This window comes from Paramormyrops kingsleyae, chromosome 1 (genome assembly GCF_048594095.1).
Source record: "Paramormyrops kingsleyae isolate MSU_618 chromosome 1, PKINGS_0.4, whole genome shotgun sequence".
NCBI classification, from domain to species: Eukaryota; Metazoa; Chordata; class Actinopteri; order Osteoglossiformes; family Mormyridae; genus Paramormyrops; species Paramormyrops kingsleyae.
The window spans coordinates 17,614,712-17,675,659 of NC_132797.1; the positions used below are offsets into that span (position 1 = coordinate 17,614,712).

At 41.9% G+C, this 60,948-nt stretch overlaps 4 protein-coding genes and 1 pseudogene across 10 annotated transcripts; 4 read left to right on the forward strand and 1 right to left on the reverse strand.

The window, feature by feature from the left end:
* LOC140578603 (uncharacterized) overlaps positions 1-610 on the forward strand; it is a 2,320-nt pseudogene extending 1,710 nt beyond the window's left edge.
* Positions 611-12,713: 12,103 nt separating this feature from the next.
* LOC111847022 (optineurin-like) lies at positions 12,714-25,018 on the forward strand. 3 transcript variants are annotated; one of them, XM_023817844.2, is made up of 14 exons: positions 12,714-12,870; positions 13,369-13,565; positions 15,656-15,861; positions 16,132-16,290; positions 18,011-18,078; positions 18,162-18,293; positions 19,883-20,027; positions 20,337-20,452; positions 20,817-20,966; positions 21,569-21,653; positions 22,119-22,271; positions 22,438-22,580; positions 22,789-22,877; positions 23,720-25,018. In XM_023817844.2, exons 2-14 carry the CDS (start codon positions 13,418-13,420, stop codon positions 23,839-23,841), a joined length of 1,716 nt encoding a protein of 571 aa, XP_023673612.1. In that variant the 5' UTR covers positions 12,714-12,870; positions 13,369-13,417; the 3' UTR covers positions 23,842-25,018. The 3 variants fall into 3 exon arrangements, with proteins under 3 accessions (XP_023673612.1, XP_023673611.1, XP_023673613.1); XM_023817843.2 differs by lacking the exon at positions 12,714-12,870 and adding an exon at positions 12,891-13,042; XM_023817845.2 differs by lacking the exon at positions 12,714-12,870 and adding an exon at positions 12,891-13,042 and having other exon boundaries at positions 18,014-18,078.
* Positions 25,019-25,895: 877 nt separating this feature from the next.
* On the forward strand, positions 25,896-42,627 carry mcm10 (minichromosome maintenance 10 replication initiation factor). Of its 3 annotated transcripts, XM_023817763.2 has the most exons (21): positions 25,896-26,002; positions 26,201-26,245; positions 27,265-27,537; positions 29,388-29,522; positions 30,763-30,882; positions 30,967-31,096; positions 31,806-31,971; positions 32,127-32,294; positions 33,334-33,450; positions 33,875-34,074; positions 35,341-35,435; positions 36,360-36,470; positions 36,908-37,025; positions 39,402-39,579; positions 40,076-40,208; positions 40,283-40,410; positions 40,844-40,957; positions 41,083-41,228; positions 41,311-41,353; positions 41,454-41,548; positions 41,978-42,627. In XM_023817763.2, the coding sequence occupies exons 2-20, from the start codon at positions 26,239-26,241 to the stop codon at positions 41,535-41,537; spliced, it is 2,466 nt and encodes an 821-aa protein (XP_023673531.2). In that variant the 5' UTR covers positions 25,896-26,002; positions 26,201-26,238; the 3' UTR covers positions 41,538-41,548; positions 41,978-42,627. The 3 variants fall into 3 exon arrangements, with proteins under 3 accessions (XP_023673531.2, XP_023673530.2, XP_023673532.2); XM_023817762.2 differs by having other exon boundaries at positions 41,454-42,627; XM_023817764.2 differs by having other exon boundaries at positions 25,926-26,040; positions 41,454-42,627.
* Positions 42,628-42,968: 341 nt separating this feature from the next.
* On the reverse strand, positions 42,969-47,200 carry mterf2 (mitochondrial transcription termination factor 2). 3 transcript variants are annotated; one of them, XM_072710985.1, is made up of 3 exons: positions 47,130-47,200; positions 46,091-46,197; positions 42,969-45,620 (listed from the first exon to the last, which is right to left on the reverse strand). In XM_072710985.1, the coding sequence occupies exon 3, from the start codon at positions 45,598-45,600 to the stop codon at positions 44,467-44,469; it is 1,134 nt and encodes a 377-aa protein (XP_072567086.1). In that variant the 5' UTR covers positions 45,601-45,620; positions 46,091-46,197; positions 47,130-47,200; the 3' UTR covers positions 42,969-44,466. The 3 variants fall into 3 exon arrangements, with proteins under 3 accessions (XP_072567086.1, XP_023673643.1, XP_023673642.1); XM_023817875.2 differs by lacking the exon at positions 47,130-47,200 and adding an exon at positions 46,368-46,419; XM_023817874.2 differs by lacking the exon at positions 47,130-47,200 and having other exon boundaries at positions 46,091-46,431.
* Positions 46,611-56,842, forward strand: osgep (O-sialoglycoprotein endopeptidase). The gene is made up of 12 exons (XM_023817876.2): positions 46,611-46,673; positions 47,444-47,565; positions 49,364-49,483; positions 50,534-50,709; positions 51,293-51,388; positions 51,902-51,951; positions 53,316-53,394; positions 53,619-53,684; positions 53,926-54,016; positions 54,832-54,907; positions 55,158-55,256; positions 56,612-56,842. Exons 2-12 carry the CDS (start codon positions 47,451-47,453, stop codon positions 56,649-56,651), a joined length of 1,008 nt encoding a protein of 335 aa, XP_023673644.2. The 5' UTR covers positions 46,611-46,673; positions 47,444-47,450; the 3' UTR covers positions 56,652-56,842.
* The last annotated feature ends 4,106 nt before the right edge of the window (positions 56,843-60,948 follow it).

Below are 60,948 nucleotides of genomic sequence, written 5' to 3' on the forward strand. Positions count from 1 at the left end.
ACTGCCCGAAGAGCTCAGAGACGGGATTGTGGCAAGGCACAGATCTGGCCAAGGTTACAAACAAATTCTGCTACAGTTAATGTTCCCAAGAGCACAGTGGTCTCCATAATCGTTAAATGGAAGGAGTTTGAGACAACCACGACTCTTTCTCAAGTTGGCCGCCTGGCCAAACTGAGCAATCGGGGGAGAAGAGCCTTGATGCGAGAGGTAACCAAGAATCCAAAGACCACTCTGGCTGAGCTCCAGAGATCCTTTGTGGAAATGGTAGAAAGTTCCAGAAGGACAACCATCACTGCAGCCCTTCACTAATGTGGACTTTATGGCAGAGTGGCCCGACGGAAGCATCTCCTCAGTGCAAGACATATGAAAGCCCGCATAGAGTCTGCAAAAAACACCTAAAGGACTCTAAGACTGTGAGAAGTAAGATTCTCTGGTCTGAAGAAACCAAGATTGAACTCTTTGGCCTTACTTCTAAGTGGTATGTGAGGAGGAAACCAGGCCCTGCTCATCACCTGCCAAATACCATCCCCACAGTGAAGCATGCAGGTGGCAGCATCATGCTGTGGGGGTGTTTTTCAGCTGCAGGGACTGGGCGACTGGTCATAGTTGACAGAAAGATGAACGCAGTGAAGTACAGAGAGATCCTGGAGTGCTCAGGATCTCAGACTGGGCTGAAGGTTCACCTTCCAACACGACAGTGACCATAAGCACACAGCCAAGACACAGGAGTAGCTTAGGAGCAACTCCATGAATGTCCTTCAATGGCCCAGCCAGAGTCCTGACTGAAACCCAACTGAACACCTCTGGAGAGACCTGAAAATGGCTGTACACCAACGTTCCCCATCAAACCTGACAGAGCTGCGGAGGATTTGCACAGATGAGTGGCAGAAAATCCACAAATCCAGGTGTGAAAAACTCGTTGCATCATTACCAAGAAAACTCATGGCTGTATTCGCTCAAAAAGGTGCTTCTACTATAGTACTGAGCAAAGGGTCTGAATACTTATGTCCATTTGATATTTCAGTTTTTTTTTTTTTTTTATAAATTTGCAAAAAATGTCTATAATTCTGTGTGTGTGCTGTCAATATGGGGTACTGAGTGTAGATTCATGAGGAACAAAAATGAATTTACATAATTTCAGCATGAAACTACAACATGACAAATGGTTAAAAATTGAAAGGGGTCTGAATACTTTCTGAATGCACTGAATACATACCCCCACACACACACACACCCACAATGGAGGAGGGATTTGCACCTGACAAGTGGCAACAGTGCTACCCAGTACTCCTGTTTCCCATAAACATGCCGCTGGATGGACTGACAACCATAAGTTACTCATAATGCGCTTGTGGTACCAACCAGCCGCCCCATCGGGTTCATGCAGGAGCTTCACTTGTTGAAGTTTCTATTTGGAAAAACATGGTGAGGATCTTAAGCTGGAGTCTTAGTACATTCATTGGCCTGACCTGTGCACACCCCCCCCAACACTACAAGCACCCCTGCCCCTTCCCCCTCCATTCCAGAAATAGAAACAAATGCAAGTCCTTTTCAGATGAAAGCCAAGTTCAAGAAAGACAAATTGAGCCAGTGAGGGGCACTGAAGTCAGCCATATATGACAAATGAGCCGTTTCTCAAGCAGTGACTTTGAGCTATTAAGGGAAATATTTTGGACTGATTTAGAGATATAGTTATGAATAAAAGAGAAATAGCTTGAAAGCACAGAACTCGTTAGGCTTTTTTTTTATCACACTTTACCAGTTTAAAGAACAGTGAACTACTAAAATAAAGGAAAAACATGGGACAATAGCACAAGATGGAGAAGGCTTTGCTCCTCAGGCCAGAAAATGTTAAACTCAAATAAAAACATGTGTATCAATACCCCCTAGTGGTAACATAAGGTTACAGCAGTTGTTTTGTCCCATTCTCATTTCCAGTGTTGTTCATTGTAAATATAAGGCTTGCTTTAAAAAAATAAACATACCTTTTTACCATCCTTTCCCCCTGAAGATTGTTAGCAGATAATGTATTAAAGTTACGTGTTATAGACTGTATTCCCTGTGAAGTTGTACTTTAGTCATTTGACATTAAATATTTTCACAAGGTCTAGTGCTCTGTATGCATTATCCATTATGTCTGCTTTACTTTCTCTAGTCATAGGGTGAGCAGATAGTCCATGTCCGGGGAGACACTTTGAGATACTTCAGGTTTATAAACTACTTTAAAACTGAAAGGCTCCTGTGTTTGGCTAAATAGTTCAGTTTTTCTTGCGCTGTGACTGATGTGTTTCCTTGATTGAAAGACTCATCCAGCTGTATTACATTAACATTAGTGACATGTGCATGATTATAGGACTGACCAGTCAGCACACAGTAAGAACTGGGTGCTAAAGTGAAATTCAGGTCCTTCTAATTGAAATGGTAGTTTCTGTTCTAGCACACTTGTAATTGAAAGACTGCAGGTTCGAATCCCTGACCAGCAAGGCACAACTGAGGTACCCTGAGTAAGATACTGCTCCCCTGGCGCTGAATTAGCTGTCCCTGCTATGTCACACTGTCACATATGAGTTAAATGCGGAGAACACATTTCGTTGTTGTGTGCTGTGGTATGTCAACAATGACAATTAATCATTAAAATAGATAAAGAACTCGGTGCTCAAGTGAAATTCAGGTCCTTTTAATTGAAATGGTAGTTTCTGTCCCAGCTCAACATGTCCTCACTGACATGGATTATCTGGTGACCTTTTGTAGCGGCAGTGTTAGCTGCAGGATCCACTACTGCATAGGCCACCGTTTCTTACTGTGTTTCTGTCAGGGTCAGCCCCTGTTGTCACTCTGTGTCCCCGTTTGACCAGCAGGCGTTGCTGGTCATCCCATCCTTCATGTTAGTCTTTGTGTTTTCCTCCCTATTCTCTGTTGGCCTTATGGTTCAACACGTTGAGTAGCCAGTTCTCTGTGTGCCCTTCTGTTCTGTGTTTGAATCCCACCACCCCTGTTTTTGTAATTTGCTCCCTAGTGTTTCATTTGAGTTTCTCTAGTTCTTGTGTCTGATTTTGTAGTTGGTTGTTTTGTTCCTTGTGCCCCTGCTTGTGTCTTTACCTGTTTGTAATTCCTTAGTGTTGGTTTCTGTTTCCCTGTGTCCTTGGTTAGTTCTTAGTTTCCCTGTGTTGTTCCTTTGAGTTAATTAGTTTCACCTGTGCCCTGTTTCTCTGGTCTCTGTTAATTAGTCTCACCTGTCCTGTGTTAGTCTTATTACCCAGTTTGGTTTCTGTATTTAAGTCCCTGCTTCTGTTTTGTTCCCTAGTGGTTCGTTGGTTTTTTTTGATTGTGTTTGATTTGTATAGAGAAGTTTGTGTGATGTGTGTATTTTGCTCACCTGCCCAGTTTTTGTTATTTAGTCTTTATTTATCCCCTTTAGTTTTTGACCCTCGTGGTCCTTTCGGTTTTGTTGTGTTTGTAGTGTTTTCTGTTTTATTTAATAAACCCCATTTTTTTGTTCTGGGAGCTGCCAGTGGGTCGTCCACCCTTTTTGTGCACTATGCCTCGTTCTCGCACCCGAGCCGCCCGGATCCTTGACAGTTTCACTAACTAAACTGCAGAGCAGATTGTCTCGTTAGATAAGGGATCCACTCAGCATTCTTTATTGTGACACTTTTTTACACAAATTAGCTTACATCAATCATGGTTAAACGCCACTGCCCCCTCGGACGGCAGTGCTACTTCAGTCACAATCCGTTCTTGATGCAGGGGGTTGAGGTTGAGATGCAGTAATGCCGTCATGCAAAGCAAGCAGCCAGCCTTTGATACCTCCTAGATTACTGGCAGTGTAGGATTTACTGTGGGCAACTCTGTCGGGTTCGAGAATGGACAAGGTTCTCTGGCACCACACATTTTTACAAGTTTGCGTGCTAAGAGCTCACAAAATGTAGTGGTTTTGATAAATGCTCATGGCTAAGGGCCCGCATTAAGGCTAATCTGGAAACATTTGCTGAGTAAGTGGTTGGGAGATAAGAAACAGAGGGGAGTTGGGGGGGGGGGGCTTACCAGCACCTACCAGGAGTCCTCTCACCTCCCCCTGTGAATTTTGATGGGTCATTCCATCTGTGGATTGGCCAGAAAAGCAAAGTGCAGCTGCAGGGACTTCTGTGGTCTGTAACTCACTCTTCAGTTCCCCGATCTGTCAAAGGATCTTGTCAGCTCTCCAGTAGACCATGGTAGTCTGTGAAAGATGCCCCAGGACCAGCCGGAATGTGAGACAGAAACCTCTCTACCACGTTTTAATGCCTCCCCTGCAAATGGACAACCTTTGCTTTCTACCAAATGAATGCTGCTCTTGACTCTGTGACCCAGAAGCAGTGACTTTTATTCTGTACAGTGGAAACAAATATTGAAGATAAACACATGCCTGAAATGGAGAAAGCTGATAACCAGAACGTGGAGAGAGTACAACTTCCCTCAGGATCTATCAGACACCCGGAGAGGAGTTTCCTGTTAGCCCTGAATTACGATAATTAATGTTCATCCATCCCCCACTTACTAATGGCTTACTTAGCACCATGTTGTGAGGTAATATTAAATGTGGAAGTTAAAAGCGACAATTCAAGGTTGTGTAAAGCCCATTTTCAGCGCCAGCACGTCCCACAACCCAGGAAAGGATGTTGCTTTCGATTTCAGCCGTCACCCAACGCTCCGTGACGATGACTGATGAGGCCTTTCCTAGGGGCCACGTTTGAAGAAATTGATCATGCCTTTTCCTTGAAAGTCATCTTTGTCCACTGCAGACACACACTCACACAGTATTACATGTCCATCAGAAGCAGGGGGGTGTGAAATAGCAGCAATCCTGACTCCCAAGCCACCATACCATCCTCCAGACAAACCAGTAAATTAAAAAAACATCATTGTAAGAGAAAGCTTGGATATTTTTTGTATATACAGTGCCCATGAAAAGTCTTGGGACGCTTGCTTAATTCAGTAAAAATATTGCAGATTTATTGATTATGTGACAAAAATAATTACTTTGTTTGTTTACATGTGTATATCACATTAAAAACAACCAGTAGTTTTAAGTACAACATTCATTTCAAGTAGTTATAAATTGAAACCCAAGTTATAGTTCTGAAACAGCTGAGTTAGGAAGTTCATTGACAAGCAGTCTCACTGGGGGCTTCATGATTAGTAACATATTTGCAATAACATAAAGGGCCAAACATCTGTGTTTAGTATCACTTTGGGAGCCAATGACAGTCGTTTCAATTAATAGCAAAATAGCAAGGACAGAACTGAATGAGAGTCAAAACATTATGAAAATGTCAGTGTAGAAGATATGTTCAAATATTTTAAACATTGCTTGTCAATGGACTTCTGTTATGAATCCAATACATTTGCGACGTTTTTACAGAATTAAGGAAACGTCCCAAGACTCACTGTATGGTTTGTATGAAACAACATCTTAGATTAAAATGTTTCAAGCTCCATACTCATCCCCCTGAGATGCAGAGAAAAAAAGTTTCCTTGATATTGATTAAAATTTAGATATGACTGGATGAGGAAATTGGCAAGGTCACACCCCTCAAACATCTTAAAGCTCATCTTTAAATAGCAAAAGGACTTACAGGACCTGATAGAGTGCCATGTAGAGTATGAGAGACATGAGCAAAAACTATTTGCTCTACAGAGGACAAAAATGAATTTCTCGATCTCAGAAGGATATTGAGAAAAAGGTGCAGTAGATGTATCAAGTAACACAACTGCGGAGAATTAATGTCCATTTACAGCCATGGAGGTGAAGGTTCCTTGATGAAAATGCCTTTAAGCAGGAAAGCGATGGAGGAAGAAGACAATTTAGCGCCACCGAGAACCACTATTATAGGAGTTTGTTATGGCTAAGGCCATCTCATGTCCGTACATCTTCCTTAAACCAATGCAGTATTACAGTGGTACAGAGTCTGTCGCCTGAATTAAGTAAATATGACAGAGAACCGAAACTATCACAGGACAAACATTCACACTCAAGACCACAGAGATACAAATTCACGTATTTGCGTATCTTTGGACTGTGGAGGACATTGGCGATTTTATCGGGGGGCGTTGGGGGTACAATTGCAACCTCTACTGGTCAGATGCTATTTGAATAACGCGCCCTTAAAATAACAGTGAAGTACTGCATCATTGACTTCAGCCCAGGTTTTTGTTGGCCGATCTCGCAATTGTGTTTCACTGCCTCAGGATAGCCATGCAACAACAATGCACTAGACACCTACTCATTTGAAGATGAACATGCCCAGGGACACTAAAAAGGGTACAATTACATCTGCTATTTAAACAACATGGGCGCTGGATGGGCGAATGACAACTGCATTGGGCTCATGCCAGCAAAGACAATTGCATTATGCCTGCAGCCGATTAAAACTATCCATCCATCCATCCATCCATCCGTCCTTTTCCTATACGAAAAAAATGTAATTATTTTGCAAGGTTATATTTGAAAATGCAGCTTGTGGTAGTTACATAAATGTGTAATAATAATTTATTGTTGCAGAAGTTCCAGTCCTATGTAATTTTTGTTTTTCTTGTGTTAAACCCTGTATAAGATAGGCTTTTAAAACACCATATAATAAAGGTTTTTTCTATTTTTATGGCTTAATGGTTAGGGACGCACACTTGTAATTGAAAGATTGCAGGTTCAAATCCCCGACCAGGCAGGCACCACTGAGGTACCCTGAGCAAGGTACCGCCCTCAAGCACTGCTCCCTGGGCGCTGTCACATATGGGTTAGATGCAGAGAACACATTTCGTTGTTGTGCACTGTGTGCTGTGGTGTGTCAACAATGACCACTGATCACTAAATAAATTCAACCTATTTGGTTGGACAAGAGTGTTTTCAGTCAGATACTCCTTCAGTTCTGCAATAAGGACCATTACAGGAGGTCATTCCTGCCCAAGGCAGTAACCATCTATAATGAATCCTCTCTGTGCCGGAATAGGAGTCTCCTCCTCTGAGACAGTGCATAATGCACAATGCACATTTACATTTATTTTGCACATGAAAGGTAAATCTCAATTGTAAAGTTTTTTCATGTAGTATACTAGCTTTGCATATTTGTACATAAATATATTTATAATACTGTGTTTTGTCTACCTTTGTGCCTGCCTCATGTCTATGTGTTTCTGTCATTTATGTAAATTGCTACTGTAACACAAAAAAATCCCCTTGTGGATAAAGTAATCTGATTCTGAATAAAGTATTTTTTTCTTAGTTTACAAATGTATCTGGTTGTGTTCTATCACCTTGCACCCCCTGGGAGAGTCCCCTATAGTGGGGGATCTCTGGGAAACCCATGCAACTGAAGAAGAACATGCAAATGGTACACACACACACACACACACACACACACACGCACACACACACACATGCACACACACACACATGCACACACACACAGACACACACACACACACACATGCACATACAAACAGACACACACACACAAATACACAAACAGACACATGCACACACACACACTGACACACGCGCACACTCAGACATACGCGCACACACAAACGAGACACACACACAGGCACACGCACGCACACACAAACAGACACACACACAGACACACGCACGCACACACAAACAGACACACACACAGGCACACGCACGCACACACAAACAGACACACACACACACAGACACACGCACGCACACACATACACACACACAGGCTGAAATCAAACCTACAAGCACACTGTCAAGCTATTTAAGAACTGCTATAAATCTTTGAAATGGGAAGTTTGTTTACACATATCCTGAAAGATCGCTGTGGATATCTAGCAGATCTGTCACTGAGCGGCAGACTATCTGTTTCTTCCTGTGTGATAGAATGGTGAGGATGTGGAAATGAGATGGTCTGTGGAAAAGAAAATCCAGTCTTCATAACATCTTTATGCCAATGGGAGCAGAGCAGATGAGCTTTGGTGTTCATGTCATTGCTGACATGTGAGCCCTCACTTGGCATTTAGGATGCGAATCCTACAGATGAATAATGTGGCTCACAACAAGCTTGCAGTTATGCATCCCTCAGAAAACAGCGAACAACCAGACAAAATCACCAGCTGCAATTTTATCCACTGACTGAGTGAATCTTGGATGTTGACGACTCTCGTGGGGGGAAATGTGTTGTTGATCACAAAAAGCTGTTACGTCAGGAACATTAGCTCAAGTTTTTGCCCTGAGGAATGTATTCCCTGTGTTTGTTAATCCTAAAGTACTTTATCTCACAAAATAAGTGTTCCATAAAATACTAATATATTTCTTTTCAAAGCTACAAACTTTTTGTAACAAGTACATTTACAGCTTCAAATGTGGCAATTCAATGAATTATACTGAGCATACAAACTGCTCCTTGCTTTAAACAGCCTGACCAGATGAGTTCAAGTAAAAATTACGATTCATAAATGGTATGACCCTGTTAAATCCACTTCAGTTATTATATTTGATAGGGAGAGATATTCCCTTGTGCCTGTAGTTTCCAGGATAGGCTGCGGACCCCCCATGACCTTAAATAGGATAAGTGGGTGTCTGAAATGGATACTTGAATGGATAGAAGGAGACAAGAAAAAGGAGATTTTTTTTTTTACTTTAGATGTCTGTCAGCGTGGAAGACAAAAGCAACATTACAATGCCATCCAAATTTTTTCACGCTTTATAAAGAAGGCTATATAAAGGTCTTGTTGTTTATCAGTCAACTACGGTGTTCATTGTCACTGGAGTATAAATGTTTGTTGTTGTTGAATAACAATGTATTTTCATTTTAAGGAGCAGTAACTTTACTGTCTACAGGGGGTTTTGGGTAAATACCCTACACCCCTCAAACTGTGCTTGGCTCCTCCTACTGCTAGATTCGCTTCACAATCAGGCAAGTGCTTAGTGCCCTCTAATGATGACTCTCACTTTTCCAAGGAATATTGTGATTTTTATAATCCTATTTGATTGGAAATTTTAAGGACAATTACTCGACCAAACAATTGTCATTGGTGGACCGTCAATAAAAATGATATAATTTATTATATATATTATATTATAAAATAATAATATATGATGTCTATTGTACTGTGTGTGTGTGTATATATAAATATATACACTCACCTAAAGGATTATTAGGAACACCATACTAATACGGTGTTTGACCCCCTTTCGCCTTCAGAACTGCCTTAATTCTACGTGGCATTGATTCAACAAGGTGCTGAAAGCATTCTTTAGAAATGTTGGCCCATATTGATAGGATAGCATCTTGCAGTTGATGGAGATTTGTGGGATGCACATCCAGGGCACGAAGCTCCCGTTCCACCACATCCCAAAGATGCTCTATTGGGTTGAGATCTGGTGACTGTGGGGGCCATTGTAGTACAGCGAACTCATTGTCATGTTCAAGAAACCAATTTGAAATGATTTGAGCTTTGTGACATGGTGCATTATCCTGCTGGAAGTAGCCATCAGAGGATGGGTGCATGGTGGTCATAAAGGGATGGACATGGTCAGAAACAATGCTCAGGTAGGCCGTGGCATTTAAATGATGCCCAATTGGCACTAAGGGGCCTAAAGTGTGCCAAGAAAACATCCCCCACACCATTACACCACCACCACCAGCCTGTACAGTGGTAACAAGGCATGATGGATCCATGTTCTCATTCTGTTTACGCCAAATTCTGACTCTACCATTTGAATGTCTCAACAGAAATCGAGACTCGTCAGACCAGGCAACATTTTTCCAGTCTTCAACTGTCCAATTTTGGTGAGCTCGTGCAAATTGTAGTCTCTTTTTCCTATTTGTAGTGGAGATGAGTGGTACCCGGTGGGGTCTTCTGCTGTTGTAGCCCATCCGACTCAAGGTTGTGCGTGTTGTGGCTTCACAAATGCTTTGTTGCATACCTCGGTTGTAACAAGTGGTTATTTCAGTCAAAGTTGCTCTTCTATCAGCTTGAATCAGTCGGCCCATTCTCCTCTGACCTCTGCATCAACAAGGCATTTTCGCCCACAGGACTGCCGCATACTGGATGTTTTTCCCTTTGCACACCATTCTTTGTAAACCCTAGAAATGGTTGTGCGTGAAAATCCCAGTAACTGAGCAGATTGTGAAATACTCAGACCGGCCCATCTGGCACCAACAACCATGCCACGCTCAAAATTGCTTAAATCACCTTTCTTTCCCATTCTGACATTCAGTTTGGAGTTCAGGAGATTGTCTTGACCCGGACCACACCCCTAAATGCATTGAAGCAACTGCCATGTGATTGGTGGATTAGATATTTGCATTAATGAGAAATTGAACAGGTGTTCCTAATAATCCTTTAGGTGAGTGTATATATATATATATATACACACACACACACACACACACACACACATATGGGTTGTGTGAGTGGATTAGGTTTATATTACATTTATGTAATAAAAACCTCTTATTTTGACTTTGTGGGGACCTTTTGCCAAAAGACTTGCATTTTGTTGGTTACTTGTGGTTCAGGTTAGGGCTGGGTAGGGGTTAAGGTTGTCATTGTTGGGATTAGGGCTTAGCCCATAGAAATGAACTTGTGCGTGTCTGTGTGTGTGTATACGGTAGCCATTCCAGTACAGTTAAATAGGGGGAATACACAGCAGAGTGCACATCAAGCATCTTGTGAATGTAAACAATCACACACAGCATAAAGTGAGAGAGAGAAAGAAAGAGAGAGAGAGAGAGAGAGAGAGAACGAGGCATGGGGACATGTCAGTGTGACTGGGGAGTGTTTAGATCGCAATATTAGCCCAGGAACAGGAAGGTGTGGAGCTGCACTGCAGCCAGGCGGGCAGTGAGGAGAAGGGGGTAGGGCAGGCAGCCCAGGGCCTCCTGCCAGCCATGGGGCTGTGCCACGGCCCAGTGTGCGATTTGCTTTATTGTAAGCAGAACCTTGTCAAATATGCTGTGCAGCTCAACGTGACCTACAGCAGCCTGAGGGATCACTCTCACAGATATTTGCCATAGTACATATTTAAACATGCCCATTTTTGTGTATGACTGCTGATTCTAATGTGATGTGGGAGACCTTCCACGACCCTGAAGGGTAGGTTGCTGAGGGTAGAGTTGGTGTTGCGGGTATGCCCAAAAGGAGGCGTTTAGTCTCGCAGGGCACCTTGGATATTACTGAGAGGAGTCACAGCGCACGGCTTGATGGCAACTCCGGTCTGCACCGGGAACTGAAAAGGACGCCTGCGAGGGCACTGGGGGCAGATAAGGAGGCGTTTGTTAGGGGGATCTGTGAGCGAGTGACACTGTCTATGGTCTAATGACCTGCGTCCTGCTTACAGAGGAATTGAAGCAGTTGTGACCCACTTTGGTTATTGTTATTGGTTATTGGTTTGGTTATTGGTTATTGTTTGGTTATTTGGTTATTTTGGTTATTTGGTTATTAAACAGGTTATTGTGACCCAGAGACTTTGAGCAGCTTTGTAAAGCTGATCCTCAGGCTAGGACGTTGAACATCTCTGGGTCCAAGGTTCTTGAGGCAGATCCTCTGAGATATCTAAGAGTCAAATCCCTTGCCAGGGCTGCCAACTCTCACGCATCTGGTGTGACACTCACGCTTTCGGACTCTCACGCTCGTGCAAGAAATCTTACGGCAAATTTATATTATTACATTATAAACCTAAAATTAGCTGAAGCAAAAGCGTTGGGGTAGTTTGCAAAACCTACAGACCATTTACAAGGGAATAAAACTGTCACAAAGGTGTAAATGCGTGTGCGGACTTGTCTGAAATCGAAAATCTCACGCCAACCGGCTGACCAAAGTTGACAGCCCTGCCTTGCACTAGGAGGAATTGGACCTCTGGACAAAAGCGTGTGCTAAATAAATAAACATATAGGTAGTCCATCCATTTTCTATAATTCATGAGAACTGGCGCCATCTCGTGCTACACAGAAGTTACTAACCAGGTTATTAATAATGGAGTCCATATACGTTGCGTGTTTTTTTCTTTTCTCTACACGATTACGTTACTAGAACTATTACCTGTTTGCGATTTAAATTTTAAGACAAACTTTGGAAGCTCCATACTTAATAAACGTATCTTTTTTAAAATTTTGCAAACGAAAAATTCTGACTATAGTGACATACATACTTTCGGTTTAATGATCATCTAATTCGGGTGACCGTGATGCTGTTCATTTCACTGGGAAGAATGTTTGGCAGTGATCCATTGAAATAAACATGCTCACAGTCACGCACCAATGACAAAACTGAGTTACCAAAACAAGCAAACATCACTATTTGTGGGAATAAAGTACCCGAGGCATCCATGTGAGCAGAATAAAATCCACAAAATCAGCACAGACCAATCCAAAAACAGTTGGCCGTAAATGATGTTTAATTGTAGGCCTAATTATTACTATTTTGCGAAAAACGATTTATTATATTGCTATAAGCAAGTGCTGCTCTCTGGAAAAATTGTGCATATAATTAAAATTGGCATATTTTTGTTATATTCCACATAATAACATAGCTTACGTATAAAAAAATAGGGACAGTCTAACTACGTCTATGCAAAGCCTGCAACCCGGAAGTAACCGTTCCTACAAATAATGCATAAAAATGAAACCAAGCCTAGGAATATTACTTATTTCACACAGAAAGCGTCATGGAGAAACTATAAGTGTGATAAGGGGAAATCCCGGTGAAAAAAACCGAACTGGTGACATCACCGTCAGCTGGTCCCGCAGGAGACCCGGAAAGGCTCACAGGAAACTCAATGCTCGGCTTATATCTCTGTATGTTAAACTGAATATCTCATTCTGTTTTCCAACTAGTCTGCTATAAAGAAGTGCGTCACTGCCCGTAAGTACATTCCGCCGATCTCCCAGGGTGCACTGTGGTGCTGCAGTAGCAGTGGAAAGTTGTACAGCAGTGATCTGCTTTCTGTCGCGCGGAGGTGATGACGCCGATCCAGCGAGTGAATGTCATGTAGCTGGCTTGGTTCGCAATTCGCCCCTAAACGTTATTTTAAGCGGTAAGTTAGTTAGTGTATGTTGGATTCTCTTATGTGGTATTTATTCTTTTATTCATCGCTTATGAGTGCAGATCTGGGGTTTCAGATTAGGCCTCTGAGACGATTATCCAACCAATGTTTATTCCACCAGCGTGTTATACGAGAGGGATTTCTGAAATATTTAATTTGTCTGGAATCTTTGATCTATTTGATTCCTGTTTGATTTGACACGTCTCAAATTGTCTATTGGATACTCACAGTATTTTTTTACAGTCAAACTGTCATTTTAATCCCTTTATTCTGTAGACTTTTATATTGTGTAAAAACTGTTGTTTTCCTGTGTTCAGCTTGAGGAAGGGAGGTCCTTCTGCGATTCCCGAACTCTACTGCTGATCCATGGCCTCCAGCATTCCAGTGGTGAATGGGGACATATCCCAGGGTCCTCATCAGGTGCCTGGGGGGGAGGCTTCTCCACCCATGGGATCCCTGGAAGAGACCCTTCTGCAGATGACTGTCCTGATCAAGGAAAATCGTGACTTGAAGGGTCAGTGGCTGATTGAAATTTTTCTCTTTATTACATAATTTTATATATAAATTGACACGCATGATGATAAACAATCACACAGCTTTTATAATTATATATACTTGCTAATATATTATATATTCATTTAGTCTATATTAAAAACAAGCTGTCAAAACATGCTTTACTTAGCACAGGAAGCAGGTTTTCTAATGCAATGTGAATAAAATAGAATATTATTTTTCTGGGGGGAGGTACTTCAGGAAGGGGGCAGGCAGATACTGCACTATTGTGCATCAGAGTGTTACATTATCGCTGTCATTCGCTGTATATCTGGGTATATACAATGGAATTTGTGTTCAGGACCATATATGCCAAAACTGGAGGCAGAGCAGTGAGCTAAAACATGTTTCTTCATGGTGTGTGCGGGAGATTTTGAGACAGAATAGGATTTTTCATGAAAAGCCCCATAGCAGTAATATACTGTGAGCATCCCTGTGGTAGGACTGGGTAACTGTACCCTGGGCAATAGACGAAGAAGTACTGCGTATCACAGGGCACACTAATGCAAATAAGAAAATACAGTAAAACCTTGGATTGCGAGTAACTTGGCCTGCGAGTGTTTTGCAAGACGAGCAAAATGTTAAAATATATTTTAACTTGATAAACGAGCAAGGTCTTGCAATATGAGTATTACGTATACGCTTTGTCTGTCGAGCGTCACATGATCACAACTGAGCTGATGGTACTTCTCTCTCTCTCACGCTGCGGGATTGTGGGTAATTGTCTCCCATGCTCCGTCTCAGTCAGCGTCCCTCACTCGTGTAGTCAAAATTTAGTAGAAAAGCACCACCCGAATAAGGGTGTAGCAGTGCCAGCGATTAATCTGCTTAACGACAATGCAATGTCACATTTCTGCGGAATCGAAAAGGAGGCAAAAGTGGCTGTCATTGGATAGGTTCCTTGTTAAAGTCGCACAAAAAGAAAAAGATTCCAGTGAGCCAACAGTTAGCAGTGATTCCGTTATTTAAAGTGAAAGTCGTCCCACAAAATAACCTTCCTCTTCTCCTCTCTCTCGTCTCCCTCACACCATCCACGATTATTTTCAAAGGTAAAGTGCAGGTTAATTTGTTTTATGTATTTTTACTTTATATTTTGTATTAATCATTATCAATATATGAATATTTTTGGGTTGTGGAATGAATCATCTGAGTTTCCATTATTTCTAATCGGAAAATTCGCTTTGATATATGAGTGCTTTGGATTACGAGCACGTTCCTGCAAACGAATTATGCTCGCAATCCGAGGTACCGCTGTAGTAGCCATTTTGATGTGAAGACAAAATGAAAACTCAGGCAGGGAATTGGGTATAATGGTCTAGCCCTGTAGAGGAGGTTACTAATAAATCTTGGGAACCCTATGTGATGGTGACCCCCTCCCCCCATATATAATATATATATTTAAAATGCATAATAAAAAATTCTCCCAGTATATGTATTATACGTGTGTGTGTGTATGATTGACAACAAAAATAAAAATGCTGTCGTATATATCACATAATAAATTATGCATGAAAGTGTCTGTGGAAATGTAAAGCGACCTCCTGTACTTTTATCTCAGGATGCTGGATTTGTCATTAAAAATTAAATTGTTATGACTGTGAACAATGCAGGTATCTGTCAAAGCACTATAAATAAATATATACACACACACACACACACTCCTATCAGTTATTACAAATATGAATTTCAGGTGCAGCACACAACTGAACGTTTATATGGGGCTGGATCGTGGCTCTGCAAATTATGAGCCGCAGTCTCTGTTCACCTCGTACGAGAAAGATGGGAACTAAGATATGGAAGCTATAGGCACAAGGTTGGGAATAACCCATTACAGGCCTATTTGCACCTGTGGACAATTTGGCAACTGAACATGGTTTTGGACTGTGGGGGGAAGCTGGACAACACCTCACGATGACACGAGGAGAGCATGCAAACCTCACACACATGGAAGCAGGGCAGAGAGTCAAACCCTGGTCTCCAGATGTGTGAGACAGCTGTGCTAACCACGGTCTTTGCCTGTACCATATCTCACAACTTCCTTTGTCGTTGCAGAGGCTCTGAAGCAAACTAACTACACAATGAAGGAGCGATTTGAGGGACTGTCAGCGTGGAAGGAGAAACAGAAGGAAGAGAAGAACTTTCTGGAGGGTAAACTAGAGGAGGCCAAGGAGCACGTTATAACTTTGACCAGCCAGAATGAGGAGCTGAAGAGCAGGCTGCAGATCCTGGAGGAGAAAACAGAAGGAGGGCCTGGTTGGGTGAGACACTCTTGCTATTACCCACATTCTTCATTCTGTAGTCTTGGAAGTGAGCGCTATGAGTTGTATTTATGTACATTCTGGTCAAACTGTAGCATAGTCAGCATTATAATGCAGTGTGGGCCTTAGAACAAGCTTTGTGTTGACTGTGGTTTGTTGCAATGAGCATATTGCATAGTGTGGACCAATCTTCTTAACTAAGAGACACTCGAGAGTTTGACTGAAGCTTTGATAAGCGATGGTTGATGTCGGCTTGTTTGCGGCTCCCAGGGTGAGGTGGTCAGCAAGAGCTCTGAAGTGGAGGCCTTGAAGGGACAGATTAGCAGGCTACAGGCGGAGAAGAATGACCTGGTGGCCATGAACTCAGAGCTGCAGCTGAAGATGGGCCAAGGATGCCATGAGGACTCCTTCATTGAGATCAGGATTGCGGTGAGTCACAGGCACAGTATTCGCTCACACTTCTGTTGGTGTTACTCTGTTTGCCACACTTGTGCATCTGTTTGGAAAAACTGTGTGCCACATAAATGTAATGTAAAGACAATGTACAATAACTGCCATTCTAGGTTCTGAGTAATTGCTATAACATCCAAACACATTTGTTCCCTGACATTTGTTCGATAGTTGTGCATCATTTATATTACATTTGCTTAGCTCTTTTAATGGGCTGCAGTAATATGTAGAGGGAGGTTGACATGAAAGCGTTTTGGTTAAGAATCAAGCAGTACTTGGGCCAACCCCGTCCATTAGAAACTGGACTGAATTTGGCCCTTACCATAAGAGTGAAAAGCCTTATCATTGAAATGCAAAACTTTCATGATAGTGACTTCCCTAGAGTGGCTATTGTCCTGTAACAATTTCCAAGTATAATAATGTCCAGGAATTTCCAAAATAAAACCCAGGCACTTACACAGATCTGCATAATGTACAGTTTGAGTAATTCCTCCACTAGAATGATCCGTGGGCTGAATCGGATTTGAAACTTTTTGGACAACATGGTTGAACATGGCTGTCATGATTAAAGGAATCATCACTTTCGCTTTTTATAGGAAAGGCTTAGGGCAACCACTTGTAAGCTGAAGACAAAGCTAGCAAGATATTGAGCCGAAACGCATTAGCGTGGAAAAGATTTTGTTTGTGGGGGTGGGTCCACATTGTTCCACAGCACTGAAGACTTTGACCAGAAACCACTGAAAGCCCTTGGCTACAGTCAGGCCAGATAAAGGAGGCGTAACCAGTATGAGTCAGAGATAAATTACATAATACCTTCATTTGGAAAAGTGTTGTCTAACTTCCTTAACCATTAGTTCTTAACATAACTTTTTACTTCTTAAGTCATACACTTGATCACTGAAGTACTTCTAATTAAAAATTAATTTTTTGGTTGAAGATCTATGAAAAAATTAAAATGGACTAATACAAACAAATCACTAAAGTAGAACTTAAAGTGAAATATTTTATTATATTGTCCCCACTCATCAATGCCTAGCCTTTTATAAAACACACTTTTAGGCATATAGACTGTCACAATGCAGTTTCAGTTACTATGATAATAATGTTATGTCATTTTTGTTGTGCATGTTCTTAGTTTCTTTTTTAAAATGTGCATCTTTCTGTGAAATGTGAGGTTGGTCTGTGGAGGTGAGGTCTGTGTGTAAATGGAGGTTGGTCTGGGGAGGTGAGGTCTGTGTGTAAATGGAGGTTGGTCTGGGGAGGTGAGGTCTGTGTGTAAATGGAGGTTGGTCTGGGGAGGTGAGGTCTGTGTGTAAATGGAGGTTGGTCTGGGGAGGTGAGGTCTGTGTGTAAATGGAGGTTGGTCTGGGGAGGTGAGGTCTGTGTGTAAATGGAGGTTGGTCTGGGGAGGTGAGGTCTGTGTGTAAATGGAGGTTGGTCTGGGGAGGTGAGGTCTGTGTGTAAATGGAGGAGATAGATGAAAATAGCCCAGTATTAGTATTACATTATATGTTTGTGTTACATTATGAGTTACTACACACCCATTCCTGATTTATTTTTACAGTAAATCACTTTTCTTACAAATAAAGATCTGTTAGGTACGTTGACCAAACATTAGCAGTATTAAAGCTTAAATTTGGGACTCTTGCGTTTCATATTCAGAGTAACTCCACATTAATGTGTCATTACCCGGTTTCAGCAGAAAGGAGAAGTTGATGTGGCAACAGGCCTTCCAGGTGCCCAGAAAGACCCAGCCGGACCCAGCTCGTAAGCACCTGAAATCTGTGCCTGGCAGGCAGGAGGAGGCGCTGAGGCGTGTGCACGCTGCTGAAAGCCACTTCCCCACACAGGCCCCAGTTTGACATGACGGCGTCCCGCCTGGAGTCCGAGGAGATCACAGTCAGGCAGCTACTGCAGTCCCTGAGAAAAGAGACCCAGAAGGTGGAGAGGCTGGAGCTGGAGCTCCAGGTGATGAAGGAGAGGTAGGAGCAACGCCTGTCTGCTCCCTTGAGAGTGGATGGGTGGATGGAAGGAAGGAAGGAAGGATGATGATGGATGGAAGGAAGGTTGAATGGATGGATGATGGATGGAGCAATAAAGGCACACACAGTGCACAGGACAAACAAACAAAAACTCAAGACAACATGCAAAGACAACATACATATTACAAACTATATTGTGCGAGAACAAAGAGAGAAACACATAGTTAAGGGGAGATATACGTATGATAAACATGCTACGTGTATGTGGTAATACATGGTTATGTCCACTGCTGTCTCTGTTTTAAAATGAAATGGTGTGCAGACGTGTTCCGGCTGGGGGTGGGAGGTGGGGGCTGGGGGTGGGGGCTGGGGGCTGACACGTCATGGCATTGCAGGGCCTGATGGCAGCGGGTAGAAAGGAGTGGGTGTGGTGCTTCAGGGCACATGGAGGGCTGATGAGTTGTGTGGGGAACGACGGGCTGAACGGACCTTTACCTGTAGGGGGAGCTGGAGCGCGGTGATCCCTGGGGATAATGCTTTTTAGAATGACCGATTATTTTTCAAAATATGCTGTGTGTTTACATAAAGAGGGGACTTTTACTAGAGTAATTAGGTCAGCCGCTTAAAGCAAAATAATGTCCTGTTTTGTTAGGGCTTGATGGATTTGTCTGGTTTATGAAAACAAATAGAAGTTCAAATGAAGGTATGTTAAGCTGTGGAAACACAGAACTTATTTAGATATTTACTTGTAACCTCTACTACCTAGAACGTCACCTGCGGAGCTTGTGAGGATGCGGACTAGCCAGACTCTTAGTGGGCCTGGGAGAGCTCTGTACATGTTTATTTAAGGTGTAAGACTTTTATTTGTCACAAACATGAATGTAGTGGTACAGCAGAAGAGAACTGAAATTGCAGCTACTTCAAGGTATAAGGATAACAAAATTAAATACTATTTTAAAAATGAGTGCTAAAAATGTAGAAACATGTACAAGTAAAGATACAAAATAATAAATAAATAGGAGAAAATAAATGCAGGTTGCAGTTGTAGCTCACTTTACTTGGTGGTGTTAATCATCCTAATGTCCTGGGGGCAGAAGCTTCTCCTCAGCCTCTCAGTCCCGGCCATAAGGCTCCGGAGGTGCCTGCCTAAGCACAGCCACTGCAGCGATTAATAGCACGGCTGCTGAGTGTCTTTGGTAATGCTTGATGCCCTGGACCTACATCCCTGGATGTAGATGTCCTGTAGGGCAGGCAGTTTTGTCCTGGTGATTCTCTCTGTGCACCGTATCACCCACTGCAGGGCTCTGTGGTCCTCGGAGCCGCAGCCGCCACACCAGACAGTGATGCTCCCAGAAAGCACTGATCGCACAGTAGTTCTGTTGAAGGTTTTCTGAAGCACACACGAGTTCTTTCATTTCCACGGCTGCCTCAGATAATGCATCCGCTGCTTAGCATTGCCTACAGTGACACTGTGAAGCCCACAAAAGCGAATTCCCTAAACCGACACTGGCTGGAATAGCACGAATGTGGAAAGGTGTTAATGGAGACACTTGCATACAAAGTGTTGTGTGTAAAATTCTTTAAATCAGACTGTCAGAGCCACCCATGCCAGCAGGAAGGAATGCCGAAAGTCAGACGTCCTTAGTGATGGAGGAGATGAATCCATTGACAGGAGAACCTCTGCGTGAAAATGACGTACTAAACCAGCAGCGGCCTCCTGATGATAAGGAACAGGTACGTCTGGCTTGTCACTGGTCAATAGATTGATAAACTTTATTATTAAAGGTGACCTTATGTGAACATTTTGGTTTTTATGGTCAGAATAGGATAGGACAGGATAGGATGTTATTTATTGATACCCCAAGGGTGAAATTCCTGACTGAAGCTAATGGGACTGATTAATTTGTCATCAGTAGCATGTAGTAGGTATTATGTCATGTACAAATAGTAGGACAACAATGTTAAATTAATAACTCGGTGAAAAACTCAAATATTATCAAGTGATTGAACTGGGCCTAACTTCTCTCTCTTTGTACCTTTTAGGCCACCAATGAGGTGGAAAGTCTGAAGGGGCAGATGATGACACTGTTTAAGGACCTGCAGCAAGCACAGGGCAAATTAGATAGTGCTGAGGACATGAAGAAGAACCTGCAGGACAGGTACAGGAGCGGAGGTGGCACCAGGCAGGGCCCACAGGGAGAAATTAGTTACATAAAAGTCATTAAGTAAAAGGTGATTGAATCCAGTGTTTCCCAATCCGGTTCTAGCAGATCCCCAGACAGTCCACGTTTTTGCTCTCTGATATGGAGCTGGGAGGGTGCAAAAATGTGAACTGTCTGGCAGGGAGATGGGAGGGAGCAAAAATGTGGACTGGATGGGGGTCCCTGAGGACCAAGTTGGGAAACACTGTTTTCATCCATCCTTCCTAGATGTTTATCCAGTGAGTCATGCTGAGTTTTGAGTTTATCCTCCAGACGTAGAGGTGTGAGACTGCAGTGCTACCCACTGAGTCACTTCATGCAGGTACAGGGACGTGGAGCAGGACCGGGCCATGCTGAGGGCCCAGCTGGTGGAGAAGCACCAGGTTCAGGAGGAGAATGAGAGGCTGAAATTGCAGCTGGAGAGCACGCAGTCCCTTGTCAAGTTGGAACAAAAGAAGGCAGAAGATGAGAGGTAACTGGTCATTCAGTCTTGCATAATGGACATTTATGTGTTTTTAGTCATCTATGGAAGATCATGACCAAAAACCCCAATAAGTTGAGAGGTGGATGATCCATCAGTCTTACATAATGGGGTGTTTTCCGTCATGTGTGGAAGATCATGACCAAAAGGTCTGATTATGAAACACACAGTGCTTCTAATGGGGCAGCTTCATACTTTCCTTTGTAGCCCAGGGCTATGGGTCACACATTGTCCCCTGTCTAAAAGCTACTCCAGTTGACTCACTGACTTTCATTGGACCATCAGACTGTTCATGGTTTACCCTTCCTTGCGTACTCAGTTACATTGACCATTTTTATTTATTTATTTATTTTTTAATTGAACTGTATCTCATTTAAATGTCCCCTACACTACCATAAATGAGAATTGGCTACATGAATTCTGTAGGGATTGATGCTGTTTGCCACTGCAAATCCATGCTGTTGGGGAGGTTCTGCCAAGTGTTTCCCAGGCCCACACAGGGATCGTCCCATGTGGAAACGCCTCTCTCCAAATGGCTTTCCACACATCTCTAAATTATCCTGTTGACCAAAAGGAGACTTATCTCTTTGCAGGAAGAACCTAGCTCAGTTAAAAGAGGCCTACACCAAGCTTTTTGAAGACTACAATGAGATGAAGGAAGAGAGGAAGAAAAAGCAGGTAATGCTTTCCTGTCCTCCAGCTAACTAGCTGTCTTTAGATGGGAAAGTTTGTTTTGTTTTTATTTAAATACAGTTGAGAGGCACTGTGTCTGGATACTGTATGGTATAATTAAGGTATTTCACCCTTAACCCCACCTCCAAAATACTCCAGGGACACCGGATAGGGCTGGTTATGGATTTACTTAATTTATTATTTTGTCCAGAGTGACGTACAAGTGAGTAAAGTTTGGGGTTAGAGGGAGGAGTCTGACAGTGTTTTTGGAGCAGTTGGGATTAAGAACCTTTATAGATATATGATTACTTTGCCTGCTGTGGGATTTGTACCCATGAACATCTGGACAGAGGCAGAGATCCCTAATGTGCTTGTCGCCTTGTAAGGGTGGAGTCCTTGCGTTGCTCTTGACTATGGTGTGGGCGTATGTGCAAAGCAGTACCATGTGTGTGTTCTGCACCGTCACTGCAGCCCCTCACCACGGAGGAAGTGTGTGAGCTCCAGGCCAGGCTGTCCGCTGCAGAGCAGGCCCTGGCCGCGAAGCAGCAACAGATTGATGAGATGAAGCAGGATCTCTTCAAGAAGGAGAAGGAGCTTGACACCATATCTGTGTTCCAGGCACAGGTAATCTCCAAGCACAGTCACCTGGGAGCCGGCCTTGAATCGAGCTAATTTCTTGTGTCTTGGGTCTGGATTGTAGTAGATGCAGAACATTTTCCAGAATGTAAAGGAGGTATAGGCGAAGTTCAAAGTGAGGGCACCTGGTGACCTGTCCTCCTGGCTTTTGAAGGCCGAGGTGTACTCTTCAGACTTCTATGCAGAGAGAGCAGCCCGAGAGAAGATCCACGAAGAAAAGGAGCGCCTGGCTACGCAGCTGGAGTTCCTGATGAAGCAGAACAGTCAGCTTCAGGAGGAGGTGGAGTCCCTAGGCAGGTACAGCCAATCATCTGCCAGAGCCACACAAATCATGTGATCTTGACGAGGCCCTTTTTAAGGAATAAGGTTTCTTCAACAGAGACTAATGGGGCAGTAAACTATAGAAGATTTCAATGTTTGGTGATTTTCAGGAGCATTGTGGTCCAGTGGTTTGTCCCTTGGTACCAGGCAGTGTTCCAGCTACTCTGTTTGTTTATTATTCCAGGCAGTCCCTGAATGCGATGCAGCGGCGACATGTGTCACGGGGGGCCAGCCCACATGGGGGCGCTCTACACAACCAGCAGGGGCCCAGAGGTATGATCCTGTGTGGACCCATCAATAAGATAAAGACGCTGTACTTAGCCAGGATGGCCCTATGGTTGGCACGGAGGCTCAGTGGGTCCCACTGAAGGCACATTCATGCTTCGCGTCTCCACATGCACTTTTGGTCACTCATGGGGAGAAGCAATATAAATTTTGTAATAACAGGTTTGTAGCAGACAGCTGCAGTTGGTGCACGTGTAGCCATGCATGTCTGTATGCATCAACGGCGCACGTACAAGATAATTATTTTGGTATTTCCAGTAGGTGGCAGCACTGACTTTCACAGATCATCAGTCAACGACAAAAGTGTAGAGGAAGAATATGTGTTGTTGTAGTGATGGTGAGCAGTTGTACGAGGAGGGTCGGATGTAGCCGCATATCTAATTTTTCATACCGCCCAGACATTATACCAAGATATATGGTATTTTAAAAGCAGCACTATTCTGGCTTTTTAAAATCTTGGTAATGAAATTCATCGAGCAGGGGCTAAGGAATTTCAAAATACCGTGGTATGCTGTATAACTTCATTACTGCCAAAGCCTAGACCAACAACTTTAAAAACTGTTCATAAAAAGTTTACCCATTTCATTACACTTGGCAGCTTGTATTTGATTGTTGCAATACATCTGCCCTCTCTTGGTCAAAAACACAAGGTTCCACGTGCATGACCATATTCAGCCCGAAAATGGATGCAGAAAAGTGAAGTATGCTCAAGGCATTAGGGGTAGTGCAATCCCTTGCATTATTTATTCTACGTGGTTCATAGGCGTGGTTCAGTGGAGCAGTGGTGAACGAGCCCTGGGGTGAAGCAGACCTTGCCTTGTTGTCCTCAGGTGCCGAGGGCAGAGACTGGCAGCAGCAGGTGAACATCCCAGAGCACGCCTGTCCCAAGTGTAACGAAATCCTCCCCGACCTCGACACCCTGCAGATCCACATCATGGACTGCATCATCTGAGCGCCTGCCCGCTTGTGCTTCCCTCCACTGATAACTTTAAGCACTTAACATATAAGTACAGTAGCTGAAGTAATATATACTGCCCAAATGAAGCAGCGTGTTGCCAGAATATTTGTGTGGGTCACATATTGTGTACAGGCTAGTTGGTGGGATTCCATCCATCAAACCAGAGGAGTGTTTGTGTAAGAGCACCATTACTGTCTATGTCAGGCATACGGGACACAGCATTACATCGAAAGTGTAGTCGTTTGGTCCCACAGCCCAAAGGTATAACTGTCTTGCACCTGTATTCCTGTATCACATGATTTTATACTTATAATTTGTTAGCTATATATGTAGATTCTTCTTTTATAACAGGGAAAATAACCTGCAAATTCCTTAGAATGCAGGACACACTTGCCCTGATAAAATAATTCAAGGTATTTAAGCACAAAATAAAATTTAAAGAACCTAATAGAATATAGTCAAGACAATGGTTGGATTTGGGAATTTATTTCCCCCCCCCCTTTCAGTTTTTATTTAGAAACACATAAAAATGTCATTTGTAATGAAAATGTTTTTCTTTCCTCTGCAAGGACAGGCCTTTGGAAGTTCTGAGTTGCTAGTTGTCTGTTGGAATTAATAAATCACTGTGTGCGAGTGCCTTGTGACGGATAGCTGTCCCATTTGCTGTTAATTATGCTACTTTGCACCTTAATGTTCCCAGTGTTCCAGTAAAGGGGCAACATATTACTGTACTGTGAATCAACCATAAATTTGCCCTCAGCTTGCTGAATGGTGTAGGGAATACATGCCTTTTCCCCATCACCTCCAGACAAATGATATGCTGTAACCAAGGACTATACTCACTGCATGCCCAACAACCACCCTCAGCTGTGACAGCATTTCTGATAGTGTAGTTTGCAGTGCGGCTCATTGCTCAGCCTTGAACTACTAAAACGACTTTTTTGTTTTAATTCTTAGTCAAACCAATACTGATTTACCTTAACAAAGGCATAGGTGTTCAAAAGACTATATACAATGTAATTTAAAAATGTAAATTCTGTTCATTTCGATTTTTAAAGCCGCTTCAACTAATTTTGATTTGAGAAATTACTGGGACAAACTAGAAATAGAGGTTATTTCATTGTAACTTGCATATTGCTTGAACAACAATAAAACAAACGACTTCACTGTTGCTGCAGTGTATTTACACTTGTAATAGTGCCTTCCATTTCTTGTTGCACTCGGATAAGACTCATTCTGGCCAGAAAAGCGAACACAGCTGTGTGACAGGTATGAGAGGAAGAACCTGGGGTGAAAGTCGATAGAATTGGGGTAGCGGCGGGCATCGGTAAGACAGGACTAGACAGAGATGAGGTGGGGTGGTAGTGGACGTTCAGCCGAAGCACGGGTTAAATTGAGGGGACATCAGCTAACAGCAGGGCTATAATCATGCTGAGTCAAGCAAAGCATGTTTTTCCGAGAAAAGGTGAGAAGAAAACAAGTCTTCTCGTCTGTAATACTAATAGATGGGCGGTATCCCACCCATTAGCTAAATATTTAGCCAATTTACGAGATTTTCGATACATCTTCATTCTATCTTCATGTCACATAACATATATGAATCCTGCTTAAAAACTCATTTGATCCTCCTTCGCCCAGGCCCGTAGCCATAAATTTATTTAAAAGTAAGTCCATCAAAATATTGCTCGAATACATACTTAGTCGGGAGCAACTAAGAGCAAAGCACTCTCTTGATGTTTCCGTCGAATTTGGTTACTGCGAAAGTGAAGATCACTCATACACATACATGTAAATAAATCACTTTAAATTAGCCCCATTACACTTATGTAGAGAACTCTGCCAACTGCATCAGCATGTAAAGTCGCCCTACAGAACAGGACCTAACTGAAGCTGTTCACGATGTGCCTGTCCGAAATAATCTTACAAGTAAATACAGATTTACGTGAAATGCTTGGAAAACATTTACAAAAACATATTTGCAAAGGCTATTAATAATTTTGAACGATTTGTTTTGCGATTTTGAATGTTTTAAAATAAATAAATTATTCAGGATCTCGGACAGACACCTACATACGCAAGCCGAAGCGATAGGACTTGAATTTTGGCGCTAGTAGCAGGAGAAAGCAAGAGTAGCAGGACGGGGACAATAAACAAGGTGATCGTATTAACGTTAATAACAAGTCATGTGTATGCGTAAGTAAAAAGTAATATATAATTTGATTTGCTATTAAACGGAATTTTATATGCACACTGTAGTCTGTAGTTGTAAGTACTTGTTGATCTTATAGGCAGAGTATGTCTGCGTTAGCCGTTAATCTGTATTGTAATTGTTTTGTATTTGTGTTTTTTGTAGTTTGCTGCTTATCTGGAATTCTTGTTCGATACTAAGAAATGGAAGGTATGCTGTCGTCCTGCTTTAAAGATGTTGTAGCTGTATTTTCGTGTTTTGCATTGACATTGACATTTAACATTTTCCGGTTATACCTTAATCAGATATGTCGATGGTCATTTCTTCAGCTGAAAAATATTTAAACGCAGAGGCTCTTACCTTAAATTTTATATCAGGACATTTTCTTGCTATAAAATTGGACAAGAAGAAGTAAGAGATAACTACTGAAGTTGTCCCCCCTCCTCTGATCTGATTAATAGATGGCCACTAGGGATGTATCAGTACTGTAATTTATTATTACGTCGCTATTGTCGCGATTCACTGCATTACAGTTTAACACCACCAGAATTTTATTTCGCATTTTTCAGCATTGGCTGATTAAAATGTACCGATGTAGCCTATGCTAAATATACTGCAGTGGAAGTGGCGCATATGTATGCTGATTTAGCGAAAGTGGTTTACTTTTTAAATTCTTCTATTTATGTATGTATGTATGTTATTTTTGTTTAATATGTACAGTTACACAAAATCTGATTAGTTTGTATTTGTTAACTTGCTATTAGGACACGGCATCAGAGTTTAATAGAAAATTCACACAACACAGACAACCCGGTTACATGCACTATGCGTATAGAATAGAACTCTATTCTATTCTATAAAGCCATATGGACAGTATGGATTATGTGGAATATAGTAAAACATAAAAAAAAAAAAAAAAAAAAATCTAGTTTCTTGTCAGTTTTGTTCATTCAGTTTTCCATTCTGCTAGCTTGTATGTTAAATTGCACATAGAGAGCACATAACGGTGAATTAAGTTTGAGTGCTTAAAAAAACAGAATTGACCGTGCAATTTTTTTCTGTATTCCTTTTTTTTTTAAACTTAGAGGCACAAGTGCTTCTTGGGGGAAAAAAAGTTAGTATAGACCCCTGCCTAATGGCCAGTCACATATATCAGGTAAACTAATAATTAGGTCATTTTAAATGTGTGCTTTTCTCGTAACTCCGTATACCATCTCTTTGGATAACAGGTGAGGATGATCTCGACATCCTGACTTCCCTTCTAGAAGAAAATGATACAGAGGAGCCAAAAGTGGATGATTTGGATGATCTGTTTGATAATGATGACGACAATGAGGAGGAATTTGATGATGGGCAAGCTAAGGATGAATCTGCCAAACACAAGGAAGACATTGAAATGCTCTTTGGAGATGTGGATGACATGGAGGAGGAGAGCATGCAGAACGAGACTTCAGACACAAAAGCAAGTGATTCCTATGATAAATCTAAGGAAGAGCTTGCAGGTAGGTGACTGCATCAGATCATCTTTTTCTTTATCTTATTAATTTCAATAGCAGTATATTATATATACTGCTTATATATAGCAGTTTATGTATGATCCTCTGCTAGCCAGATAGTGTTTCCCAGTCCATTCCTCCGGGATCCCCAGACAGTCCACACGTGGACAACCTGGGGACTGGGGGGGTGGGGGATGCTGCATTAGGCTAGTAGGGAACTGGGAGGGACCAACATTGAGGACTATCTGGGGGTCCCCAAGTGCCAGGTTGGGCAACACTGGCCTAATACAATTACAAGCTTCCAGATTTCCTTTGCATCTCCTGTTGGTTGAATAGTAGTCTTATTAGGTTCTTGCTTTGTTTGGAAGATGTTGTGTAGCTCTTTGATACTGCTTACACTAGAGATGCACTGATTGCAATTTTCTTGGCCGATTCCGATTTCCAGTTTTTTTCGCCAGTATTACCTGCTTGTACCAGTTTTTGCTGATTCCGATTTTCCTTCTAAGAACTGTAATTGACAGCTTATTCACTTCACTCACAGTGAAGAACTTCCACGCTGACGACATGTTAGCCTGTGCCACGGTGTGTAGTGGTGCCTGTGTAAAATGGCCCGGGTCGGCATTGGAAATACATGAGACTGATTGGCTGGTCTCCGGTCTGGGCTGAGCACGCTGAAAATTGTCCGATTCCGATTCCTGGCCGAATGATTGGTGCATCTCTAGCTTACACTTTTACGTCAAGAAATCATGACATACTTACCCAAAATGAAGATTTCAAGTCATAGGATGCCACTTTTGCAATAAGTCAGTTAGTGAAAATTCTTCCCTGCTAGATATTTCATGGTCAGCTATAAGTGGTATTATTGCAAAGTGGAAGCATTTAAGAACAACAGAAACTCAGCCATGAAGTGGCAGACCATGTACAAGAGCTGGTGCTGAGAGACGTAGTGCGTAAAAGTCACCAATGGTCTATTGACTCAATAAAAGCAGAATTCCAAACTTCCTCTGGCATTAAACCCAGTACAAAAACTTTGCTCTGGGAGCTTTGTGGAATGGGCTTCCATGGCCGAGCAGCTGCATGCAAGTCTCACATCACCAAGTGTCGGATGGAGTGGTGTAAAGCACACTGCCACTGGATTCTGGAGCAGTGGAAATGTGTTCTGTGGAGTGACAAATCACTCTTCTCTCTCTGGCAGTCTGATGGATGAGTCTGGGTTTGGTGGATGTCAGGAGAAAGTAACCTGCCTGACTGCGTTGTGCCAACTATAAAGTTTTGGGTTGTTTTTCAGGGGTTGGGCTAGGGCCCCTTAGTTCCAGTGAAGGGAACTTTTAATGCTTCAGCATATCAAGACATGCTTTCACATTTATGGGAACAGTTTGGGGAAGGCCCTTGTCTGTTCCAGCATGACTGTGCCCCAGTGCTCAAAGCAAGGTTCATAAAACCATGGTTGCGTGAGTTTGGTGTGGAAGAACTTGACTGACCTACACAGAGCTCTGACCTCAACCCCATCAAACACCTTTGAGATGAACTAGAATGGAGATGTTCAATGTGAAGGCCTGGTTCACAATCAGTGCATGATGTCACAGATGCTCTTCTGGATGCAGGGCTCCAGATGGTGACTAAAATGCAGCAAAGGCGGGACTGACTCCATATTGATGCCTATAGATTTATAATGGAATGTGAAAAGTTCTTGTAGGTGTAATAGCCAGGTCTCCCATATAGGGTGTCTAGTGGACTTCCTGATTGCTGTATCTTTGTAATGTGCTACTAGCTTCACTTATACAACGCTTTGGATAAAATCATCTGATGCATTTATTTCTCCTGCATAATCTGATCATCTGTAATGTCTCCACCAGCTGAGCTGAGGCATATGCAGGAGCAGATGCGTAAGCTGCAGCAGAAGCTGGAGGCCTCGCATAGCTCAGAAGCTTCCAGACCCAGCCAAAATGCACTTCCTGCCCCGGGGGCCACGAAGCAAGGCGGCTCCTCAGGTAATCACAGCCCTGAATCTCAAACTCAGAATTCCTCTTTCTTGTCTTTTGATAATAAGAATTAATATTTTGGCATTTTCTTCTGTATTTGTACTCTAGTGTCCTGGTTATGGATTTTCAGACGTGACATATTTTCCAACGCGCGCTCTCTGTCTGCTGGTGGGAGTGTGCTCACCTGTGTGTGCCGCACGTGTCTGTGCGCTCGCATCGGGGCGGAACTCCACTATGCACGATACAGAGGAGAATTGTAAACGCGCGACCGTGTAGAGACAAAAATGACAGGCTGTTGTGTAAATAAGATAAATAACATAAGGCTATTTAGTTTATTTAATAAAAGGACAATGTATAGACCTGTTCTATAGGAAAGGTAACCTTAAAAGACTTCTGTTGTGATCTGGCGCTATGTAGAGAATAAAATTAAATAATATTAACTTGACCTTCAAGGGGAGGGGGGGCGGGAGATGCCGTTGGGGTGGGGGGGCGCCCCCCTAATATAATGGTAGGGGAAACACTGATAAGGATGTTTTGCTCCTGCATGGGTTCTGGGTTAACAAATTGTGAGTATTAAAACGCCTACAGGCTGCTACTGGAGAATAAAAAATCCACTTGTGCACAGAGAGCAGCCAAAGGTAATTCACTTGGCGTGTAAGGAAAACTATTAAATCGATAATGAGTATATATGCACTGCTGATAAACGTGTGAAACCATGGTGTTAAAAAAGGAAGCCGTCTATAAGAGTTATCAATTTTGTTTAGCTAGCTGGCATGAGATTTTTCAATTCGAGACAAGCCTGCACCCACATTTACATGTATGTAACAGTTTTATTACCTTGTAAATAGTCTGTAGGGTTTGTAAAGTACCCCAACTCTTTTGATGTAGCTAATTTCAGGTTTGTAATGGAATAATATAGATTTGCTGTTAGATTTGCTTATCCCTCACTAATGTGAAGTGGTTCCTGTATCAAGCCTTAAGTCACTGTCAGTCTTTCATCAATACAAAAACCAGGGTATACAAATTAGAACAACTATTCATCAGCATGCAATGTCCTTGATTAACACCATGCTGCCCCAAAATGAAGGGCGCGACCAGATCATGTGCTGGTGCGACCCACTGAGAAAGCTGATATCAGCAGTGCTGCCATTGGAAAAGTTAGTCTGAAGTCCTGTTCATGCATAAACCTGGTCGTGTCATAGCAACATTTGTGGATTTTGAATAATGTATGTTGTCGAATTTGCCACAGACAGTCCTGCACCCTTGACACAGAGGAGCCACCCCACAAAGTCACAAGAGTCCACCAAGACAGACCCCCACCAAAGGAAGCAGCGAATTAATCACCAGACCAGACCAGAACCTGCAGCTGGTATGAGTTGGCAACTCAGCGTTTTTCTCACGTTAAGCCGCAGTATTGGCTGAGGTTCTGTGTCTCATTTTGTCTCATTCTCAGCTTCAGCAGTCAGTTACCTGGTAGGGCAGAAGTGTCAACTAATGAAGGCCACTGACGCGGCACAAACTGTCCCCCGCACATCAGCTACTCATGATGCTACAGCAGAGAAGTTCTCTGGACTCAGGCTCAGGTTCTGTAACACGTTGACATGATGCAGACACTGATCTGCCATCATACCTATTGCTGCGTTCCATTTACCTGGAAGTTGGAGTTGGGAGTGATGTCACACCCAAGTTGCATTCCAGTAAAGCAAGTTGGAAAGCCATTTTGCAATTCCAGGGACCTCAAAAAGCAAGATTTCTTGCTTAGCCAGATAACTTGTTGGATTTAAGGTACCCCAGTGTAAATGGCCTTTATCTTCGTTCACTTACATTTAACCCAGACTACCTTAAATCCAGCAAGTTACACGGCTAAGCAAGAAATCCTGCTTTGTGAAACAGGCCCCAGTTCTTGCCCAGTTAATTATTAACCATTGTTAGCAATATCAGTTGATGCATAAAAACACCATAACAACACATCCACAGATAACGGTGTGTCAGGTGTATGTGTCCAACCAATTTAATGAGCCACGACTAAGCCATAAATGCTAATAAACAGTAAAAAAAAAAAAACTACAATTTTCACTTCTGTTGATAAAGGCCGCCATCTTGAATTCTGAGGTTGGGGTTGTGTAGATTCCTCCAACATTCCGAGTAGGAATTTTGACTTTGGTGGGCATTCCAATTGAAATTTCAATTTCCAAGCTCAGATGTAATGCAGCAACATCTGGATTTCTGGTCTTCATATAAATGAAAAGGAGCAGTTGTTTAACTTGTACTTTAATGGCCGTTGGCTTACAGGAGACCACGCGTGTCCTCCATCGAGATGGAGCAAAAGATGGGAGACCGTCGCCTGATAAGGCTGTCGCAGCTACCAGAACGGCTGGCTCGCGAGAAGCTTGATGAAACTGATTGGGTCACTTTTGCCGTGGTGGTCAGCAAAGTCACTCCACAGAGTAACAGCAGTGTGAGTTTGGAGCCTTCTGTCCCTGAACTGACATGAAAATGGAGATTTATTTTATTCTTGGCTGCAAGATATTGGTTATGAAGTTCCAAAAAAGAAATTTTAAGATTGCCTTTTGAATTAAGTTTTAAGTGGTGAAATTACAATTTTTGTCTCAGGGCAAGACCTTTAGTATTTGGAAGCTGAATGACCTCCGAGACCTAGAAGTTTATGTAAACCTGTTCCTGTTTGGAGAAGTTCACAAAGAACACTGGAAGACTGATCCAGGCACTGTCATCGGTATCCTGAACCCAAATCCAATGAAGCCCAAGGAGGGGTCTGATGGGGTAAGTCTCGAGCTTTGTGTTTTTTGGAAGGGCTCACTTTTATTGTATACCACTGTTTAGGATAGTCAGCAGTTTTTTTTTGTCTTTTGTTTACAAATTTAGTCCTTGGTGTGATTCCTTACTTTCCACTCTGTACATATATAGTTTTTATCCTATTGTTTTTAATTTCTGCTGCTTTATTCTTATACTGTCTGCTTTCTGCTGTGACAATGCAAATTTCCCACTTGTGGGACTAATAAAGGAGTATCTTATCTGATCTTATCTTATAAAGTAATTGATGGTTTATGTTAATTTCACGGTGTAACATGTCGCTTTTCCACTGGCATGCAGGAACTGAGCAGTACTGCAAAGAAAGACTAGTTACAGGATGGTTCCAGCTAGCCTCGGTTTTCCACTGTAGAAGAGTTGGACGCGGTAAAGCCGTTGTCAGGCTTGGAGAGCAACTGATGTAAAACTGAAGAGATGCTTATTTACCATTCACACTGTGTACATCCCGATTTCCTATGTGCACTTATTTATTTATTTATTTTTACTGTGTGCTAATTTCCCGTAAGCACGTCTCTGAGAATAACCGTGTTGTGCAAGTATCAACCACTAGGAATTAACACCGGCTTGTGTAACTTGTGTAAACACCGGTATCGCCTTGCATTTCGACCAATCAGATGGTGCTGACACAATCGGCTCGGTTTGGTCAAGTTGCGAGTAAGAAGGGCCATGTCAGCCCAGTTAAGGTTCGGGTACAGCTTGCATGCTTTACAATGGAAAGAGCTCAGTTCTTGATGGCAGTGGAAAAATGCAATTAGTATTTTTATTCATTTCAATGCACCTGGTAATTTTGTAGTAATTTTGAAATCATTATAGATGCAGTAAATTTTAAAGTGATTGTTATTCATAAAAGGGAATTGTCTGGAAATGTTTCCATACTATAGGAGTAGTTTAAGGATGATGAATAATGGCCGAAGAAGGAGGGGTTTATTTATGTCAGGTGGTCATTGTTTCATTCTGTACTTCTAATTACTGTCTCCCTGTATGGCTGTAGCTGTGCTTGTCTGTGGAGCACCCACAGAAGATTCTGCTCATGGGTGAAGCCCTAGACTTTGGAACTTGCAAGGCTACCAAGAAGAATGGGGACCCCTGCAGACAGCTAGTCAACCTGGTGGGTCCTGTGCTCTTCGTCTCATTACCTGCCCACCACTGGTATGAATAATCTCATGTTCCCATCCTGAGTTTAAAAACAGAGCTGCTGTCCAGTAGGTTTTCTGTTCTATCTGGCTTCTGATGAGCCACACCTGCTCCTGGTGTGGAGCAGAAGCTCTCCAGGACTGGAGTTGGAGACCACTGTGCTAGAATATAGGTGGAAAATCCTAATATAAATGAATATGTTTTCCCTGCCTGATATCTGCTTGCTTTGAATGTATCTGATTGTCCCCTCCAGTACTTGAATGTCTGGGTTCTGTGCTTCCAAACGGTCATTTGAAACTGTCGGATGCTTGTGACTCTTCTCACTTTGTTCATCTTTAATTGCAAAGCGCTTCACTCTGTCAGTAATGCCATGTTATGGTGACCTTGACCCACTATAGCACGAGTGCCAGTTCTGCCAGTACCATGTGAAGGCCCAGTACAAGAGCATGAGCTCCAAGAGGGCGGAGCTGCAGTCCAGTTTTTCCGGCAAGGTTGCCGGGAAGGCTCGGGGAAAGGGGGCTGTTGGATTAAAGGAGCGTCTGTGTCAAAGTGGGTTCCATTACGGGGGTGTGTCATCAATGGCGTTTGCCACCTCTGTGTGAGTACCCCCCCGGTAACCCCACCGCCTGCCCAATAATCCTGGCTCCTGTTCAGTGTCTCTGTCTCCTGCACAACAACCCCACCCATTACCCAATAATCCCACCCCCTGCTCACTAAGCCCACCCCTTTCTTAGTAACTACACCCACTACCCAATAATCCCACCCCCGCTCACTAATCCCACCCCCTGCTTAGTAAATCCATCCATTACCCAGTAATCCCACCCCCTGCTCACTAATCCCACCCATTACCCAATAGTCCCACCCCCTGCTCACTAATCCCACCCAATACCCAATAATCCCACCCCCTGCTCACTAATCCCACCCATTACCTAGTAATCCCACCCCCTGCTCACTAATCCCACCCCCTGTTTAGTAACTCCAACCATTACCCAGTAATCCCACCCCCTGCTCAATAATCCCACCCCTGCTCACTAAGCCCACCCCTTTCTTAGTAACTCCATCCATTACCCAATAATCCCACCCCCTGTTCATTAACCCCACCCCCTATCACTGTTTCTTCTCTTCCAGGGAGCTCTGCATGCCCCTAAAAAGGATATTGGATTAAAAATGCTCATTCATATTTGGATGGATGCTGGAGCTCTGTGATTTAAGATATTTATCCACGTTTCTGTGGTCCAATGCTGAGTTCCCGCACCTTGCCCAGATTTCCAAAGCTCATTGATAATAGCGTTGTGTGAACAAAAAAAAGTTGAGGAACATTCATATGCAGATTTTGTATGAAGATTTTGGAACCTATGAAGAAAAACATATCCTGAAAAAGTTCACACTTTTACAAATGGTCCAGAGTAGGCATACAAACATTTTAGGTGAAATATAACTAATCTAAAGTTCAGATAGAAATGTGCTTCAGCGTTGCATTTAGGGTACAGCTAGTTTTAACCCTTGCTGAAATGCATGTTAATAAATACAGAAAAATTTGTACTGTGACATATCACTAACATTCAACATTCATCTTGAGTGAATTAACATATTAATTGTTGTAAATGAATGACTTTGCACATACAAAGATATTGTTCATACCGAACATTAGACACCAACATGTGTGCACCCAAATGCAATAGGTATTAAAAGGCCCATGTGTAAATATGCCAAATGCAACATCGTCATATTTAGCTTTGTTAGAGGATGTTATGCGCAGGCAAATATGAAGGGAGCAAATATTTAGAGATCACAGTGATTATTTTTCCAGTGATGATTCATAGCTTCTCAGTCATTTTAGATTCTGATGGAATTGTGTCCCTAGGTCAGGATCACAACAGAAGAAACCCAAGCAGACAACTCTGAGCAACCTGTTTGTAAGAGGTGCAGACCAGATCGTCAGTCAAGCAAGGAGGCTCGGTGAGATTAGACCGTTTTTACTGTGAGAACTACTGACACCAGGAAATCCGGGGAGCTGTCTTGGGAGGGGGGGCAGTTGGAATGGTAAATGTTGCTGACTGGATCGTAAAATGTAGTTTTCCTTTCATGTCCACTGAAGTCAAATACATGTGTATGTGCGACATACAAATAAAGTTAAAAGTGTCTGATTTCTAGTGTTATGGGGGTAGCCACAGCCAGCTATTTTCTGATGTCCTGTATTCATTTCGGAGAGACAGATGAGGGACGACCGCGGGGGAAGGATATGGCTGAGCTGGATGGGTTTGGATGGTATTACAGCAGATTTTATCAGGAAATACTGGAATAGCGTTGCTTTTAAAATACTGTAAAAAAAACGTATACCATAGTCTCTGTCTCCTGCACAACAACCCATTGTGTAATACCATCTGGTTGGTATGATGGTATTACAAATTTGATACCATCCAAGCTTACTATGGGGTTTGTTGGGGTCCTCTCAGTAAAATTTGCAAAACAGGGCTAGAAGGTGGCAGGTAAACTTCTTGCTGCCTAATTTTACTGCAGCTCAGTAGTGGAACCACAGATTTTCAGGACATTGTGCCTTTTCCACGTGTATCAAGGAGCTGCTGTTCATTTGCGGGAGACTCCCGGAACTTCCAGGAGAGGTGGGATGGCTGCAGTGTTTTTCAGTGTTGAATACAGTTCAAGAAAAATAAGAGAGGCTATTGACTAGGAATGTCTGAAAGATCAATTGGTCAGTCGCAATCGACTTGTTGGCAGCCACTGGATTAGACCCTGTTATGCTGAAATTTTTGTGAGATCACATACTGAATTACGGCTGTCTGTTACTGAGTCTTGTCGGTTCCAGTTGCCAGTTTCTGAGTTGCTCTCTCTCTGAGAACTTACCATATTTTTGGTTATCTGTAGCCATGGCTACCAGTGAGGTCACTGGCTGCTCCGATGACTTCAAAAGCCTGCTATCAATGCAGACGCCAGGAGCCCTCAACCTGAAGAAACACCTGCGGCATAATACGTCAGGTAGGAAGCCCTTGGCCTCTTTACCATTACCCAAGAATATACAGGGTCTTCAAGGGGTACCCACCCCATCCCTGCCCCATCAGCACCTTTCTGATACTACATAGCATCATACTATAGTTCTTTAGCTGGTAGTAGGTATGGTATTAGTTGGTGCTTCAGTTTGGGGAATGTATGGCAATATCCTGACTTTATCCTTACACACTTTGATTATGTATGATTGTCTTCTGCATTTCACTACATATTGTACTGAATATAACTGTATGTGACAGATGGACCTATGATACTTGATACTCACACGACCTTCTCTGGCATAGAATACTTTTCCTGAGATGTGATACATGGTGGCATTTGCTTTGTGTTTTAATGAGATGCTAGAGAAACCTTCCCAACACAGGCGGTATGGTTGGTTATGTAGTGAGATCCTCGGTGTTTGTTAGGCTCGGCCAATGCAGCGAGCCCTGGAGTCCAGTCTATCTCGGCTGGCCAGCTCCTCAAGCAACAGAAGCAGCAGCTCATGGAGGCCAGACGCAGGAAGTCTGAGAATCTTCAGCAGAGGTACGTCGGTCTGTATGGGTGCTTTTCCACTGCACCAGCTACTGTAATTTTGGTACTTCAAAAAAATGCCAGAAGTACAGTCTTCTTGGGTCACTAATGTAAAACTGGTTACGGCGGTGAATGACATCATCACAATGCAAGGCGGGAATTTTGCACCGTGAGAGAAATAATTATTTGACCCCCTGTTGAATTCCTAATTTCAACCATTTATAAATAAATGAGAAGTCTATCATTTCAATGGTAGGTTTTTTTTAACATCACAAGATAGATTTTCAACACAAAACAAATAAGAAAAAATCATTGTGTAGCAGGTAAAAATCAATTTGTCATTTATCTAAGGAAATAATTATTTGATCCCGTACAACCCAGCACAAAATTAGGTCAAGTTACATGTGCACTAACACAACACAGTAGTACTTAAGTATTAACAGATACCAAGCCAGTATTGTCATTTAATGGGCATTACTTTGTTAAACATTATTCTTGGGCCACTAACCTGTCTACATCTTCAACCTTACCACCATGGGAAATACCAAAGACACGTCTAAGGACATTAGAGACAGGATTGTTGACCTTCACAAAGGTGGAATGGGCTATATGACCATCAGCAAGCAGCTTGGTGAGAAAGTGACAACTGTTGGTGCAATTATTCGCAAATGGAAGAAAGACAAAATAACTGCCAGTCACCCTCGGTCTGGGGCACCAAGGAAGATCTCATCTCATATTGCATCAATGATCTTAAGAATGGTGAGGGCTAACCCCAGAACCACAATGGAGGAGCTTGTTAATGATTTCAAAGCTGCAGGGACCTCAGTCAACAAGAAAACCATCAGTGACACATCATGCCATTACGATTTTAAATCCTGCATTGCTTGCAAAGTACCCCTGTTCAAGAGGGCCCATGTTCTGGCCCTTCTGAAGTATGCCAGTGAACACCTGAACAATTCCAATGAGGCTTGGAAGAATGTGATGTGGTCAGATAAGACCAAAATTGGGCTGTTTGGCATCAACTCTACTCGCTGTGTTTGGAGGGAAAAGAATGCTGACTGTAACCCCAGGAACACCATCCCTACCCTTCCACGGAGGTGGAAGCATTATGCTTTGGGGGTGTTTTTCTGCCAAGGGTACAGAACAGCTGCACTGCATCAAAGGAAAGATGGACATAGTCATGTACCGTAAAATCTTGGATGAGAACCTCTTTCCTTCAGCCAGGGCACTAACAATGGATTGTGGATGGATCTTACAGCAAGACCGCGACCCTAAGCATATGGCCAAAGCAACAAAGGAGTGATTGAAGAAGAAGCGCTTTAAGATCATGGAGTACCCTAGTCAGTCTCCCACATAAGAACTATGAAGGAAACTCAAGCTTTGTGAATCCAAGTGACAGCCTAAAAACCTTCATGATTTGGTGGAGGTCTGCAAAGAGGGGTGGATGAACATTTCTGCTGACCTGCATGCAAACCTGCTGATCAACTACAAAAAACGTCAGACAGCTGTGCTTGCAAACAATGGTTATTCCACCAAGTACTATAGCATGTGTTCTAAGGGATCAAATTCTTATTTCCCTAGATAAATGACAAATTGGTTTGTAACTGTTACATAATGATTTTTTCTTGCTTGTTTTGTTAATCTATCTTTTGCTGTTGAAATAAACCTACAGGTGAAATGACAGACTTCTAATTTCTTTATTAATGGGTCAACTTAAGAATTCAGCAGGGGTTCAAATAATTATTTCCCTCACTGTATATAGGGATGGGCAAGGTGTGATATTAATACCAACATTGCATGTTCTGTACATGAAATTCTCACATTGCAAGGACCAGGCTAGTCTGATTTTTTTATTGCAATATTTGAAATTTTCAAATCGTGCAGCCGTAATATATTTTAGCAAATTCTTTATTTCTTGTCATGCCATCCATCTCTTATTGAATCTGTTAATCCAACCACATTGTACTTTGCTTGGATCTTTTCGTTTATCCTTGCATCCATTATTATTACTTTTGAATTATTTTTCCTTTAATTTTTCATTGTTTTCTGAGTTCGTACCCACACTTTTTCAGCAGGGCACATGTATTCTGTATTTTCAAGGCAGTTTATTTGCATATCTAATTGACAAACACATTTGTAGGTCCCGCCTTGAAGTACTGAAAAAGTATCAGTTCCAAAAGTATCAGGTAGTACCAAGTACTTACGGTACTGGTACCTAAACAGAAATCAGTGGAAAAGCAAGAGTACCTAATTTTTAGTATCAAAAGTATGGCATCTAGTGCAGTGGAATGTGACCTAATCTGCTGTGGTTCTCTATAAAGGGTGGGGGGGGTGGGGGGGCGGTGAACATGAGTGACCCTCATTTCCCTGCCTTTCTGTGCTGTCTAGGTTCCTCCAGAACAATGACAAAGTTGGTCCAAAGATGCCCTCACCAGAAGCAGTCAAGCAGTCCCCCACAGGGCAGGGCCACACCCCCAAGCTGGGGCGTGGCTTCAGTGAAGGGCAGGACGTCCTGTTCTTTGACCATACACCAACAGCTCCAACACTTAACTTATCAGCTGCAAAGGTATGTGGATATGAATGGAATTTTTACCGTATCATAGTTAAAAAAAAAAAAAAAAATGCATATTATAATGCAGAGTTTCACAAGCATTGGCCATTGCAGTGATAGTGTGTTTGCCATTCCTGGAAGCTGGGAAGTCAGACTTTCGCATCACTCCATCATCTTCTAATCAGCAGCCCCAGAATGTTAGCCATTAAAGTTGCTAATTCCAAAATGAGGTCATTGCTGACAGTCATGGTCACCAAGCTAAACAAATTCCCTCTTTGCAGCTTTCATTTATGGGAGGGGGTGGTCTTCACTGGCTAAAACCAAAAGTTGAGATAATAATAACCACGGACAGTTTTTGAAGAAAAAAAAAAAATCCTTTTAAAAGTGTGTCCCTTGTGGTGTGCAGACCAGCCTGAACTGAAATAAAATTTTTAAAAAGCGTCCCTTATTGATCCATGATCTGACATGCTTGCCGTCAAAAGGGCTTGAAGCTGACTGGTCTACTTTTCAGTTAGCTGCGCTGAAAAAGCTGCGGCAAAAAGGAGCAGCGCTGGCAAAAGAAGACCCGAACTCCGTGAAGAGGAAAAGGCCAAACGCCAGTGACATCACCAACAGGGTGGAGCAGAACCGGGAGTCCCCTTCAGGTAGCGGCATGGGTCTTCAGCTTGGCCAATCATGGGAGTCCGGGAACTCAACAATGACAGAAATATCTGTGTAGGTGGGTCAGAACCGGAGCTTGAAGAACCTGAGCTGAAGAGGCGCAGAGAGCACTTGGAGTACTTGCAGTCTGACGCTTTTCAGAAGATCCTCAACGCCAAATCAAGACACTTGGGGGTGGTGCAGGATGTGAGTCTTCACCCTTTAGTCCTCACATACCATTTGGTAAAACTGACTTTAAGAAAGCATTTTCCTTCTTTACACCTCTGGTATTCATCAGCAGCAAGGCTATAATATCAATGACTGGTAAGCATCTGGCAATGAGGGGAGCCAGTGCATCGCCCAGGTGCATCATGGGAGATGTATTGCTGAGTGGGTACTGGTGTATTGCTGAATAGGCCATGTTGTTCCTTGAAAAGATCTTCAGCGTTTCAGTTGGTAGGGTTGGCTTTAGACTGGTTAGTGTAGTGATTCTTTATTGTGGTATGACAAAATAGGTCGGTCAGTCTGCTGAATGTAAGTTATGAGGTTTGAATGTAATAAAGAAATGGTAATGTATGGTTTGAGGAGTTAACCTGGTTGATACCAGGGTGGGTGCTGAGTCCTGTTGCTCCTGTTGTAGGCAGAATTTCAGATCCAGGAGAAGTACTTTGATGCCCTCGTGAAGAAGGAACAAATGGAAGAGAAGATGAGGAACATCCGAGAGATGAAGTGTAGGGCTGTTACCTGTAAAACGGTGAGTTTACGTGCTATGGTACTTCGCAGACCTGTAGACTTTGGGGGTGAGGTGAGATGTTCCCCTTTGGTAACCAAGATGTCAATAGCCTAACGTGTATAGTGTGGCTGGCTGTGTCTTGGCAGTGCAAGTACACCTACTTCAAGCCCTTGGATAGGTGTGTGGAAGACAAACATGAGTACCACTGGCATGATGCCCTGAAACGCTTCTTCAAGTGTCCCTGCGGGCAGAGGGCCATTGCCCTGGACAGGATGCCTCACAAGCACTGCAGGTCACTTTCCCTCTGACTCACCGGTTCCTCGTCCTTTGATTTTAAAATTCATATTGAAAGAAGCTTATTTTGTATTTTGCAGCAACTGTGGTCTTTTCAAATGGGAGCGGGATGGCATGATAAAGGTACTTGGTGTATTTGTCTTGCTCTTAAGAATAGCTTTGAGAATCTGTGTTTAGGGCGGAACCCCAAGTTTTTTAATGCACCCCTTCAACATCCTTCCAGGAAAAGTCTGGCCCGAAGATTGGAGGAGAACTACTTTTACCCCGGGGAGAGGAGCAGCCCAAATTTCTTAACGGCCTAAAGTGACTACCATTCCGGTCAGATGTCCATAGCACTGTGGCAGCTGTGATTGGCCGTCTTTGCTTTTGTTTGTTTTAGAGTAATCGGGAATAATCATCACTGCTCTGTTTTTAACATCAGTGCCATTTTAGTGAATGTTTTGTCATCAAATTATGCATCGTGTGATTTCTATGGTCTGAAACTGTGTTTTATTAAAATGAGCCAAGTGCACAGATGGATATTTCTAAGAGGGTCATCTGGTTTGTTAGATGTTTGGGAAAGGCTGTAGGTACTTTCTCCCTGAGACACAGGAGGAGTGGGCTGCTGCTCAGCAGATTAGGTCTCTGTGCCTGTGATCAGAAGGTTGCTGGATAAAATCCCATCCTCTTGTGCAAGATCATTAAAACACAACCCCCCCCCCCCCCCCCCATCCACTCATCCATTTTCTGCCGCTTATCCGGAGTCAGGTCGTGAAGACAGCAGGTTAAGCAGGGATGATGCCCAGACTCACCAACCATCTCCTCCAGCTCCACCGGGGCATACCAAGGCATTTCCAGGCCAGCCGAGAGGTACAATCTCTCCAACATGTCCTGGGTCTGTTCCCGGTTCTCCTCCCGGTTGGACATGTCCGAAACACCTCCCCGGGCAAGTGTCCAGGAGGCACTCTACATAGATGTCCGAACCACCTCAAACGACTCCTTTTGATGCGGAGGAGCAGCAGCTCTACTTTGCGCCCCTCCTGAATGTCTGAGCTCCTCACCCCATCTCTAAGGCTGAGCCCATACACCCTATGGTGAAACTCATTTCTGCTGCTTGTATCCGCGATCTCACTCTTTCGGTCACTACCCAAAGCTCTTGATCATAGGTGAAAGTATGAACATAGATCTACTGGTAAATCAAAAGCTTTCCCTTCCACCTTAACTCTTTCACCACGACAGAACAGTACAGTGTCCGCATTACTGCTGACGCTGCACTGATCCTCCTTTCGATCTCGCTCTCCCTTGTGAATTTGTGAACAATACCCTGAAATGCTTAAGCGTAAAAGTACAAGGTTGTCACACTGCTGTGATGTTTTTGGTTTGTTCTTTGTTATAAATAAAGCATTGAAAAATGTACACTTACTGCCTCCATAGCGAGTAATTTTGTAACACTGCTGCAGCATTCTCTATATTTTAACCACTGCTCCACATCGTATTGGTACTTCGCTCTGCCACTTAACTACCCAATGTTGAATGTTGTGTTGTATGTTTTTAGATATCATAGTAGATAATATTTCATACTTAGTATTACAGCTACATGATATTGGAAAAAATCCATTTCTATGCAATGAAAAGCAAAAATTAGTTCAAATTTCTCAAACACATCTCATGAGTGATTTAAACAGCAAGGATGAAAATGAGTAGAATTGACTTGGAGAGGAAAACTGGCTTATGCAAAAGTAGCGACAGTAAACTTCAGTATGTTTTTAACAGTTTAATCTTTGAAAGGAGTGGTCATTAATATTGCAAAACGCTGTACAAAGATGGACACTAGTGATCGGAACATTTTCTCTCTTGCTTATGAAAATATTCAGTTTTGAATATCTTCTGGCCACTCATAAGAAAAAAAATCTGATTCTACTTTAATGCTAACTATATACACTGTATATAAACTCATAGTCCCGTGACAAAGGATGACCATACTGCCACCAAGATTTCTGGTGGTACTGTATCTTGTTTACACGTAGCATTAATTCTCCACAAAGGTGCACAGACGACGCATAGAATCAACGCAGAAAAAGAGTGGCATCCATGATCCACACACGGACACGTTGTGAGCATTGGGTATAAATCGCCCATAAATCCTCCTCTGAGGCTTCCAGCTCTACTTCCTCCAAGGAAGGTGTATCGGTAGGATTCAGGATGCACTCAGAATACTCCTTCCACCGCCTGACTAAATCCCCATTTGAGGTCCATCCCTGGTGTAAACAGCTTAGGTGAAGCCTTGCTTCCCCCTCATGAGTCGCCTGATGGTTTGCCAGAATCTTTGAGGCTGACTGAAAGTCCTCTCCATGGCTTTGCCAAATTCCTCTGGCTTCAGTAACAGCCACAGCCGCTTTCCACTTCGCCTGCCGGTCCCTGCCAGCTGCTTCATGAATCCCACCAGCTAACCAAGCTCAGAAGGCCTCCTTCTTCAGCCTGACAGCTCCCTTTACCGCCGGTGTCCACCACCGGGTTTGGGGATTGCCACCTTGACAGATGCCAGCAACTTTATGGTCACAGCTTTGCACAGCCGCTTCTGCAATGGAGTCCCAGAACATGGCCCATTCAGGCTCAATGTCCAATGTCTCAAAGTTCTACTGGAGACGCAAGAACTCCTGGACAGAGGCTTCCGCCAGACACACGCAGTGCTCCCTCACTATATGTTTGGGTCTACTAGGTATAGCCAACATCTTCCCCCAATATTGGATCCAACTCAACACCAGGTGCTGATTAGGGTTGGGAACCGAAAGTTCCAAATTAGAACTGATAAGAAAATACCAGGTACCCAATTATTTTCTAATTGGTTCTGCTTATCAGTCCCTAAACACCACATACTCGCAAGGACCTGCTTTAGGTGAGTACATTATGCATCAACGATCAACAGTCATTTGCTTAGACACAAGCTATCATGCGTGACAACAGTGTGAAAGATCTGAACTCTATTAGTTTTTTTGCTTTAGAATGATCTGATCACTCTGCGGGCCACCGAATTTGAACCAGTGACATTCTGGTCACAGGTACAGAGTCCACACCGCCCACAAAAGCTATTAAAAATTGCAAATACCTGATTTATGGTTACACAGGACAAGCTACCATATGTTTGGTCCTTTCCAGAACCAAAAAAATCTAATTTAATCAGGTGATGGAGTAATTAAATGTGGCATGAAGAACTGCTCAAACTTGTTTCCTTTCTTCTCACTCAAAAGCATTAAAGGTCATTCCTCTGTGCTCTTTAATGGGGCAACAGGGTTAAAGATTGGACGCTCCTGTCTGAGTTTCAGTCTTCCATACATCATTTCAAAGTCCTTTTTTGTCCCATCCAGAGCTTCCAGGCTTCCTGTTTTAATACTATAACCATAGGACTCCAGTTTTTGTATACGGTAGAGCACAATTTGTGTGGTCAGCTCTAAGATTGTAGGTGTGTCCTTGATCTGGTCCAAACTAATGCCTGCTTCAAAGAGTCCCTTCAAACGGTCATCTAGAATAGGCACAGGATAATTAAGGAGCCCAGGGCACTTGAGGATAATCACCCTTAGTTCAGTCTCAGAGCACTGTAGAGTCTCCAGGGAATAAGTAAGGATGTTCTGCATGCTTTTAGGGCTAAGTTCTGCGATGAAGCCCTTCAATTTGGACACTAGGTGGAGGAGCTCTACAGCAGAGAACCCCCTGTCCTGTAAGAACTGGATATTCTCCCACACCACCTCTGGGGGTTTAATCAGTATGAAAGGGTTCTGACTGAGTAACTTCTGGAGCCAAATCTTCACATTATTCTCACTGCCCCCAAGACTAAGGTATGACTCCTTTAAGGTATGGATCATTTCCTGGTTCTTCCCCACCGGTCTGCTGAAGCTTTGCGGAGCACTGCCCATTAATTTGCTGATGATGCGCTTGTTCAAATGTAAGCTCTGAAAAAACTGTATATTGGCCTTCTGATTAGCATGGTGACTGACAGTAAAAAATGAAGCTGGAAATTTCTCAATTATACCCAGTAGGTCTTTACTATTAGGACAGACAGTCGTCCACAGGTCATACTGAGCCTGTAATTCCTCAGGAGTGCAGAGAACTGCTTCTGGATGCTGCTCCAGAATACGTCCAATTGTTTCCTTATTAGCACCCAAGTCCCGCAAAAGGCTAGCTGTCTCGTTAACGTATGTAGGATTCTGAAACAGAACCCATCCTTTCAACTTGCGAATTTTCCCAATGTCTACAGACAAGTGAGATAAATGGTCTACAGTGAATTTGTTCTCCACCTGGCTGGAACTGAGTGTGGAGCAGTGTGTTCTGGGTAGGAAGGAAGGCCTAATATGCAGCCAGTAGGTGCAGAAGGATGTTGTTGTCCATCGCAGCATGGTTTCAACCACAGGACAGTCTGGAAAAATAAACAAGGAAAAAAAAATCTGAATTGTAATTAACCCAGTAATGCAGTGTAGGAATAACGGATATTAATCCCCCAGAGCAAATTCCAAAAATAGCATTTTGCTAATTACTCCCTGGAGATTTTTTGAGATTACCTACCAATCTTATTCATTCAACTTTATATTGCTAAAGTCTAAAATGTGTTGACATAAAGATTTAACTAATATATAACAATATATTAATCAGCAGGACAGCACTTTTCTGAAAGGATCAATTTCACAATCAACAGCTGTGTACTTATTACTTCATATTTCAATATGTCAGCACTGCTTCTTCACAACACAAGGGCATGCATCTGGCTTTCTATATTATTTTACTTTGAAACAAACATAGCCAGCTTTATTCAAGATCTAACTTAAATGTTTGTATATGATCCTCTCGATGCTCTATATGAATTTAATTTTATAAATAAAACAAGCATACCTCTGAATCCTTATTAATCTGTGAACATAAGCTGTAATTTTATTTTATTATTTTTAAACTGAGTGGTTCCGGAAGTTCAGCTCCAGGGATTCTCACAGGGAGCCGTCCTGTTTCGATACAGAAGTTGCAGAATGAAAAATACTCAAACCTCCACCTTGCAACGGGAAACGGTTTCGCTACATGCTTTGTACCAGTAAAGAAACTTGGTCATTCTTCTAAAAAATACTAGACAGAAAAAAATATATATATATATATATATACATAAATTTCCACCAACACGATTGTTCAAAATATCCCAGTAATTCAGTTGTAACATTTCAAACCGAAAGTCCCTGGGCTTGTGTCTGTCATTCGTTGTGGTGTCTAAGTTTATGCCTGATCATACATTAACGACAATTTTGTTTCATATCTCACGTAATGCTTTTCACATTTTAGTTGCATAGGTAAATTATACGTAAGATAATCTTTAATGAAGAGCAAAGATCTCTGGTTGGTAATGTGTGGTGTTATATATTTTCAGGGGTCCTTCAGAGGAAGAATGGGTGTCGCAGAGTAAACGGCTGCCTTTATATCTTAGAAACATGTGAGTATTAATTAGTTGTATAGTGTATGTTCACGCCAGATGAACTATGTACACTGAATATTTCAGTGGTTGTTTGTATGTCTTCATACAACTTATAATATAATATAACTCACTGTCTGTGTAAAATTAGCTTCTCACTATTTCCGTACGGTAGTGTATCTGCACAATGTATACAATCCATACAATGCACTCTGCAGCAGCGATGACAGCTTTAATAACAACAAACTTTTCCAGTAAATCTATATGAGCTTCTTGTGTCTTAATATAAGTCAGCTCATGTTTTGTGGGAAACTCTCGTTGCTTTTGGGTAACTTGCATGGAATTTGATAGGACTTTTCGCGGATCTTTTTTTAATCATTTATGCTTCTCCTTTCATAGAGATGAAAAGGTTCAATTACATCGTTTTAAATAATAGGCGTAGAAGGTTGCAAAGTTGATAAAAACACATACACTCACCATTTTATGAAGTAATTGCCTACTAATATTGGCATTTAAGAGTGATCGCATTGTCTGAATTCTCAGAGCTGTAGATCACTTTATGATCATGTTTACCGGAAAGTAATAAAAGATAGCAATTACAATTTTTTTCTGTGTGCTAATGAAATACAGGGCAGTGATTTTGTTAGTAACAGTGTTAGACGTTATCTGTGTAATATGCTATGGAAATATTAATTGTTTTCAGTATTTCATTTGGGTAACCTGTGGCATCTTCTGAAGTAACGTGTACACTGAAGTCCTGTATTGGGTCTCACTGCTTTCGGTTTGTTTAGAGCCACAATGACTATCGTGATTGGCTTTGAGGGTAGTGCCAACAAGATTGGTATTGGTATTGTGAGAGATGGGGAGGTCCTGTCCAATCCACGACGCACATATATCACACCTCCAGGACAAGGTAAGTACTTTGTTTCCCTCTGCTTTTACTCTGTTACATAATGGATAACCAATCCGTAACAAATTGAAAAAAGGCATGTGGAGGGGAGGGGTAACATTTTTTTCCACATAATTGTGAATAAAGTACTCTTTACCTACTTTCAAACTAAAAAAAAGTATTGTTATTCAGAGTGATTTAAGAGTTCTGAGCTTACAAAAAAACACTGAAACTACACACTAATCTTACTCTATTTTTCATTTTTAGAAAAATAGCCCAAAGTGTTCCTGAAGTGTATAAAGTGTTTTGGGGGAGACTTTCTCCTTTCTTAAAGAAAGTTCATGCTTACCATTGATGAAGTTTGCAGACCACAGTACACCCATTCATTGTCTAGTGGAAAAGAGTATGGGTGGTCCAAACTAGGGATTATCACATAGCTAGCGATATACCGGCAAAAAAAAAATCCCCATGATAATAATTAGTCATCCTGCGATAATACCGATAAACTGTAATTGATGACGTATATGTGTGTGTGACGTGCTCACAGGCCGGCCCGCTGTAACAAGCGTGGCGGAAGGTGGAGGAGAAGCCGAGGAAGAGTTCATTGCTAAAAAAAAAATATCTACCTCAGTCATCTGGAACTGGTTTGGTTACAGAAAATCTGACGTGGAGCAAACAACTGTAATACGCAAAGTTTGCAAAAAAAACAGTCCTTACAAAGGATGGTAATGCATGCGGTTTGTTCCACAACCTGGAACACAAACTGGCATATGAGGACAGCCAGAAGATGCACAAGGAGACAGGTCAAGTTGTAGTTATGTTATAGTTAAGAAAACTCCTACTCAGACAAGAATTGCTGACACATTTTCTCATTGCATTCCTTATGATAAGCAAAGTAAAGTATGGAAGGAATCGAAGGACATTTTGCTCGGTTAAAGACATGTTGTCACTCCAAAAAGATCCGTAATCCTAAGAATAGTCAATAACCAGACAGTAGTCAAAACACGGGTAAACAAATACACAAGCCGAATAACTAAAACCGAATCGAAAACCGAAAGCGCGAAAGTCGAAAGCCAAAAACAGGTCGTAACAATAGATCATTTGAATTATAATATTTTTTGTCATCATTTATACCGTTATCACAATAAATACCAGAAAATAATATAACAAAATTTTAAGTCCATATTGCCCATCACTAGTCCAAACACAAAGTTTCTGTTTCTTTAGTAACTCTCTTGAGCTACAGCAAAATACAGTTTTTGTTTTGTAAGGTTGTTTCGTTATTGGGTAGGGACTATATCATTATAAAGTCAGAGTGATGCCAAAAGAACTGGAAAAAATAAGCTGTATTATAACTAAAAGTATGAAATGGAAAAGTACAGAATTATATGCATTATTAACAAGTCCTAATGTTGGATGACATTGTATAGAAATGTGTGTCTGACTGTGGGTCACCCCACCTTTCATTGGTTGGGGTTCACATCCTACCGTCAGACTGAGTGTGTGTGCAGTTTGCATGTCCTTCATGTGTTTTGAAGATTCTCCCCAACAGTCCAAGGGAGATCAGGTGAACTAGAATCTCAAAATTCCCTGTAGTGTACTATGATACTTGATGAGTACTCTTGCTTTGTGCTCTGTACTGGGTAAGTGGTTGACCGGTGGATGAATTATTTTTTGTAGAAATTAAGGATATATTAGTGATATTAAAGTTTAGTTCTGTTGATCAGATATTGAATAGGAATTGAAAATTTATTAGAAGTGCTTAAAGACATTGGATCAGAGTTTTGTATACAGTTTCCTTGACTACTGTGAATGCTGCCAGGGTTCCTGCCAAGCCAGACAGCCAAGCATCATCGCGGTGTTATTCTCACAGTCCTGAAGGAGGCGCTACAAGAAGCAGGGTTAAAACCCGCCGACATCGACTGTGTGGCTTACACAAAAGGTGACAGCCTTCAGATTTTCATTCTCTAATAATCTCATTTCATTCTCCATTCACTGCACCTCTGATTGATTTAATGTATAACAAGGCATTCTGCAAGTTTAAGAATCTCACATCTCCTCACTGACTTTTGGACTCTCTTTTGTAAATTTCTTACCATAGCTTTTTAAGATGATTTGGATTAAATTTAGTAGAATTTTGCCATGTTCAATAAGTAGGGGTGTAAGTAGTTGCCCCCAAGGTGATTTGATTACAATTATTGAGGATTCAATGCTTGTATAATGATTTGATTAGATTAATCAATTATTTTGATAATCAAAACTCAAAAAAAAAATTCTTCTCTGAAGAAAAATCACAGATATTGTCATGGGAACTTAATTACACACTATTAATGGAATACAAAGGAAGTAAAATGTAGGAACATTCATTTTTATTGTTGCTATTAAACAGGGAGAACATGCCAGTATAAAACCAGAGTATGTCAATATCTTGATTTTTAACGAATATCGGCTGATACTGATATGTTAACCAACATGATGTGAATCTGTTAGGTTAACATTCATTTTTACTTAGCAGTCTAGTAAGCTACGTTGCTACTGTAGCTTGCAAAAATAATGGCTTTTTTTGTGCTACAAAATGGGCGTTTTGGAAAAGCATTGTAGCACAAAGATCATCTTAACCATTAGAGAGATTGTTCGGCGCTTCAAAACGGGGGTGTTTCCCAAAAGCACCATAACACATAGATCATCAGGTAGTGCTTCTTTTATGAGTAGTGATGAGCCTTCCCCTACCGTCATATGTTTTAGAAATTTGCATATTGCCACTGCTACATTGAGCATCTGTGAATGTGTAATCCACAATCTTGAAGTAGGAGTATCTTTATTTTACTCCCAATAAACAGCTCTGACATAACCGACCAATGCAATGTGGCTATATTGTTATTAGTTTTTATTGTCATCTTAAAGTGGCTCTGCACTTAGTATGAGTACTCTGTGCTCTTACGCCGCATTACTCCTTGGTTGCTCTGTGACTCTTTCTGTTTCGGCTCCCCAGGTCCCGGAATGGGGGCCCCTCTCGTGACAGTGGCCATCGTGGCCCGGACAGTGGCCCAGCTGTGGGACAAACCGCTCCTGGGAGTGAACCACTGCGTTGGCCACATTGAGATGGGTCGTCTGGTCACCCATGCCAGCAACCCAACTGTCCTGTATGTCAGCGGGGGAAACACACAGGTCAGAGCCTGGCTGGGGACTCCGGACAGATTTCACTTCCCAATTCATGTTATTTCACTTAAATGATTTTAATTGTTAATTTTAGTTGTGTTTTGACACTAATAGATAAGTACTATGGTATAATATGTATTATGGTATAATGTTTGGCAGCGGTACAAGACTTCTGTAATCTTTTTTGAATAAGGGTACCTTTTCATCTTCTCATTGGGATGAGAATTTGTTTCTTGTGCATGCTGTTTGCTTATCTTGCTTGTCCTCTAACACAGTAAAACATTATGCCTGGTTGTATAGAATACAGTGCACAACTTGTGAGCTATTTACTGCCTAAATGAGTACAAATCCCTAACAAATCACAGATCAAACACCTTACATGACAATCATACTCTGATTGGTTTGTCCTGCCACCCGATGAAGGGTTCATTTGTTGGTAGGACATGACTAAGGCTCCCTAAGGACATTTTGACAACAACAAAGGGGTGAAACAGTTTGAGTGCTTTGAGTGTATAATGTCATGTAACTGTAAGTCTTTATACAGTACCCCCTTTTTGGGTCATTATGAGAGCCCATTGTTCTTTGTGCCCAGGTGATTGCGTATTCTGAGCGCCGATACAGGATATTCGGGGAGACCATTGACATCGCCGTTGGAAACTGCCTTGACAGATTTGCCAGAGTAATTAAGGTAGTTCATTCTGGTTCTTATGTGGGTTTATTGGTACTTGTTCTTATGACACTCAAGTGACATTCATACAGTTTTATTCTTAATTTCATTATTCATACAGTTTATACCTTGGATTTTTTAAATGTTTGAAAGTTATGGAGAAATTAGATTTTTTTTCTTGTTGGGCAATAATTAATCATGGTTGGGGTGGCTGGTGGTCTAGTGGGCAGGACTTGGTGTTCTCACCATCTTGGCCTGGGTTTGATCGGAAGGTTGCAGGTTTGGTTTCCAGGGTTAGCAGACTGATGCCGCCATTGGGTCCAATTGCCCACTGCTCTATTTTGTTTGTGGGATGTGCTTTTCATGTGGTCAGATTTTTAAAAGGCTACTCAATTAACCATTTCGATCAAGCTTGACTGAATGGTTCCAGAAACATTGTTCAAACAGAGACTGTACATTAATTTTGGAATTGAGATCAACTAACAAATTCAGCAACTTTTTGATTGTATTTGTTATATCTCTCATTCTCTGCAGATCTCCAATGACCCTAGCCCGGGCTACAACATTGAGCAGATGGCCAAAAAGTAAGTTTGTTGATGTGGAACTTCTGAAATTACCAGAAAGGTGCTTTTTCCCTGAAACCTGAATTCTTTTTTCAACTCAGTCATTTATATCAGGATTCTCAGTTCTCAGCCTGAATGGTCTCCACAGAAGAACAAAGCCCATAGCTTTGTTTATATTAACCCACTTACACCACGGTTACCCATTTGGCTTACACGATTGTACTTCAAGACCATTATTTTCATGTGTACTAGCTGAAAATGAATTTATCAGTAGAACTACTATTACGGCTTTGGCAGTATATCGGTAACACAGCATACCGCTATATTTCCTTTTCAACAAACTGTATCCTGGAATATTTCAAAATACTGGAATAGTGTTGGTTTTTAAAACCAAAATGCCGTGCCATAGTGTACTGTCTGGATGGTACAAAGAATCAGATATCACCCAAGCCTCCTCCAGTATTTGAGTTTCAGTATATGTGACTCAAACCACCGTTCTTAATTCGAAAATAGTTTGTCGCTAAGACCCTAAGCCAGTCCTTAGTTAGAAATCGCTGCTAAGTCCAAAGGCCAATCTTCCTATTCAAACATGCCAACCAGATGTGTAGGAACCACGGTACAAGCGGGTACATGCACTCCAAGCTTTGCATTATAAGTCTTCAAACACAGGCTGCGGAGACAAAGTTATGTAAATATTCAGCCATTGTTTTTCAGGTTTATGTAACTCCTGGTATTCAGCTGCATTATGGGTAAAACTCTGCTTATTCACCGTGTATCAATTTATTAAAACCAGACTGGCGTACCATCATGTTTAGCCATGTTAAACATGACCATAAAGTATGACTGAATTACAATTGCATTACATCAGTAAATCATTTTGGTATTTAATCACTGAGTACAGGTCCTGCTTCTCAGCCTGAAGCATTGTTGTTGTCTAAGTGATTAGTAGCATTGTCTATGCGTTTATAGTTTCCGTTAAGTTACAGTAGTTAGGATTTATGGCTATAATTGCACATTGAGTTACTACTGTGATTCACCTTGCTGGCACTACAGGAGCGGTTATGGAAAATTAATAAACTCCCTTCATATTTGATAATTTGACAAAAAAAAGTGCTTTATGTGTTATTAAACGCACAGCTGCACAGATGAAGAGCCCCCAGCAATAAGCGGTAGGGGGAGGGGTTACCTCTGTGGAGTTCCTATTGGGGAATCATTACATCAGAGCTCAAAATTATGTCATTTCAATAAAGCTATTTAATATATATCAAGATCATACAGATGATACAGATTTGAATACAGAAATCTTTTAAAATCCTGTAACAGCCATATGGTTCTTTTAACCCTGTTTTTCGCATGTAGTGTAAATTCTTTTGCTGCACTGGCAGGGGCAAACGGTACATCGAGCTTCCATACACCGTGAAGGGGATGGACGTGTCATTCTCAGGGATCCTGTCCTACATTGAGGTGAGCCACAAAGGGAAGGGGCAGGGATGGGCCATCTGGAGGACAGCAGCATGTGCAGTCTGCTCCTGCCGGGTGGAGGACTTAACAGTGGTCATGTGACCACTTTGTGATTTTTAAAGCAGACAATATCTGTCCTAATAGCCAGCATGATTCCCTGAATACTCCCATCAGCCACATGGTGGCAGCATAACCGTGGATTGGGTCACTCACATTCATCCTTGCAGGAGGCAGCTGAGAAGATGTTGGGTTCTGGAGAGTGCGAGGCGGAGGACCTGTGCTTCTCTCTTCAGGTGAGCGAATCCTTCACTTCTCACCATCCCTCCTTCACGCATGTGTAAGGTCAAACGTACATACATACACACACGCGCAGCAGTGAAACAGTGCAGAGTAATAAGATGTTTAAAGTAAAAGCAAGCCTTATTTAATTGTATAACTGATATGTCATACAGATCAGCTTTATCTATGTGACAATAACAGCTGCTGTAATGAGCGCAGGCAGACTGAATGCTCACATCTCGGCACGCTTTGCAGGAGACCCTTTTCGCCATGTTGGTGGAGATCACAGAGCGAGCCATGGCTCACTGCGGCTCCCAGGAAGTCCTCATCGTCGGTGGCGTGGGCTGTGAGTGATCCTGTGTGACACATCTAAAGGGGCTACACAGATGGAGGCAGTGGGGAAGTACCTTAGCTTAAGAGACTGCTTAGGATTCCGTTCACTGGGACTAGATATTTATTTTGGACTTCTGGAAGCAATCACTAGACACAGGAGCAATTCTGTTTCTAGGTACAGTGAGCTATAGTCCTGCTGTTCTATGTGACTGTTGTTCATGTATTACTGATCATATGTTACTGCTCATATTGTTCATGGGTTAATGAACTTGTGTTCATAAATGCACCATGAGTATGCTTGATGGGAAAGACTAGTATTTGTTGTTCCTGGTAGTGGGTTGGTGAGCTTGTCCTGGTGGGTCCCACTACAGCCTCCCATTTCCAGGTGTAGGGGCCTGAATCAGGCCCCAGCTCTGTCTGTGTGGATAAGTGCTGATAAAGCGATGGATTGCTGTCTCAGCTTTCTATGCAACAATTTAGGCATCCATTTCCTAGCCAGAGATACTTCAGAAATTGTCCATTTTGCAGAAACAAAAGAAATTCCACTTTAATCCTGGTAATCATTTTAATGTGGAAAAAAGAGACGCATCCACCTTTCTTTATAATAACTAACACACATAATGTTATAACAACTATTCTAATGTGTCGTAGTGTATGAAAAAGCTGCAGTAGTCTAATGTCTAGCATTTGTAAGTTTAATAAAAGAAGCAGAGGGCAGTAGTATTTAAGTAACTCATGTCAGCATTTTGAACATTATGATATACTGTGCATCTTTTATAAACTTATAGGAACAGCAAGTTAGTTAGTCTTTCTTGTTATTTTTTTGAGGCAACCTGCGTCTACAGGAGATGATGGGCATTATGTGTGAAGAGAGGGGTGCCCGGCTATTTGCTACAGATGAGAGGTGAATATATTTTGGCTCTTACATAAACATGGCTAAAAATAGGATATTCATGATGTTTTGCTCTGGAGTAACCCCAAGATGTCCATAGCCCTGTCTGAATGATTAGGTTAGAAAGAATTAAATTGAATTGAATTTAAAATAGAAAAATAGCTATGACTTTTCATTTATTTTTAATGTCAGGTTCTGTAATGATGTAATGTTTCTCTGACTCTTTACTGAGTATGTAAATATCAACTTTTTTAATACCCAGGTTCTGCATTGATAATGGGGCAATGATTGCACAGGCTGGATGGGAAATGTTCCGATCAGGTCAGCAGACTGAGCTGTCGGACTCCTGGGTGACTCAAAGGTAACTCCACCGCTCAGGGGATCCCAGTGTTGAGTTTCTATCTCAGGGGTGGGCAGTCTAATTTGTAAAGGGCCGGTGTGTATGCTGGTTTTGGGGATAACCTTTAACTCAGCTGTTCAAACCCAGGTTTGAGGACTCTTCAGCCAATCAGTTCTCTAATTAGTAATCTAATTAGGGAAATGCAGAAAAAACCTGCATACACAATGGTCCTTTCTGGATACGACTGGCCACCTCTTTTCGATGTGCATATTTGCATTGCTTTGACACGTCGCTTTCTCATCTTCATGCACTCCACAATTGGTGGATTATGTACACGCCCCCCCACACAACCATTGGTGAAATTGCTTCTCAATCATTACCTGCAAACACGTATGTCGGAGGTACCACCATACTGCAAAATCAGAGACAGAGCAACAACATACATGGTAACAGCCATAAAACATGCCAAAAACCAACTGTAAATTCGAAGATGAAGATGAAATAAGATATGTTAGGATGTTAAGGTATACTTACATGCTACCTATGAATGTTCTAGGAATGCATTATAACTGCATTATAAAGGTGCAATTAATCTAAAGCATTACCTACAGCTCTATATATAGGTGTCATAATGTTTTAATAAACATGTTAATCTAACCAGTGTGACATTTTACTCATTAATATGCAGTCATTCTTATCAGCATAATTTTCCTTGATTTCCAAAATGCAAACGCTTGTCTGTTGATGGTTTCTATGGTAACCTAATGGACTTCCAGTGACTAGCCTGACCAGACATTCTATCCTTTTAGGGACTATATTTTTTAAGGGCACACTGGAACATTATTAAATGCTAATTCAAATTAATTTTCTGCTGAAAAATGAACCGCGAGTAGTTTACTCTATTTTTCTTTTTTGTTTCGTTGTATAAGCGAGAGAAACCGCTTTGAGGTGTGCGATTTTTACGAAAACAATCAGTGCCAGATTGGTGTAATGCCATTCATCATGGTTTATCTTACAAAGTCAATTCCATTTACAGTCATTTTTTTTCTACTTTTTCATAGTGGCTATCAGGTTAGTAAAGTAATGTGAATATTTTTCTTTGCAGGGTAGAAGTTTTTAACTGAATAAGGCTTTTGAAATTACTTTTCTTAGGTTTACTGTTTTGGATCACCACATGAGAAGTAAATTATTTCACGTCAGGTTGATCCTTGCATGTATGATGTATGATATTTTTACTGAGGTATTTGCTGCTGCTCCTGCTGCGATTTCAGACGCTCTTCTGAAGCTTTGACACAACCCCTGACCTACAGACACGCAGCCTTGCACATTGATTTTATGATGATTTCATGCGCTGCCTGTCTTCCTGTGATCCACAGGTACAGGACAGACGAGGTGGAGGTCACCTGGAGAGATTAGTGCTGAATGCTCACAGAGATCTGCTCTTTGCAGCCACCACAAGTCTATCCAGGCTGTGAAGGATGTAGACGTGACTCAGAATGAACTGCAAGATGCTTGTATGGATGTGTGAACATAGAAATCTGTATTTAGATATGTGTACATATATAACAAAGTGGCAGTAATAAACTGAATTAATTTTTTCCTTTTTATTTTTCTCTCCACAAAATCGTTTATATTCATTATAACTTTTACGGGAAAAACGGATTTATTCCTGTAGCTTTAAAAACTTAACGTCATTCTGACGTTCTCTGACGATTTTTATTTATAGAATACAGTATGTACGTGAAAGGTATCTTGACTTCTCAATAGTCTTTTACAGACCTGTTGTGTCCATTTCTGATGAGCGACAGGGTGGTAATGCAGCAGGTAACTTGGTTAAGGACAGGGGTGTAGCTTTTTCATTTTGGGGGAGGGGCCTTGCTTATGTATTTACAGGGGTTAGACAATGGAACTGAAGCGGGTAGTATCAGAAAAATATACAACCACAGCTGCTCAGCTCACTGCAGAATTAAGTACGCACCTCAACTCTCCTGTTTCCACCAAAACTGTTTGTTGGGAGCTGCACAGGCTCACTGTTCATGGTCGGGCTGCTATAGCCAAATCTTTGGTCACTCATGCCAATGCCAAAGGTTAGTTTCAATGGTACCGGTAGCATTTGACGAATAGCATCCTAACATAAGTGGTAGGGCACTGCAGATGAGTCAGGGCTGTGTGAAGTACTATTGAGACGGCATCCTCTATAGATCTGTTCTTCCTGTAGGCAAACTGAGAAGTGCGATTTGTCACTCCATTTCCACTGCTCCAGTGGCGGCGTGCTTAAACCACTCCATCTGATGCTTGGCTTTGCACTTGGTGATACGAGGCTTGCATGCAGCTGTTTGGCTATGGAAGCCCATTCCATGAAGCTCCCAGTGCACAGTTTTTGTGCTGGGATTAATGGGAAGTTTAGAACTCTGTAGTTACTGAGTCAACACACCTCAGCACTCAGCGAACACGCTCTGTTACTTAACGTGGTCTGTCACTTCATGGCTGAGTTTCAATTGTTCCTAAATGCTTCCACTTTGCAATAATACCACTTACAGTTGACCATGGCTTATCTAGTAGGGAAGGAATTTCACAAAATGACAGCACCATGCTTGAATTCACTGAGCACTTCGGAACGATCCATTCTTTAACAAATGTTTGTAAACTTGAGTGCTAGGTGCTGAGGCTAGGTGCTTGATTTTATACACCTGTGACAATGGATCTGAATGAAACACCTGAACAATTTGGGTCACGGCACTTGCTCAAGGGCCTACCAGTGAAACCACTCTGCCCACCACAGGATTTGAACCAGTGACCTTCCAGTCACAGGCACAGAGCATTTACCTCTCAGTGTCACACATTAACCCACTTCATAGATTAATAACCTTAAAATGTTAAGGAGTAGAATACTTTTTCTACAGGAGGAACTTAAAATAGAGCCTACGTAAGCCCTAAGTGCACTTTACCTTCTGTCTTTTATCTCCTTTGTCTGGCTGCAAAAAGCCCTAGGATAGATGATTGGTTCCATTCCTCCTTGGCTAAGCAACACTAGAGGGCAGGTGCTCTTTGAATTGGATGACCCTTGTTTTGAACCCTAATTATAGCAGTTGGCTGTTTGTGTACCTTTCATCCCTCCTTGCTTTCATCTCTACTTGGCTTTAAGGAGCATTTCCTACCTCTTAATGGTGAATGAGGATGACACACATAAGTACTGTATTTTCGTTTTCACAGCAACACACGCTTATCATGAGAAGACAGAGCAACAGTTCTTCTAACCTGGCCAGCTGCTTCTTTCAATGAACATGACAATTATGTAGGAATAAAGCTGTTAGATATTCATAAAGTATTGCTATATTGATTGATGTATTAATTTGGACATATATGGGATTCATTGCTGTGGCATGGATCCCCATTTGGGGATAATGATGTTTGGTAATCTGCTAAGGACAGTTTCTTAAGTCATTGTCTGAGGTAATGCATGCATTGAGGGAGCCCAACTGAGCTGGAGGCAGTGATGGATAAAATGGTGAATGTGACGGGATGTCAGCAGTTGGTACATGAGTATTGCAAAGTATGGTTATAATGGTATATATAGCCATTATCTGTATGATGGAGGTAGTGAGGGTTTGGTTGGTGGAGTCATGGTGGCTTGGTGGTCCTGTCAGCGTTAAGTGGTGACCAAAGTATACAGTACCAGTCAGAAGTTTTACCAGTTAATTTGTACAATTCTCTACATTTTAAAATAAAGACATCAAAACCATATAATAACATATATGGAATTATGCAGTGACAAAAAAGTATTAAACAAAAAATTGATTTGTTGGTTGGTTGAGACCCAGAAGATATCTGGTTCAAATCCCATGGTCAGAGCAAGGCCCTTAACCCCAATTGCTCCAGGGACTGGCTGACCCTACTGTCTCCCCTATGACAGGTTCATAAGGTGACCTGGATGCATTTCCAGCTGTCCTGAAGGAGGTCAGGTCATGTGATGTATGCGGATTTGTAGGCGGCTTGGTGTGTCCAAACTTTTGAGTGGTATGGATCGTATATGCCAGTATTCTGACCCAAATACATTTGCCAAATCAGTTCATCTGCTCTATAAGCATCAGTACTCTGGAGGCAAAGACCCTTTTTGCTGCCCTATATCTGAGAGCAGGCCCACTGTGGATAATTCCCACGCTCAAAATTATTTCAGCCCAGACCACATGATGCAAAACCCCTCCCACCTGGGCCCTCTCCGCAACATATCAATAAAAGTATTAATGGCTGAACTTTAATGGCCTAGAACAAGGTGACAAAGTGATGCTTGTGTGCTGGATTGATATGCATGACGTAGGAGGCTGATAAGGAAATGCATAGTGTTAAGGGACGTGGAATAGCAGACAAGTTCCAGTCTCAGAAGAAACCTGGCTCTAGTGCTCTTGAAAGTATTTATTTATCAAAGAATTTATCTTGGATTGCTCTAGTGAAATATCCAGCTGTATATAATAGGAAAAATTATAGGCTCTTTGTGTAACAGCATTGGTTCAACAATGAAATTAATGCAAGGTTAAGGGTGCTTAACAATGACGATTGATGAGAAGAAAGCAGGGAAGCAGTCATAATTTCCACTAATATTTGCATTATATGTATTACTGTCTGTGTAAGGATCACCATTCATCTTCCATAACCACTTTTTTCAGCCTGGGGTCACGGTGTGCCTGGGCTTATCGCTGGAGGCACAGGGTAGGATACACTCAGAACTGGATGCCAGTCCATCTCATGTCACACATTAATTTTAGAGACATTTATTCACCTCAACGTGTTCTTGGGCTGCTGGAGGACACCACCTCAAATATGCAGATCAGAGGGAGACAGAAAAGCCCCAACCCCAGGGGTGTGAGGCCATATTGATCCCTCCTGATCACAAAAATAGAGAATTAAGAAATCTTGCTACAATTTTAATGATTACAGGAAATACAGAAGCATGTAAGAAGAGCTTTTTTTTGGCAGACTGAGCTGTAACGGTTTGCACTCTATGTTTTGTTTTTCTGAGTTGCTTCAGATTCAGGATTCAAATCAGTCTAGTATTTAGGATTCATTAGGATCTAATGCTCAAATTAATCTAAACATTACTTGAGTTCCTAAAAAGTTCAGCAAGGTCTTGTGTCTGAGTTTATCAAAACACCTGTGAGTTCTCATTATATTTAGCAAATGAATGTTTATTTTACTGGAGAGCTCGGCACTTGTATTACACAGATACTTAGTCAGTGCCGTATAAGTCCATTTTTCTGTAATGGAGTCAAGTACCAGTAGCTTGTGTTCCCGAAAGGTCATTGTTCATTTACAGCCAAAAGAATTTCCAAAGTGAGTGGTATATCCCTCCATTTTGGCCAGTCACTTATCCAGTCAGGGCGAATATTAATGGCACAGACACTTTCTAAGGAAGCATAGTTTGTGAGGTAGGGAGTCAATATACTTAGAATAAAGTATTAATTGAAACAATATTTTTGGATTGCAGAAGGCAACAGGAATATAAGTATACATTAGCATAGAAAGCAACACATAACTAAAAATGTAGCTCTGCACCTTGCTAAGACAACAATCTCTAAAGAATGTATAAATAATATAGTTTTTATTTGATATAAATTAAAACCAGTGTTGGGAAGGTTACTTTTGAAATGTAATAGGTAACAGATGACAAGTTACCCTGTTAAGAATAAAATAAGTAATGTGACTATTTTTGATTACT

What these genes read in the sequence shown, in the direction of transcription:
- LOC111847022 (XM_023817844.2), top strand. Translation starts at nt 13,418, where the DNA reads ATGGCCTCCAGCATTCCAGTGGTGAATGGGGACATATCCCAGGGTCCT. An exon ending in TCATTGAGATCAGGATTGCG is followed by an intron (nt 16,291 to 18,010) that starts GTGAGTCACAGG and finishes ACCCGGTTTCAG; the next exon opens with CAGAAAGGAGAAGTTGATGT. An exon ending in GAGGTGGAGTCCCTAGGCAG is followed by an intron (nt 22,581 to 22,788) that starts GTACAGCCAATC and finishes TTATTATTCCAG; the next exon opens with GCAGTCCCTGAATGCGATGC.
- mterf2 (XM_072710985.1), bottom strand. Translation starts at nt 45,600, where the DNA reads ATGCTGCGATGGACAACAACATCCTTCTGCACCTACTGGCTGCATATT.
- osgep (XM_023817876.2), top strand. Translation starts at nt 47,451, where the DNA reads ATGACTATCGTGATTGGCTTTGAGGGTAGTGCCAACAAGATTGGTATT. An exon ending in TATCACACCTCCAGGACAAG is followed by an intron (nt 47,566 to 49,363) that starts GTAAGTACTTTG and finishes GAATGCTGCCAG; the next exon opens with GGTTCCTGCCAAGCCAGACA. An exon ending in CTGTGTGGCTTACACAAAAG is followed by an intron (nt 49,484 to 50,533) that starts GTGACAGCCTTC and finishes TCGGCTCCCCAG; the next exon opens with GTCCCGGAATGGGGGCCCCT.
- mcm10 (XM_023817762.2), top strand. An exon ending in GCAGACAGCTAGTCAACCTG is followed by an intron (nt 33,451 to 33,874) that starts GTGGGTCCTGTG and finishes GACCCACTATAG; the next exon opens with CACGAGTGCCAGTTCTGCCA. An exon ending in TTAACTTATCAGCTGCAAAG is followed by an intron (nt 39,580 to 40,075) that starts GTATGTGGATAT and finishes TCTACTTTTCAG; the next exon opens with TTAGCTGCGCTGAAAAAGCT.